Consider the following 60,948-nt stretch of genomic DNA (forward strand, 5'->3'; position numbering starts at 1 on the left):
ACAAAAAAGCCACTGGATTCAGTTTACCTTATCTAATTAGCAAACAAGGTTACCTACACAGGAAGTAAACTTGTTTCACTGACATTTTCTTTTAAATTTTGACTACAGATTAAGATTTTAAGAAAAATGGCTTAAAAGAAACTAGAGAAAATTAAGAATTTTTTTCCCTCTAGTGTATATTGAATAATACTGTAACTAAATTGTATACTTAACTATATGCTTTGTTTATCTCAGTAAATACTGTCATTTTAAAAACTGTCAGTTTTATTACCTAATTATGACAATAACGCATACTAATTGTAACCATTAAACTCTGCACTTGGTATTTTTTTCTATATTTTCTTTCAGGATGTGGTTGGTTGGTACAAATTCCGACGTCATTCAGACCAGATCATGACATTTAGAGAGCGATTGCTTCACAGAAACTTACAGCAGCATCTTTCAAGCCAAGAACTTGTTTTTCTGCTATTAACACCAAGTATAGTAACTGAAAGCTGCTCTACTCATCGTCTGGAACATGCCTTATATAAACCTCAAAAAGGGTAAATGTTGGCCAGTCACAGGCTATCTTAAGCTGGTATCTTTAGCTAATAGAAAATTATACCCAATATTTTCGTTGTACTTTTGCAGATTACTAAATATTTCCTTATATTATTGCATCAGAATGTCACAGTAATCCTCTGAAATCAGTCTTACCATCTGTTCTTTACAGATGTGAAAAATAAAGAAAATTAGATAATTAGAAGCCAGTTTCAGAATGCCTTTTGTTTCTAGTACTAAAGATTTGCAGTTATTTACCATAAAGTGGACCAAAAAAAATGGCTGCTAAAGGATATAATGTAGAATGGCTAGGTATCTGAGCAGCTTTTCTAAAACCTCTGCACTAAAACAAGGTAGTTCTTGATCCACCAAATGAGTTCATAGGGACCCTCCACAGGTGATAAACACATTTTCGTGGATCACAAGAATTAAGTTGAGAGTACCAAGGTTAATTTTATTATTTATGGAAGTAAGCTAGACCTCAACAATACTGCCTTATTTTTATATGTGCCAGTTGTTTGAAATAGCAATTAAAGAATCTTTTCACACTGCACATCTCACAGCTTTTAAAAGCTATTTGCCTCAAGTCAGTAAATTCTGTCTTGGGTAGCTGATGGGAATGGTTTGTTTGTTTGGTTTTCATTCTTGTAGGAGGAAGTAGTCTATACTAAAGGGTAGATATTAGTTTTTCACTTTATTCTAAATTTATATTTTAATTTTTATTTCTTCAGACTTTTTCATAGAATACCTTTAGTTGTAGCGAATCTGGGCATGTCTGAACAACTGGGCTATAAAACTGTGTCCGGCTCCTGTATGTCTGCTGGTTTTAATCGAGCAGTGAAAACACACAGGTGAGATTCTGCAAGTGCTTCCCTAGTAAACTTACTCCTACTCATTTTTTTTAAATTAACTTATATTGCATAATAGAAAAAAAATGAAAGGAAAACTAATAACCACATTATTCAAGTAAACCACACTCTTTTTAATTTTCTCCCTATTTCCTTCTAGCACTTGTCCATTTATGAAATACAAGAGAGGGACGTTGTTGAATATCCTGCATATTTTAACATATTTAGTCTAAACATAAACAGTCATCCTCAAAATAATAACTGCTGCTTTTTTCTAAGGCAGTAGTTCAGATTAAAGGTATGAAATAAGACTGGATATTAAATAAAGCCAGAAAATGATGATTTAGCCAAGACTCACTCATTGAATAGGTTGTTGAGGTATCAATTTTTTATGGTCATTAAAGGAAAATTAATGTCAGAAATAATACTAATACGATAAGGGGATATAGTGTAAACTATTGAAATAAGGGACAGATACTATTTTCTTTGTGTCCTACAGTGCTGAGCAGTGTATCACATTTCATTCTTTCTAAAGTAGACAAATTTACATTACCTCAAACTGGAATGTTTTATAGGCCATGCCTCAGAATGTGTTTTTCATGATATATAAAATAATATTGCATTTTTCAATCAATGATGACTTAAATTCAGTAACTTTTTTAAATTAACAATCCCCATTATCAAAAAAGGAATCTTCATTCCCCCTCCCTCCTTCAGTGTTTATTTTTACTCAATCTGTTTTTTAAGTTTTGGCAATAGTACTTAGGAGGTTAAGAAGTTATATTATTAATATAAGATATGTGAACTGGGGTTTCTGGTTGGTTATGCTGTGTGCAGTAGGTTGACAAAATTATGGTCCCTAAAAAAGCCAGTAAAAATCTTTCATTGCTCCTTAACTATAAATCTAAGCTTTTCATTGCATCGCTGTATTAAAATGAGTTATGTACATTTGCTTGAGGAAATGGTCATTTTTTTACAGCCCTGAATTTTTTAAAGAAGATGGATCTTTAAAGGAGGTACACAAGATAAATGAAATGTATGCTTCTTTACAAGAGGAATTAAAGGTAAGTCATCACATCAAACATTTAAAGACTACTTCTAGAAATTATATCAAAATTATCATGGAAATTTTTTAAGAATAAACTGATATTTGATTAGGTTTTTTTTTTTTAATTAGTTTGGCTTTAGGAAAAAACATCTGGATCTTCATGGCCTGCAAAAACCAAAGTCTAGCCTCAATTATATTTTAGCTGTAGCTTGGCTCCTATTCTAAATATATCTTTATCTTAGGTTACAGCATCTCTTATGTGGAACATGTTCCTCTTATGACAAAGGAAGAAGAGAAAAAGACAAAGAAAGTTGGTGGAGATTCAAAATAGCTCTTAAAACTGTGCAGAGCTGTAGTATCACATTCATTCACATTTCATTGACCAGAGTACATTAGATGGCAACAGGCAGGGATCTATAATGCTATTATAGGATAAAAAGGGAAGCAAATATTTGGGGACAAAATAATCATTCACAGCAAAATAAGTTCTACCTCATTGTGTCAGTTTAGATACTTTAAAAAGTAGACATCAGGATGGGAATAGATATGTAAGAGATTTAGCGAGCCTAAGAAGGATAAAGAAGAGGAAACAAGGGCAGGTAGGAAGACTTGCAATTGCAATACAAGTCTGACACCTGAAGGGAGACAAGGAAGGGAGCATTCAGTAAGAATAACTTTGGACTGCAGGGTCAGAAAAGCTTCAGCCAAACTGACAAGAGAATCTTTATCCTACAGGATGGAGTCGTACTAATATCCCCAAGGTGCTAAGTACCACATTTAGGGAAAGCCCTGCCTTAGCACAAATATAGAAAACCCAAAATACTGGCAGGTGGGGCTGCAGTCAACTTTGCCTCTCCCAAAATGAGATCTGAGTAGTATATTTCATGGCTGCTATACTCATCAATGTAGCAGCTGAGAAAAATGAGGTCAAAATATTTTATACTCTAATATTTCATAATTTTTAGTATGAATGATAGTATAGTAATTTTAGAAACTGAAGAAATATCCCACGATTATAGCATAACTACCTTCATTTTGCAATATTCTCCAGTTATTCCCTAACACACACACACACACACACACACGTCTGTGTATGTGTGTGTGTGTGTATATATATATATATATATGCCTTTATATATCATTTTAAGCATTTTTCATGTTGCTACATATTCTTAGTTTTTGATGGCAGTACACCGTGTAACTAAGTTATTAGAACTCTTATGTTAGAAGTACAATCTAGACTAAAATAGGGAATGTAGAATTATATTTCGGAACTTTAGTAACATGGGGAACAACCAGGGAAAAATAGGCTGTTGAGACATCCTAAAAAGTATCCACCAAAACTGGTTCTAACAACCTGTTACCCTATAATTAGAATTAAGTACTTTAGTCTTTTATTGAATTGTCATTTACTTAATGTTAAATGTAGTGACTTACATATTGCAAAACAGTGTAGTATGATTTAAATTTTTTTAAATCAAGGAAATAACTCATGAAAAGCCATATATAAATGTGAAGTTTAATATATCTGAAAGCATTTTATGATCTATAAAGCACAATACAAGTACTTGTTACTGAGTTCCTTCAGAAAATAAAATTATTGTAAGTCAAATAATATTTGATATACCACAAGGAATTTGGTATTATTTATGAACCTAGACTATAGTACACAACTTGGAATTTCATCTTTGCCCATAAACTATTTTGCAGAGTATTTGCAAAAAAGTAGAACACAGTGAGCAAGCAGTAGAAAAACTACTAAAGGATGTAAGTAGATTGAAACGAGAAATTAAAAAAAGAAAAAGAGCACAGACTCAAGCAGCACGTAAGTAAAAAAGTTCATACATCACTACTTTCTATGCTTAAAAAGTCTCACTGAACTTGAACTTTGTGAGCCAGCTGCACTAATGAATTTAGCCACCTTAGGATTAAAAGTAATTATTAATAGTCTTAAAATCCCACTGAACAAAGAACATGGTATAATTCTAACTATACTATTATTGTTGCTATTAAAAAGAATATAATTTAGTTTTTTTTCTTAAGACTATTGTAATACGTGTCATTTTTCTCACTTTAATTTGGTAAAATTGTTTAAAATCTATGATTTAATGAATTTGATAAAAACGTCCTAGAACGAACTTTAGGTTAAATTGTGTTTTGTTTTGTTTTGTTTTGTTTAGGAGATACGAATATGCAAAAAGAGCCTCAGGAGAACGTTTTTCTTTGTCAAGCTTTACGGACTTTTTTCCCTGACTCTGAATTTCTTCATTCATGTGTTATCTCCTTGAAAAACAGACATGTTTCTAAAAGTACCTGTCAAACCAACCACCATCTCAGTGTGGCAGACAACCTGACCTTAATGGTAGAATACACCGACATTCCAGAAGCTAGTCCAGCTAGTGGTGCACTGCAGGTGACTAAGCGTAAAGCTTTAGATACAGATGATGATTGGCAATTCAAGAGGTCACGGCTGTCAGAGACACAAAACAAACTATTAAAAACAGATACTGACAGTAGTAACCAAGAAAAAGCATCCACCGCAAGCAGCCCAGAAATAGATGAAGAGATTGAGAAAATGAAGGGTTCTAGTGACTATCCACAGTCTCCTACTTTTTGATTCTTTTAGGCCAAATGATTTTTGACTGGCTGAAGGACAAAACTAAATATTGCTATTGTTTTGATTCTGTTCAGTTATTTTAAGTCATACATAGATAAGTACATTTATTTCATAAATATTTTAAAAAATATCATGCTTTTATTTTAAAACCAAAACCTTTTTTTCCCATGTAAAAAAGCTTGAACACCTTTTCTTTTAAATTCATACAGCCGTCATTAGAATTGGAAAAGAGACTAGCCTTATTTTCACAATAGAAAATCTAAATCATGGAAATTTTTACCTGTCATTAAAATTCCTACTCCTTAGTGATGAATCTAGAGGTTCCAATTATGGCATAACGATAGTGCATCATAAACGGTAATCTATCCCTACTCTAGTGTCCGCTACACAAAAATGAGTGAATCCAAAATTTGAATACAGAATAAGCTTGGTAATGCAGTGTATTTGGGCACAGCATTTGGTCAATTAAGCTGAAAAATGCTAAAGTGGGGACTCAGAAAAATATATATTACTTACATATGAATGCCTATCAGATTTCCTTTTAATATAAAGCAAAGTATACATTTGTCAACTTTCTGTTGTAAGGCCAGGAACTTTATCGCAGTATAAGTTCAGTGATTATGTAAATCAGTCATAATTTAATCTTTGCAATTCCCAGTTTCTTTAAAGTGAAAAACTTAAATTTGTGAAGCAACCTCAGTACAAAATGCTACTGGGTTTTTTCATTTCTCAGCACTCTCCCACTCTTGGTCTTACTAAGTTGTTCTAGTCACATCTAATTTAACAAGTATTTTTTAAAAGCCAACTTTTATGTTTTTCCAAGTCATTTAATATTCACTGCAAAAACAACTTACTGCTCACATTTTATCAGTACGATAACAAATGAAACTGACACAGTTCTAAGAACAGAATACCTGACTCTTGACAATGCACGGCTTATGGGCTTTAATGTGATATTTAGGAAGGATGTAAAGCCCAGTGTAATCCCATGAGTTAGTGAAGTGGCAGCTAAGAGACCTTTTGTTATCTAGTGTTTGTCTTTTCCATACTTGTGAGAATTTCCCATGAAGCATGAATATCACATGAAGCCTTTGTATTTCATTCAGTGGATGAGACTGCAAACACACATTCTGACCATTGTACTTCCATCTGTTACTAAATAATAGATTCATAGCTACTATCAAAAGCTGTCATCTTTTATCTGTGTAAATATGCATTACCATGGAGTGCTTTTGAAACCCACATAGCATTATAGATGATTTGTACAAATAATGAGTTTCTGCTGGGATTGATTTACTGATTACTGTGATGTAGGGCAGGGCAGAAGGAGTGGAAATATGCTGTCAGTCTAAACCCTAATTTAATTACAAACACAATCAGAGCATACTAGAACTTATCACACAGAACACAATGATTGAATTCAATCAACAAATTAATAAAACGATATACAAAGTAGACTAGGAACTTAGAAGCAGCAAGCCAACACGCAAATGTCTTCTGAAGACAAGATTGAGATTTTTTTTCAAAGACTGCTTACTTACTGAAATAAAAGTCTACATGGGTCTTTGTACAAGCTCAGTTTGCTAAATTGCTATGGAGAAGCTACAAAAGTATTAAGCTCATTTTTGCACAATTACCAGTCTCCTTTGAAGACAGCACTGCTAATAAATTTAGTGAGAAGCTTGCTGAGGTCAGTACACAGCCATGTTTCCATAATTGAGTTAGATGACCCAACTTTCAAGCTATCCAATGAAAAGGTGGAAAAGGGTCCATTATAGGACATTTTTTTCCCCAGTTATTCATCTTTTGGAATTAATTTGCATTACTGGAGTAAGATAAAGTGATGTAATAGACTGCCTGTATAGTGTATTTAAAGGACACTACCAAATTTGGAATAGAATAGTCGTGGAGTAAATACCAGGTTCTGTGATATCACCACAATACATCCTCATGACCCATGTAACATCTCCACAAACCAAAGACCCACTGTCCTAGCCAGGCACATATGATAGTTAGAAAATCTTCCTGAGTAATTTCAAGTCCATATCCTGTTACATGTGATGGGTCTATTACACAAGCATTTTATTTTTCCTACACCCATGTCCCTAAAATCTCATAAGACAGAATCTGGGCCTAAAATAAAATTTCAATAGAGCATCACTTCCATGTTTTATATCCCCATACTAGAGATTTACTATTGTATGAATAGTATGAGCCTATTGTATGTATTGTATGTATGTATTGTATGAGCCTATTGTATGTATTGTATGAATAGTATGAGCCTATCTGGGGACTAGACAAAAATGACAATCCTATAGCACCATTTTTTTTTATTCATACATGTAAAAAGTAGTAACATTTTTAAAAAATTTTTTTAAAAGATTTATTTTTATACAAGAACTGGGGTACAGGCCAGAGGCGCGGGAGGGTGAGAGGATTCACCAGAGACAGAGCAGGGAGCAGAACAGGCAGACTGACCAAAATACACTGCTGAGGGGAGCAGTGGGCGAGACAGGAGAGGTCTGCCTCGCCATGTGGGTATCTCCCTGGCTGGCCAGGAATCGAACCTGCGCTGCACAGGCTGTGGACAGCTTCATAGCACTGTGTTCAACCCGCTGCACCACCAGGGAGGCCCCCAAAGTAATAACATTTTAAATTATGTTTTCTTAACATTCATTGGTATGAAGAGGAAGCTTCACTCCTGAAACATTTTTTCCTAAGTTTTCAAATTAAGTTAAAAACTTAGTTTGAGAAGATTTAGTATACTTTCTATGCAAAGTTTATTAAATCTTAAGACTCTAAATTATTATTAGCCTCACACAACCATTCATGTAAAATAAGTTTATTGATGATAACATAATTTACTCCCTATATTTGATATTACAAACTTTAGGGTCTTTGAGATATGCAGGATCCTTGTATGTAACTGGCATAAATCCTGTAAAGAGATAATGAAAGTTCTTCACAAAAGATGAGCAATATTTTGATTAGCCCAATTCAGTATTTCAGACACACTTACCCATTATTTGAGCTCTCTTTATTGCTTTTGTGATTTCTTTTTGTTTCTTCCCACAAAGACCTGTAAAAGGAAATACTTTCCTAGTCAATAATAATTATTTAAATACATCAAGGAAAGGCTGGAAAACTTGTAAAGAGCTAGATAGTAAATATCTTAGGCCTTGTAGGTCATACAGTTGTTTCCTAACCATTAACTCCGCTATTATAGCTCACAAAGCAGCCACAAAAACCGTGTAACTAGAGCAGTAGGCTCCTGATTTAAATACTTAGTCTAGCATAATTATAGTATACTCCAAAATAACAAGGCAATTTTTTAAGCCCAAAGTTTCTACATGTCAGCATGGTTAACTATGAGCATAAAGATACACAAAATAACGCTTTTGGCCTAAGAAGTGGCTTTCTCAAAGTACCTGTAATATCTGGTCTGATGGTGATTTACAGCACTATTTGAAAATCTTTTGAGTTCTATTAAATAACAAGTTATTTATAAATAAATAACAGATTTATATCATTATTAATCACATGTAAGCTGTTAACAACAGAAAGCAAAATACCTGTTATGTGCCTTCCATAAATGCATCCAGTAAATGGAGAAATAAACTGGGACAAAAGCTGTTTTGAGTTTATTTGGAAAAAGAAACAAAGTTGTGTTAATACATTTGTTATTCAACATTGACTATAAATTGAAGAAAATTTTATGTCAGCTTCATATTATGTAAAGGTTTATTAATAAACTTCAGATAAACTTCATAAAATGAATTAAAATATTGAACTATGTTCATCCCAATGGGTCATCTTTTTAAATCAATTACTAAAACTAACAGCTTTTATGTCCAGTGTGTCAAAAAGGTATGTGAGAGATTAATGAGCATATTCTTTAAGTGCTAAAGCTACTTTAACTTTTTCACAGGTATTTGTCTAAAGTAGCACTTGTAACAGGTAATAATTAACCTATCATGACCTTGTATCACATAATATCAGGCATAGTATCAATATGTTCATGTGGATTGAGCCATGTGTTTCATTTTATGTTTTATTAACAAATTATTCTTTAACACTTTTCCAGGTGCCAGGCCCTGTTCTTGGCACTATGAGTAATTTTCTTAGTACCTTGCATTTAAAATTTTCTTGGTTTTTCTCTAGGGCAATTGTCACTTTAACTAACGTAAGTGTACTTAAACTGCAGCACCATTTTCTACCCCAAATTTGCCACTTTGATAATGATGGCAAAGCACAGATCAACCTCACCACATGAGCTTTTTCCAACAACTGAAAATCACTGCTATAGTGAGCTATTGTTAAGATGCCTGGGGCATGGAAAAAGAGGAAGAAACTTTGAACTAAAGTAATAATTGAGACACAGCCAAAGAGTGCTTATTTGAACAAAAGTTGCCTAAACATAAACATGAAAGCTTTGAAATTATCAAGTTGCTAAAAGTTACTTCTACCCAAAATCTGTTACAAAACTGACTTGGTTTTCTTTAGAAAGGTCTGATAATGGAGCAAAATCAAGTTAAATCAAGTATCATGATGAAATAAAGTGAGATCTCACCTGTACATTCTTATAATCTACACGTTTTCCACACAAGATACATTTTTTAAGAGGCTCCTTATAAGGGTTTTCCATTGGAATGGGCTAGGTAAAGGGAGAAAAAAAAAATGATGGTTTAATGTGTTAATTTTGAATTAAAAAACAAACTCAAGGTTACTACATTTAGATGTCCCCAAAGGATTACGTATACTCTTCTTACTGATGAATATAATAACTTGGCTTGTAAAGGAAAAATCAAGTACTTCTGAAACAGAGTCACCATTTTAAATATTTTGTTGGGCTTGTACTTTATTTTGTCTTAGTTTGGCTAAGAAGGAATTAAGTTAGGAAGGATTCTGGGGTAAAATACAATCTTTGGAGAAAAAAGTTCAAATATGCATTTGAATTTTTACTTCACTGTAAAGTAACTCTCTTGAAATGTTCTGCCCACACTGTAGAAGACCATAAAATTCTTAACTTAGATTTAATTCAGGATAAAAATAGGTAACATATTCAGTTAAGTTCTTAGTATAGTCCCTAAATCTATCTTTGCATCTCTCTATCAGGTGTTTATCAATAGACAATGCTTCTTTTTGGTTTTTCTGTCTTCACTACACCATCTCATGCAACTGTCACAATGTCCTGCCTACAATCAATGAGTCTCTAGAGATTTACTAACTCTTGAAATGGCTTTGAAGTCCTTGAACCACTGTAGTTGTATGCAAACTTTCAAATGAATGAAACTCTGTGCCTTGTTCTGGGGGTTTAAAGTTTCCATTGGTCTCAGTGGGGTTTATGACCTAAAAAGAAACACTAATAATTTTCTTTACTCTCTTGAACTATGGTGTGATGAATCAGATCACCAAGATAGATGCTCAGAGGGACTAGTTTTTGTTTAATCAACTCTTTAAACTCTTCCAATTTAATTTATAAGCAGCTCACGTGCCATGAGTATATTCCTTTTCTATACTGTGCTAAATGCTTTATATGTTCTAATAGTGCAAAATGATGCCTATAGCAAGAACACCTACACTGCTCAAATTTAGTGCTAGTACTTGAAACCCATAAAAATATATCTACAGGTTGGAAGTAACATTAATTGGCCTGGTACAGAATTTGATCATTTATTAGAAGAGCTCTCTCCTCCCTCAAGTGGTGAATGGGAAAAAGAATCGAATTTGAAATGGGAAGAGAGGCAACCAGTAGGTAAACTTTGTACAGTACCTTTGTTGGATTACCTGTAATTGTTCCATATACGGAGATGACCTTTTTTAAATTCACAAAGCATATACTAAATACAAGCTCAAGGAAGAAAATATGTTATTACAAAAGTCAAGCTTCTTGTTAGGAATTCAGGAATTCTCTTACTTCAAAATCACTTGTGATTGGGGCCTCCCCGGTGGCGCAGCGGTTGAGCGCTGGGTTGCGAAGCTACCTGCGGCCTCTGCGGCACCGGTTCGATCCCCGGCTGCTCCCCGGCCACCGGAGGAGGGTCCCACATGGTGTGCAGACCTCTCCTGCCGCCCGCTGCTCCCCTCAGCAGTGTACTTCGGTCCTTCTGCCTGCTCTGCTCCCTGCTCTGGCTCTGGTGAATTCTCTCACCCTCCCGCACTTCTGACTGTACCCAGTGCATGTATAAACCAAACAAACAAACAAATAATAAATAAATAAATAAGACATGCCTCTAGAAAATTATAAAAAAAAAAAAAATCACTTGTGATTATTCATTGATGAGTAATGATTATTAACTGTTCTGGCAGCCAGCTGAACTCCATTTAACTAAATACAATAATTTGGTCATATTTACAAATACCTAATAAAAAGGAAGAAAAAACTTACCATGTCCTCATTGCTTGTTATCTGTTGATACTGTGAATAATTTTTCCAAAACACTGCAGTAAAACAGAAAGGCAACAAACCAGTTTATTTTTTGTTGTTATCTGAGCCAAGTAAAGATAGATTTTATTTTTTATTAAGACAAAATGAATCAATACAACGTAAAAGATTTTGCATTCATTACACTCACAATGACAAGATAACCTTTAGGTGTGAGGCAGAGTAATACTGAAGATGGGCCTGATTCCCAGACTTTGGGGAGAGGGCATTTATTCCCCACCCATACAACCTCCAGTTGCTCTCTTCTTGAAATTTATTTTCCCTTCACTGCAGGCACATTCAAATGCAAATACTTAGGGACAAGCAAGAGAAAGGTGGGTCCTACCACCGGAAGAATTAGTAACAGGCTACTACAAAGAGTAGTTATTGATAAGGAAACATGGAGATGATGGATTCAAGGGTCTATGTCACAATTTTGCTCTGATCTGGGATATCCATGGAATCTGCTGTTGGATGACTCTGGAAATGTCCATTCTTTACCAAGTTTACCTGGGGATCTTAGGCAAGTCCCTGACTTTTTGATAACACCCCATCACTCTTCTATGGTGGGGTGGGGAGTGTGGGGAGTGTGTGTGTGTAACGAAGGACATCCTACCTCCCCTTAAGATAAAAAATACTAGTCTTGGGTGATTACAGATTTCTACCTGTCTTAGAGAAACGCTTAATCCCCTAGAAGCCGGAGTCCCGAGTCTGCGGTAGAACAGGAATTTAGCACAAAAGCTGCCGCCCCCCTCTTTCCCCATCCAATAACTAAAAAACTAGTATGCAAATTCCAAAGCAAAGTGACCCAAACCCTATCAGTTTAGAAACTTACCTCACTCTGGACACCACTAGCTGTAAAACTTCTCCTAACTTAAATCAGTAACAAGATGTTAAGGCCCAGTAGTCTTGTTAAACAAAACTGGTCTGAACCCGCTCAGGATTCTATCAGTGAGCCCATCTCCTCAAATTTCTATCAGCAGCCTTAAGATCCCAAGGGCCATTCTTCCTTGAATTTGCCCGCACTCTCCTAAGTGCGTACTATCACTCAACAATAAAGCTTCATTTCTAACTCATCTGTTCTGACTCCCGCAAGAATTCTTTCCTACCCAGAAGAACATCCAGGGTCCCCCGGTACCCCTGGGCCCCATCAATTCTACCAATCTAATTGAGAGTAAGGCAAAGGCTACACAGCCACAATACAGTAGCGGATATAGACATTTTACCCGTGTGAGTCCCCGGATGTGTGAGACGAACAGTAGTCTTTAAAAAGTGCGTCAACTTTGTCCTCCCTAGACCACTACAAACAGCAAGCACAGACGCCATGTTTCTCGCCCCTCCTCTTCCTTTCCCTTTTCCTAACCGTCCTGACAAGTCCCTTCCGGTGCTCTTCCCCGCCTGGCCCGGGAACTCTATTCAAAGGTTCCGGGGGCAAACCCCCTGCACCAGAAAAAAAGGAGCCGGACATGTTTTCAGTGCGCCTGCGCTTCACCTTCCGTTCTCAGGCTGACGCGCGGCGCGATTCCGACGCGTATGATTGAAAGAGACGGCGGCCTCTTAGGCTGCTGCCGCTGCTTCTGGGGGACCCCTGACGTTGACGCTGCTGTCTTTCCCATAGGTAGACAGAGGCGAATCGAGTTTTCCACTGTTGCTGTCAGCATCCGGTCCTCCGCTCACGCCCCACGCTGGGGTTGGCGGCTGGATCGCGGCGGGTGACGGAGGGCAGGGCCCTTGGCCCCTGCCATGGATGAAGGTGGTTCTTGCATCCGCCGGCGAGTGTCTGTCCGCAAGAGGAACCGTGCTAGCTTAGGGAGCGTTTGTGCAGCCCCCACCGCAGCTGAGCTCAGGCCCGGTGATGAAGAGAAGGTGGAGGAGAAGGAGATGGTGTTTGAAAGCCGGCGGCGGAAAACTGTGGGCGCGCAACCTGCCGAGGTACACACAGCCCTAGCCCATGGGGGCGATAAAGCGAACCCAGATATTCTACGGTGCATTCCTGCGGATAATGGAATGGGAAACCGCACTTGGAACTTGGCAGCTGTAAAGTTTAGCTATTCCGGTTCAGGTGCAGACATTTGACCAGTTACTAATCTGCTAGCCTTCGTATGCATTGTTCTATCTGCTAACCCTCTTTAGCTGTTATTTCCATTTTTGTGTAGATGTAAAACGTACACCCCGAGACATGAAACACATGCAGCAAATATGTGTCATGACTAAGAATCAAACCTAGACTTCGAAGTGACTGCTGCTTCCGTAGTAATAATAAAATCTACCATTTTTTGCAGATCTCTTATACGTTGGATTACTCTGTTAAGCTGTTTATATTATCTGATTTTACAGCAGATCAGACCTTAAAAATTTTAAGAAATGCTCTTCTGACTCCAAGTCCTGCGTTCTTAATTCACTGTATCGTTACCTCCGAATTCGCATTTCTTTCTTTTTTCTTTTTTTTTTTTTTTTTTTTTTGGTAGACCAACCCAAGTCCATATGTAGACAGACCCTCTCAATTCTAATGTCCCAGGAAGAGAATATTCCTGGAGTTTCCACTGGTACAGCATGATTTTGTTACAAGACGATTTCTGTGAATTCTATTCTGGCAAGGGAAGAGTTTCTGCAGTTATCAGAAACTTGTAGTGATATAACATTCCAATAGATGTATCAGTCTTGCTATCATTTAAAGGATTTAGCACTGAAGTAAGAATTAGAGCCCAGCATTGCCACATACTAGGAGTGCAATTTAGACAAGTCACTTAATTTCTGTGGGCCTCCCTTCTTCATCTGTAAAATAGGGATAAGATCTGTTTCACAAGGTGATTATATTCAGGTCTGTGAATGGTGACCATATAATTATATATCTAGTATAATCATAAGCTGAAACTCTAATTCTTAATGAAGCTATAATTGGCCATATATCTTTTTTTTTTTTTCTTTCCAGCCTAATGACAGTGAAGAGGACATGTTTGGTGACTATGACAGCTTTGGTGAAAACTCGTTTTTAGTTCAAGCTGATGCTGTGGAACAAAAATATATGCAACTTCCTGAACATAGAAAACATACTACAGACCTTAGCACTGAAGATCTTTGTTTAGAAAACATCAAACACAACAAACTCAGCAATGCTAGTGTAGGCAACTTTACTGAATTAAAAGTGGATGAGCACACAAAAAACCCGAGTGAGCATGAAGATGTCTCTACTGAACCTGGAGTTGATATTTTGTATGATATACCTTCTTCACAAGTTTTATATTTTGAAAATTTGCAGAACTCTTCAAATAATTTGGGTGATCAGACTACTAAAGAGAGGGATTGGAAATCATTGTCTCACCAGACTGTGAATGAAGAATTGCCATGTGAGATCATAGAGCAACCCCAGCAAATTGATGAATCCTCTTCTGAAGTCAAAACTAATTCAGATGTGAATAGAAGGAAGAGTATTAAAGATCATCTAAAAAGTGCCATGACTGGAAATGCCAAGAAGGTCCAAACACCATTATTTTCTAGGACTAAACAACTCAAAGAGACTCTCCTATCTGAGGAAATTAATGTTGCTAAGAAAACAATTGAGTCATCATCAGATGACCTTGGTCCTTTTTATTCATTACCCAGCAAAGTGAAAGACCTTTATGTTCAGTTCAAGGGAATTGAAAATTTATATGGTAATGCTTTTTGCTGGCATGAAAAAAATATATTACCACCATTAACCATAATTTTAGTGCAAATCCATAGAAAGCAGATGCTTCCATACCCATATTACTCATCTTAAAAACAAAGTATCAGTCCTTTCTCAGCTTTCCAGCCCTATCTTGCTACTATTGACTCTCTTTCCTTCCCTTCATGATTATACTTCTCAAGCCAGTTGTCCTTGCTTCTCCCTTTCCTGTCTTCAAATCATTTCCAGTTCAACTGTGCGTTTTATACTCTTGTAAGATATATAATGAATAGGGTGTCTAAACCCAAATATATTTTTTAGCCACCATACCTGTCTTGTCAGTAGTTCACCTACACTTTCTTGACTTATGATACTGCACTCCTAGTTTTCTCTCTGCCTAACTCTTCCTCAGTTTTCTTAGTTGATGGTTCCTTAACTGTCCACTTGCTGAAAACTAGTTGTTAAAATGTCTCTGAGTATGTCTGGAGTGAAGGAAATCGTTATATAATACCACTAATTAGAACTAAACATCTTTAAAAACAGCTAAAGTTAATTTAAGTGCAAAGAGATAGTAGTATTAATAACAATGTATCTTCTAATGCTTTTCAAAAATACTGGGTCCTTGCATGTCTTGTAAATGCTTGTCATTTTTGACAAAGAAGAGACAGTTGCTGCCTTATTACAACATCAGCCTATCAGCTGGTCGTAGTGTTTCTGAAACTTTTAAGTTAGTATCTTAAGAAAACATGGATTCTCATCTCAGGGAGAAGATAATCAAATTGGAGAACTAGGACTACAGAAAACCATCTAATACAAGGCTCTCCAAGACTCTAATTTCAAATTGTGAGACCGGCTGTTTAAGAGCTAATGGTGTGTTTTGCCCTTGAAGTAGATATTAATTTTCTCCCTTTTGCTTTTCTTCTAGCACCTTGTTCTTTGCTTAATCTGCATCTCCTGGCAGAATGAGTACCCTGAGGACAGGGCTCTATTTAATTCACCTTTTTCTTATGTAACTAGCACTGTACCTGTTCTGCTCTGGTAGGTTCTCAACTGCTGGGGGTTGTCAACCTAGTATGAATTCTGGCCCTGTCACTTAAGTACAAGATTAACACTCTGCGCCTTAGTTCCTGATCTATTAAAAAGGGGTACTAATAGTAATGATACTAATAGTTGCTTTGCCAGTTATATTCTTTGTCAAGGACAGGCCACATTGGACTTTGGCTCTCAGTAATTGGTAACTTTTAAGTAAGAATGTCAGTAAATAACAACTTTTAAATCTCCTTTTACTTATAAATCTGGTTTAATAACATGACCAATGTAATGCATAAATATGTGTGTTACTTTTCATTGAGCTAAGCAGTGGTTCTCAAAGTACAGTTTCTGGAATGCAGGGTGTCACCTGGGAATTTGTTGAAATGCACATTCTCAGGCTCCACTGCAGACCTACTGGCTCAGAACCTCTGGGGGTAGGACCTGACAATGGTCCTAACAAGCTCCCCAGGAATTCTGATGTGCTAAAAGTTTGAGAACCACTGAGCTATAGAACCTCAATCTTACGCTGTTATATTTACCTTATAATCATAGAATCCCATATTTAATGTGCTTTATATAAATACTGAGAACTAAATTAATGTAATTTTTTAAGGTGTGAAGAGAAATTATAATCTAACTATTTGTTATTTTGGTCACTTTGTACTTTAAAAATCTGAATTGGGTAAATTGTGAATATGGCCAAGATGTATCTACACAAGATGTAAAAAAGTACGTAATTTGAAAATATTTGGGGATTACCAAAGCACAATAAATTTAAGTAACTTATACTTATCATTCAGATAAAACTTTTTAATACCACTGTTAATACAACCTGTTAGGCCTTTTTATTTTGAAATCATGGAATATATGCAACTTCTGTGCATATATCCTTTTCCAGTATCTAGCATAATTGGGTTCATTTCAGTTCCTGATGTATTAAAAAGGGGTTTTAATGGTAATGATAATAGTTGCTTTGCAAGTTATAGTCTGAGTCAAGGCCAGGTACTTGGCTGTCAGTAATTGGTAATTTCTATCCAAAACACATTTATTATCTGTTCTCTTCACTTAATTATGTATTTAACATACAGAAATCAATCTACCTTCCATTTTTATGTTGCAAATAATCATGATCATATAATAATTCATTCAACCTTCACCCCCATCCTCATTGCTTAGTAAACAAGGCTATGATGAACATCACACACATTATATATTTTCGCTTTTAGTCCTAAACTAATCCTGCCAATTTAAAGGCAATGTGCAGTTTTATTTTTATACTTCTATACTGCTTTCCAAAAAGATTGTAGGAGTTTATGTTCCCATAAACAATACACAAGAATGCCTGTTTGTCCCCACTCTAGATTTTGCATAATTGGGCTTTTTTTTGGGGGGGAAGGGTTCCTGTTTTTTATTTGTTAATTTACCAAAATAGTAGGTAGCAGTTGAACATCTTTTCATGTGTTTGCTAGCCATTTGCATTTCTCCCTGCTGTGAAATATCATATCTTTTGCCTTTTCTTCTAGTGATAAAATATGTGCATCTTGAAAGTTTTGGATAGTCCACATTGTCACATTACCCTACGGAGTAGTTAATACTCGTTTTTACACTGTATTTTGAATCTGGTCCCTTTTTGTAAATTTTACCTAAAAATAGATCATGAAAATCATATATATGCCAGTTGATAATCCTAGTCTTTGTGGTTTAAACAATTTCAGTTCAGCTCTTTTTCCTCTCCCCCTATTTCCCTCTAAGGTGGTGTTTGGGTGAATGAGGAAGGGAAGCTTACACAATGCCCTTGTAAGATATAAGAGGAAGGCCTTAAATTCACACAGACTTTGAAATGTCCTTGAGCTTCTTCCCAGATGCCCCTTGTCCAGTATGCCCTGTCTGCCCTGCTGGAATCTTAGACCTGAGCCTGCAACTGGCAGTGGGTAGGTCAGTTGCCTACACACACTAACCAGGCCTGAATTAGACTTTCACTGTGCACAGCATACAGAATTGGAGTTATTTTTTATATTTAACATTGATGTAATACATCAATACATTTATCATGAAAATATTGCTAAAAGGGGATTTGATTATTCCTTCTTAGAAAATCTTGAGATTGCAAAACAGGAAAATAATTCTTTTTCTTAAAATTCCACAGAATGGCAACATACTTGCTTAACATTGAATTCTGTGAAAGAAAGGAAAAATTTAATATATTCCTTGCCAACAAGTGGTGGAAAAACTCTCGTGGCTGAGATACTAATGCTACAAGAATTGCTTTGCCGGCGGAAAGATGTCCTGATGATCCTACCATATGTAGCAATTGTCCAAGAAAAGGTTGGATTTTTTTTTTAAACAGGTGGTATTTGCTAATATTATTTTGATATTAGGATATAAAAACTAGTATAGATGTAACAAGTATTTATTAAGAAAAATATCTCTATTGGGCTTCCAAGGTGGCAAAGGGGCTAAGTCTCAGCACTATGAAGCTATCAGCCGCCACTGCAGCATGAGTTTAATACCTGGACCTCTCCACTGCTCCCCTCAGCAGTGTATCTCAGTAGATCTGCCTGTCTGCTCCCCACTCTGTTTCTGGTGAATCCTCTCATCTCCCCCCACCTCCTGCACCTCTGGCCTACACCCCAACTCCTGTATGCATAAATAAATCTTTTTTTTAAAAAAAGATACCTCTATTAATGATGGAGAACTAATATTTTTAGGGTGCGCAATATCAGCTGGTGTACTTTCTGAAAATCTAACTCTATCTGTTGCAGTTTCTTTTTTTCTAAATTGGTGGATTAAATGCTTTTAAATGTTCTATTAATATTTAGCCTAGTTTTTCAAGCAGAAACTAGTTTTATCAAAATAAATGAATTATTCTGATGCCTTTTATGTTAGAGGAGACAGTTGAAATTTATTTTCACTTTCTGTAGTTTAAAAGTTGCATCTATTTTGCAAAGATCAACACACTATAACATTTCTTAAATATATATATGTTTTATCTTTGTGGCCTTGTTCCCAATTGATCTGTATTAAATTTTCACAGTTGTTTTTAAATCCCTGTGAACATTAAATAGAGTTCTTATTTATCTGGGGGGTTGTTGTTGTTGTTGTTGATTTTAATTAATATTCTAGATTTCAGGTTTGTCGAGTTTTGGTATAGAGTTGGGATTCTTTGTTGAAGAATATGCTGGAAGCAAAGGAAAATTTCCTCCAATTAAAAGAAGGGAAAAGAAATCATTATATATTGCCACTATTGAAAAAGGACATAGTCTGGTAAACTCCTTAATTGAAACTGGAAGGATTAACTGTCTAGGTCTAGTTGTTATTGATGAGGTAGGTTACTACTTTTGAATTTATCAGCATTTTTATTATATTAACATTATTATGTGACTCTTTTTAGTAGCTCTATGAGAATATATAAAGATAATGAAGATAGACATTTCATGCTTGGTAATCTTAAGTTCAGTTTTGTGTTAAGTGTTTCTTGAGTGTGAGTGTATTTGTGTGGTGTTATATTTTTTAAGAGTACTTATGAATTCAAGATGTGTCCTGATGTTGACTCCAAACCTCATAACTTCAATGTGAAATAATGCATATGTTCTCTAATTGAATATTTGAGTTATAAAACAAGGGTTAGTTCTTGTCATAAATATATATGCATGTTTTCTATGGGTATTAAATGCAGATTTACTTTTTTTTTTTTCAATCTCAAAGTTGCACATGATTGGGGAAGGAAGCCGTGGGGCTATACTAGAAATGACCCTGGCAAAAATCCTCTACACTAGCAGTAAGTATTTTTTTCAAATGTGGTTGCTTAATTGATTTTAAATCAGAGACCTAGAAAAGACTAACCTCTTTCTTACATAGATATAACCTAGATATATTTTGCCTTAGTTTTTCACTTCTAAAGTAAGCTTATAAATTTTTATTGGAAGAATGAATGAATGACTGTAATTGTGAATATCAATGATTTAACGTTTAAGAATGTCCTATCATTATCTTTCACTTACTGTATGTGTTTTAACATGTGATTCAATCATTTTTTGCTTCTTGATCACTAAGCTAGAGATAATAATGGCATTGATGTGATGGGATTGCTGTGAGGTTTACATGCATTAACACATGGAAAGGTTTGAGCAATGGCTAGCACATGGCACTCATGAGTATGCTGCTCTGGTAATATATTTGTATCAATATTTTTCTTACTCTGTCCCCATCCTCCTTTCCCAGATCATGCAGAAAGAATTCAGAACCTAAAAGGTTGCTAAAATTACTATTATGAGATACTAAAGAATATATTTCTTCTATACTATGGTTTTATTTTAGAAACAACTCAAGTTATTGGTATGAGTGCAACACTGAACAATGTTGAAGATCTCCAAGAGTTCCTACAAGCAGAATATTATACCAGTCAGTTTAGACCAGTATGTACCTAAGGTTTGCACTGTACTGATTTGTAATGTATCATCTTGTTTAGAAAGAAAAGTAGCAAACATATTACATCAAAAAATTCTATGGGATAGTGAAGGGGCCTAATTCTACTCACCAAGGCTATAAAGAAAATTAAACTAGGGCTTTCCCAGTGACGTAGGGGTTAAGTCTCAATGCTATCACTGCAGTGGCCTGAGTTTGATCCCCAGCCAAGGAGCTAACCTACATGGTGCTCACAGACCTCTCCTGTCTCCCCTTCTACCCGCCTCAGCAGTGCATTTCAGTAGATCTGCCTGTTCTGCTCCCTACTCTGTCTCTGGTGTATCCTCTCACCCTCCATACCTCTGGCCTACACCCTTGTTCATCTATGCAAAAATAAATAAATAAATCGTTTTAAAAAAAGGAAATTAAACTATTTGGGGTCACTTTGGCTATGGTGACTAATATATCTCTTGCACCTTTAATATTGTTTAGCCATTGACCTTCAATGAATATTTATTGAATGAAGTTTTCTGACCCATTTTATTTTTATACTTCTTATTCTTTAAACAATTGTTTTCATTTGATTCATGTTATTAGCACATAAATAAAATTATCTAAAAGTTAAAATGTTTTAGAATGTGTATGTTTCGGTAGTTACACTTTTTTAATAAATTAAGACTTAAATTTAATAGCATTATTGGGTTTGAAGAAAGTTCATAAATTTAATTCACATTTATTTGAAAGGGGCTCTGTGTGCAGTTCTAGTGTGCATGTTCTGTATTTAGTCAGGTTTTCAAAGTATAATTTTTATTTGAAATTTGATGTTTTTAAATTTTCACAAAATATGAGACTTTTCAAGAGATGTTTCTGACCTTAATTTTCAAATTAGATGCTGTTCTTTAAAAATGCAATGCAGGGCCTCCCCAGTGGCGCAGCGGTTGAGCGCTGGGTTGCGAACCTGCCCGCAGCCTCTGCAGCACCAGTTCGATCCCCGGCTGCTCCCCAGCCACCGGAGGAGGGTCCCACATGGCGCGCAGACCTCTCCTGCCGCCCGCTGCTCCCCTCAGCAGTGTACTTCGGTCCTTCTGCCTGTTCTGCTCTCTGCTCTGGCTCTGGTGAATTCTCTCACCCTCCCGCGCTTCTGACTGTACCCAGTGTTTGTATAAATAATAAATAAATAAATCTTTAAAAAAATAATAATAAATTAAAAAAATGCAATGCACTATGTTTATAAACTTTTTAAAAATTTATTTATGCATGCAAGAAATGGGGTACAAGCCAGAGGTGCAGGGGCGGGGTGGGGGGGGGCTGAGAGGATTCACCAGAGACAGAGTGGGGAACAGTACAGGCGAATCTACTGAAATACACTGCTGAGGGGAGCAGCAAGTGAGACAGAGAGGTCTGCTGCTCCATGTGCGTTAGCTCCCTGGCTGGGGATTGAACTCATGCAGCACTGACTGGTGATAGCTTGATAGTGCTGAGACTTTAATCCCTGTGCCACCAGGGAGCTCCTTATATTTATAAATTTTTTTTTTTTTATAGAGGCATGTTTTATTTTTATTTATTTGTTTGTTTGTTTTGTTTATACATGCACTGGGTACAGTCAGAAGCGCGGGAGGGTGAGAGAATTCACCAGAGCCAGAGCGGGGAGCAGAGCAGGCAGAACGACCGAAGTACACTGCTGAGGGGAGCAGCGGGCGGCAGGGGAGGTCTGCGCGCCATGTGGGACCCTCCTCTGGTAGCCGGGGAGCAGCCGGGGATCGAACCGGCGCCGCAGAGGCCGCGGGCAGCTTCGCAACCCAGTGCTCAACCGCTGCGCCACCTGGGAGGCCCTATTTATAAACTTTTTGTCTACAAATACTTAAATTAGAAATATTATGGTGATATTTAGAATTGAAACTGATGACTAGTAAGAAAATTTTAGATTTTGAAGGATAACACAAATATCTCCTAAATAAACATGTGAGTGTGAACACTTGACTCATTTATATTTTTTCTTATACTAAATATAAACATGTATTATTTCCTTTTAGATATGTGACTATTCAATTCAAAAGTACTTCTTCAAGGATGTTAATTACTATTTTGATTTAAAGGAAAAAGAGACAAATGACAAAGAAAAACTTTTAAGTTAAAGTACACATTACATACATTAGGAAAGCTCAGATTTTTATATAGCTATCATTTTTTACAACATAATTTACAAAAGCTAAAAGTGTAAGGAGGAATTATATATGGTATTAATTGCAAATGTCCTTTTAATTCAAGGTTGAATTAAAAGAATATCTAAAAATAAGTGATTCAATATACGAGGTTGACAGCAAAGCTGAGAATGGCATGACTTTTTCACGTCTCCTTAATTATAAGGTAATATTACTCACTCTTGAACATCAGGATTTCCAGATTTTATGCCAAGGGGAGCTGCACAAGATTCATGTGGGTACCATGGAGAGTTCAGGTTTTTGAGAGAAAGAACTGATGCCTGACATCTCTTGGACACCATACAAATTTCAATTCAATTTCAGTTTCAACTTGAGATCACACTACATTCCTCTTTGTGATATCCTATATTGTTGTGAAGTTGGGTTACTTTTGTTACAATAAGCAGATAACTTGTGAAAGATCAATGTAGCACAGAAAATGAGGGTGGCTACATCCAATTGATTCTAAGGTTTGAACTGTGCTCAGTTGTGCGCACATCCTGTTGGTGGGCGTAGGATTATTTAAAAATGAAATAAGTTTCTTTTCATTCATTCAACTGATGTGTATTATTTATTCAAATGGCACCTAAGATTTTTTTTTTAAACAGAATTTTTTTTAAAGATTTATTTATTTATACAAGAATCGGGGTACAGGCCAGATACGCGGGAGGGTGAGAGGATTCACCAGAGACAGAGTGGGAACAGAACAGGCAGACTGACTGAAATACATTGCTGAGGGGAGCAGCGGGCAAGACAGGAGAGATCTGCCACGCCATGTGGGTTTCTCCCCAGCTGGCCGGGATCAAACCCGCACTGCAGAGGCTGCAGACAGGGGAGGCCCAAATGACACCTAAGTTGTGAGGAAATACACACTTAATAAGTTGTTGGCACCTAACTACCTAATAAAATGTTCAGGTATTTCTTTTGACCTTGGGGCTCCATGAACCAAGAAAACTTGGGAACCTCTCCCTTAAATTTTTATTCATTCAGTGACAATAAAATGAAGTATCTTGGGTTCTGTAGTTCAGATATGTATGAAATGTTAGTGTTCACTAAGTTAGTGTGCTATGACTTAGGTGAAAGATATTAAAAGGGGAAAAGGGATTTTACCAGTTTTATTCTTTTATAAAGGTATATTTCAAATCTATATTTTAATTAATTTAATTTTTAATGTAGAAGGAATGAGATTTTAAGTAATTTTACATTGTTCTTCATGTTTTTGTTTTCCTGTGTCTGCTTGATAAATATTTCTGAAAATATATGCTGTAGTATACGATAGTATACTGAATCAATGTTTTTGAAAACTATTAGTAATAATAAGAATATTTTACTTATGCAGTTCTTTGATTATTAGGGACAATCTGAGTTTCTCTGGTTATCTTTGTTTTGCTTTGATGGACATGGGCATGTGTGTCGTTATTAATAACATTAACTATTTTCACTTCTTTAAAACTAAATATACTTAACAAAGCCCTAATTAAGAGAAAAGTAGAACTTAACATTTTGTTATTTAATATAGGTTTCATGTTTTCTTTTAAGTAATTAGATTTATTAAATGAGAATTTCAGAATTAGAGATGGCTTACCTACCATTCAAAACTGATAAAATAACAGAATTTCACAATTGCTAACTTGTTCCTACATCTTATTATGCAGTATTCTGATATTCTGAAAAGGATGGATCCTGATCACTTGGTAGCATTGGTGACAGAAGTGATTCCTAATTATTCCTGCTTAGTTTTTTGTCCCACTAAGAAGAACTGTGAAAATGTTGCTGAAATGATATGCAAATTTTTAAGCAAGTATGTTGATCTTACAAGCTGTTCAGTTTTTGTCATGATGTATGTATGCTGTGTTTCCTGTTTATTCAACAAGCACTAATTGCTTCTTGCAAAACTTTATAGTAAGATGTTATGCTAGATTCTAAAGACCGTGACCTTGAAAGTTTAACTGTCAGCTGTCATTTTGATTCTTGCTGCTAATGCCTCTTGAGAAGAAAATGTCTGGCATAAAATCATCTTCAGTAAAGGTGTATGTTCTAATGAAAATAATATTGGTAACATCTAGAGCAGGGGCCTAGTCGTAGGCCCTGTAATTCATGGATTCTTTAGAAATATAAGGATGAAGTTCATGAATCCTCTGAAATTATATACAAAGTGTTGTATTTATGTGAATATTTTTTTACATAGCTTTCTTATATTTTCATTGGAATCTATGATCCACAAAAAACATTGAGGGAGACTTCCTGACAGTTAATGAAATCAGAATCAAAATTCTAAGAATATTTTATACACTTACATCAGCAGAAATAACACATTTTTAAAAATAGAATGTTTACATGCATCACCTGAAATTAAAATGATAGACATTTTGTCACTATAAGATCAAGCGTTCAAATCTCTAAGAGATGGTTTTTCTAGGAACTATCTGAAACACAAGGAGAAAGAAAAACAGGAGGTGATGAAGAACTTGAGGAATATCAGCAGTGGCAACCTGTGTCCTGTTTTAAAACACACTATCCCATTTGGAGTTGCTTATCACCACAGTGGTTTAACAAGTGATGAGAGGAAGGTGCTGGAGGAGGCCTACTCCACAGGAGTTCTCTGCCTTTTTACCTGCACGTCCACCCTAGCAGCAGGCGTTAACCTACCAGCGCGAAGGTGAGATATAAGAAATTCTGGGCCAGACTCAACACTTTTCAGTCCCTATCTTGTCAAGGTTTTGTTGACACTTTACTCCTTTTCAGTAGTCAGTGAGAATTTATCCAGTGTTTTTTCACCATTCTCTGAATTGGTTGTTTGGGTTTTTCCCTTTAATTTTTTACTTGTTTTTGTGCTTACCACTGCCTCTTGTATCCATCCTCCTCCTCCTGTGATTCATTTTTTATTGAATTATATTTCCCAGTATTGTATTAGATTCCTTCTCTCTTTGTGCCTTCTCTCTTTGGTTTTGATGTTAGGGTTTATCATGCTAGTTGTCTAGAAGTAGTTGGCGAACTATCCACCATTTGTAAATGCCTTGGTGTTTCCTTGAAACAGCAGCGAACTTGTACTAGTATCTTTTATTTTTTTAAGAATAACATGATTTATGTTAAAATCAGGGACTTAGGAACCAACTAAAAAAGTTCCCAAGAGCCAACAATGAAACAAAATCCAAACAAAATATCTATGAATTCATACTTCTATAAATATCTATGTATGTACACAGGTACATACATATATTTGAATGGACAACTCTCCCAAGACTACACAAAATTTCCAAAAAATTATTTTTTTAGAAATTTTAAGCATTTCTTTTACTGAATTTTGACAAATATATCCAATATCACACTCAAGATATAAACTATTTTAATCACCCAGAAACTTCTTTCATGCCAATTCTATTGTTCTAATGTCTGTTTTCAGAGTAGAGTCTTTTTTTTTTTTTTTAAAGATTTATTTATTTATTTATACAAGCACTGGGTACAGTTAGAAGCGCGGGAGGGTGAGAGAATTCACCAGAGCCAGAGCGGGGAGCAGAGCAGGCAGAAGAGCCGAAGTACACTGCTGAGGGGAGCAGTGGGCGGCAGGGGAGGTCTGCGCGCCATGTGGGACCCTCCTCTGGTGGCTGGGGAGCAGCCGGGGATCGAACCGGCGCCACAGAGGCCGCGGGCAGCTTCGCAACCCAGCGCTCAACCGTTGCACCACCTGGGAGGCCCCAGAGTAGAGTCTTGATTTCTTTTTTAGTTATTACCAAAGTTGCTGGCCCATGTAATAGATTTCTGTTCTTTATAATTTGTGAGATTTTTTGAAATATTGCATAAATATTAACATGTATTTTCTGCTAGGTGTGCAGTTTGTATACATTAGTGAGATCAGTTATTAATTGTATTAAAAGCACTTATATTTTCTTCTTTGTGATTCCTTGATCTATTTCAGAGAAGTATATTAGTCTCCCTTATAATTAAGTATATTAGTCTCCTTGACAACTCCCTTGGAGTTGTCAGTTTCACCTTTTTGCATTTATAGAAGTTTTTGCTTTGTATGCTTTAAAACTATTTAGATAAACAACATTTTACTCCAAATATCTTATTGCTGAATTATACCTTTCCTCAATGTAATAGGTCCTTGTTTTCCTCATTTAGTGATTTTACTTTGAGTATTAGAACTATATTTTTTGCCAAGTATATTATTTTCCCATCCTTTAGTTTTTATTTTTTTAAACCTTGGGATATGCTTTTATTTATTTTTTTTTTTTAAGATTTATTTTATTTATTCAAGAACTGGGGTACAGGCCAGATGCACGGGCGGGTGAGAGGAGTCATCAGAGACAGAACGGGGAACAGAACAGGGAAACTGACAAAATACACTGCTGAGGGGAGCAGTGGGCAAGACAGGAGAGGTCTGCTTGCCATGTGGGTTGCTCCGAGGCCGGCAGGGATTGAACCGGCACTGAAGAGGCTGTGGACAGCTTCACAGCGCTGCATTCAACCGCCTGCGCCACCAGGGAGGCCCCCATCCTTTAGTTTTTAAACTGTCACTGATTAAGTTTTCCATTTCCTAGCAAATAGAGAAAAAAAATGGAAATTACATTTAGCCAATTGCTCTTATTTCAATTGTTATTCTTAAAATTTTAACAGTTATAATTAAATGTTTTTCTATCACTTCAGAATTATAACTATAACCTCTTTGACTATAACCTCTCCTGCAGATAACCAGAGTTAACATTTGTATATTCTCTGACTCTACCTTATGTATGTTGCAGTTACCTAGTATTTTAGAGAATTTTAATTTTCTTTCATTTTACACTTGATAATAATTTAAACTTACCTTTGAATTTTACTTATTTTTGTGCTTACCACTGCCTCTTGTTTCCTTCATCTTCTTTCTATGACTTATTTTTTATTTTGCTATTCTTGAGGAATATTTTTAATGCAGTGAATATAAAATATTTTGAGTATTTGCATAGTTGAAGACGTCTTAATTTGGCCTCAGACTTTAACACCTTGCTATGAAAAAAATTCTAGCTTCATTTTTTTCCTTTGGGGACTTTGTACTATTGTTGCTCCATATTTTCTAGAAGCATGTGTTGCTCTTTTTTTTTTATTTTTTTGCATGGGTTTGCTGTTTGTTCCTCTCCAGAAGCGTCTAGACATTTCTCTTTAACCTTCAAATTTAATTATAGTATGTAATAATAACTCAGCTTTATACCATCCCGACCCATGTCATAACAACTTCACATGTACTCACTTAATAGATCCTTACAGCATCTCTGCGAGGAAAGGAATATGGGACACTGAACAGTTAAGTAACTTACCCGACTCATGCCCAGCAAATGGGTTTCAAAGCCAACCTTTGCACTTGGAAAGTCTAATTCTACAACCCCAACTATCCTAACTGACCTACTTTTTTTCATAAGGCTTAGCACTTGGGCAATTCTCTGGATTTGATGTTTTATGCTTTTCTTCATCTTAATTTGTTTCAATTCTTTATTTCCCTCCATTATCTCTGTTCTCTGCTCCTGTAACTTGTTAGACAGTGTTGACACCTCTTAGATTCAGCCTTCAATTTTTAACTTTTCTTATACATTTTTCAATCTTTTCTTGCATATTTTTCTGTTCTTATTCAACATTATCTTCTATATAGGAAAAGCAGGTTATAACTATATCTCTTTACTATGTTCACTCGTAATTTTGTTCTTTTGAATTTTTCAAATGACTTTAAATATTTTTCTTAATTTGCAAGAACTCTTATTACTCTTTCTTCATATAGTCAGCTCTCATATTCTGAATTCAATACCTTCTAGAATTTACTATGAATACTAATTATAATTTTTTAAAATTCTCTTCTGTTTCCTGTTTTTTTTGCTTTTGTCAAACATTTGTTCTGCATGTTCCTGTTGTTTTTCTTTTGTGTTACTAATTTTCTTCAAGTGTTTATTACTTTTGACTATTGAGATTTATAAATAAAGCAGTTGGTTATTTTAGATAAATGACATAGATTTTCTCTCTTTGAACAGAAAAACTGACTGTAGACTAATATATAGGTGAATAGGATTGAAATCATCATTGTTGTAGACCAAAAATAGTTGAAATCTGCATTTGCATATAGTTGACAATAATATATGTTCATAAAATATGCATATGTTGGTAATGCATGGTCAAATTTTTCATTTATGCACTAAAAACCCAAAAGCTTTGGACATTATTGTGATAATGGATTGATCATAAGTTTTTCAGCTAGACATACTTGAATTCAAGTCATGATTTTGGTAATTACTAATTTTGTGGTTAAAGATAAACCATTTGTCTTCAGTTAACCCATTTGTTTAAAAAATATATTATTGCCAAGAGTTTTGTGAGAATTACAGATAATATACATTAAGACCCTACGTCATTATAGATTCTTGGAAATAGTAGTTACTATCTGAAGTTCATATGTCATTGAATTTCATATCACAGAGATATAGTGAAATTAAGAGTTTGAAAAATAGATGCTATTGTAGTAGAAGGAGTGTCAATTTTCATTAATTGTATTAATTCCACAGAGTCATTTTAAGAGCTCCCTATGTTGCTAGGGAATTTTTAAAGAGAAATCAATATCAACAGATGATTGGCAGAGCTGGCCGTGCTGGAATGGATACTACTGGGGAGAGTATCCTTATATTGCAAGAAAAAGACAAACAACAGGTAATAGTCAGGTTGCTTGGTTGGCTGGCTGGTTGGTTTGACTTTCTTTGTCGGTTTTTGGTTTAAGCCTTTAATGAGATCATTTTTCAGTTACTATTCTCTTCAAAATACTTGAAGAAATTGTTATTTTTAAATTAATTAATAGAATATATTTTCCCTATTTATCTTTCTTCCATTCTCACAATACCTTCTAAATTCTTATTCTTCTGTCTTTATGTTTTTTCTCTCTCTATCACCATAAAATTTATGCAGAATATAAAATCTTTATATATAAAACACCATTTTTTTATAACACAGTGGATGATATTTTAACTTTTGTAGGTATTGGAGTTAATAAATAGACCACTGGAAAACTGCTATAGCTGTCTTGTTCAAGAAGTCACCAGAGGAATCCAAACTTTGTTTCTCTCTTTGATTGGTTTAAAGGTATTTTTTAATATTTTTAAATCTTATTACTGTCACCTGAAATAATAGAGGTTAAAAAGTTACAAAAACTGTAAAATATGAGAAAATGTCAACCTTTAGTCTAATATGGACAAATAGCCTGTGACATGATAACTCTGAACCTAGGTTTATATGTGCATTTTTAATCCATTGAATTATAACAAATATGAAAAATTAACAATCACAGCTGGCATCCATAACAAGTAAGAGATTTTGGTGGCTACTAGGGGGGAAGCAAAGAACTGCAGATGTGGGTCCTGATGTGAAATAATCTAGTCTTTGTCCTTGTTCAGAGTAAGTTTTACCTGTAGTACTCTGACCATTCTGGGATATAATAAACATTTGTGTAGCCTTTACCAGCAGAAAGTTTAAAGAGAAAAAAAAAAAAAGGACATAGCAGAAAAGCACTTTCTTCTCTAAGATTAGAAATTAGCTCTTTTCTTAAGGATTACTCTTAAATAAATTTTAGCCTTGTGCCAAAGGTCACTTATCCACAAAGTTTGAATGCCAAGGTTTGAATTCAGCTTTCTCTAACAGTAAAACCAGTGCTCTTAGCCAGTTATACAATCTTCTTTCATTGACCTGACCAGCTTAGGTGAAAATATAAAAAGTGATTGGTTAATAAAGGATATCATGAGAAAAGGTAGGTGAGTGATGCAATATGTAATATCCCCTGGCAATTTAGAAGAGTAGCAATTGCAAGGAAGAAAAGGAACTAGTGCTGTATATTAAAAGAGAGAGAGGTTTTAGATAAGCAGAAGAAAGGGATAAGCTATTCAAGGCACTTAAAAAAACTGATTGAAAGATGAGAAAGTGTGAGATGATGTAAGGTATCAGCCAATAGACCAGATTCTACTCTATAGCTCTTGAGGAGGGGTAAAATTCCTAAAGAATAAAAGGAAGGTGGAAAAAGTTGGGGCCAGATTGCTGTAGACTGGAAGAGATGGGAGAGCATAAATATCAAACTAAAGAATTATGAAACTGTCAGTTTTCAGTAGAGAATTAGTAAAAGTGTTGGGTGTGGTTATTTAGAACTGGGGTTTGATAGCAAACATGCCCTGATCTCTACGTCAATTATGTTTCTTATTACCTTATCTCTCTTAAGCCTTAATTAGTTGTCCTATCTGTAAAACAGGGGTGATAATAATATTATGCAGAAATATTGCATGATTAGTTTGAAAGTACTTGTAGTAATCCATGTGAAATGTGATAAAAACCTGCAGTAAGAAGGTTTCCAAGGAAAAAAAGGAAGAAAGATCATGAAGATCATCAAGTGCTACTGCATATATATATATATATATATATATATATATATATATATATATATGATAAGGTGACCAACCCAGTGAATCAGTCATTAGTTCAAGGTTATTCAGTGAATTACAGTATAGCAGTGCAGTGCGCTATCCATTGTACTACATAGCCACCTTCAGTGAGTTACAGTTTAGATGGGCTATAATTTAGGTTTCTGCCTTCTAGCTAGCCTCTACTCTTTCTGGATGTCACTGTGTATGTGAAAATTTGTTAAGTGCCCATAAAGCACTCAGCAAGATAGATGGTATTCTGGACCATAAAACAAGTCTCAGTACATTTAAAAGAATTGAAAGCATGTATCTAAATACAACAGAATTATAATGTTCATCAGAAGTAGAAAGATATCAGGAAGACAGTCAAATATTTGGAAATAAAACAGCATCAAAACAGCATACTTTGAACTATGGTCAGTGTAAAAATTACAAGAGCACTTATAAAGTGTCTTAAATAGAGTAAAAATGAAACATGTATCAAAATTAGTGGACTCTGGCTAAAGAAATGTTTAAGGGGAAATTTATAGCTTTAAATGCTTATTAGAATACAAGAAAGCTCCAACATCAGTAATCTAAGTTTCATCTTAAGAAAGAGCAACAATAACAAAATAAGTAAAGAACATAATACAGTTAAAAGCAGAAATCAATGAAAAAAATAGACAAACAAGAGGGGAAAAATTATGAAGCCACATGCTGATTCTTTGAAAAGCTCAGTAAGATTATTGATTGAATTAATTAGGGGAAAAAGAGAATACCTAAATTACTAAAGATCCTAAATATAAAAGGGATTATCTTTGGGGACCTACTTGGTGGCACAAGGGGTTAAGACACAAACTATGGAGCTCTCCGCAGCCACTGCAGCACGAGTTCGATTCCCACTGCTGGCCAGGGAACAACCTACATGGCATAGCAGACCTCTCCTGACTTGCTCGCTGCTCCCCTCAGCAGTGTATTTTCAACCAATCTGCCTGTTCTGTTCCCCACTGTCTCTGATGAATCCTCCATACATCTGGACTGTACCCCAGTTCTTGTATGCATAAGTAAATAAATCTTTAAAAAATAAAAATAAAAATAAATAAAAATGAAAGGGATTATCTTTGAACCTAAAATATGAGTTCAACAGCTTAAACAAAACGGAGGACATTGGAGAACAACACAATTTCCAAAATTAATTGAAAATGTATTAGAAAAATGTAAGTAACTCTATACCTATTAAGTAAATTGAATTTAGATGCCTTCCCACAAAGAAAACGCCAGTCCCAACTGACTTCACTAATGCATTCTGTTAAACACTTAAGGAAAAAATAATGCTAATCATACATTCTTCCAGAAAGTGGTGGGAGAAAGAACACTGCTCCTTTCATGAGACTAATTTTATTCTGATACAAAACCAGAGAAAGATATGCAGAAAGATAAAACTACAGGACAACATTTCTGGTAAACAGAGATATAAAAATATCAAAATATTAGTACTTCAGCAATACATTGTCAGAGTAATATACCATGATCAGTTAGAATTTATTCCAGTAATGCTGTTGGTTTAGCATTTAAAATTCGGTGTAATTCTCTATTTGACATAATTCATCACATCACTAGATAAAAACTCAACAAATAAGTAGTAAGAGAACTTCTTCAACCTGATGAAGGGTGTTTATTTTAAACAATGAAGGTAACATACTTCATGGTGAAGACTAAATGTTTATCTCCTTAAAATTAGGAAAAGCAAAGATATCTGATTTCTCCATGCCACCAGGCTGTAGCTATACAATAAGATAGGAAGGAAAATAAAGGCATAGAGATTGGGAAAGGAGAAAGTAAAGCTATCTTATTTTCTTTTTTTTTTAATTTGGATTTTTAAAAATTAATTTATTTATTTATACAAGCACTGGGTACAGTCAGAAGCACAGAAGGGTGAGATGATTCACCAGAGCCAGAGCAGGGAGCAGAACAGGCAGACTGACTAAGTACACTGCTGAGGGGAGCAGCAGGCGGCAGGAGAGGTCTGCGCGCCATGTGGGACCCTCACCTGGTGGCCGGGGATTGAATCGGTACTGCAGATGCTGCGGGCACCTTCGCAACCCAGCAATCAACCACTGCGCCACTGGGGAGGCCCCAAAGCTATCTTATTTTCTAATGACACTGAGTTCAAGAGAAATTCAAAGGAATGAACAGAAAACTAGAATTTAATTAGCTGTTTAACAGGATTTAGGGCCAAAGTATAAAACTCAATTGTATTTTTATATAAAATTGTATTTTTATATTTTAAATAATGGAAAAAACAATCCCATTTTTAATAACTTCAAAAACATGAAACGGATAAATTTAACAAATATGTGTCATACCTTTATATATTAAAAACTAAAATACTGCTGAGAGAAATTAAAGAAGGCCTGATAAATGGAGAAGGACATCATGTTCATGAATTAGAACACTCAATGTTATTCAAATATTATTTCTTAAATTGATATATAAATTAAATGTAATCCTAATCAAAATCCCAGCAGACTTTTTTTCTTTTGTTGAAATTGCAGGCTGCTGGAATGTATTTGGAAAGGCAAAAGAACAGAATGAGGGCCACCCCGGTGGCGCAGCGGTTGAGCGCTGGGTTGCAAAGCTGCCCGCGGCCTCTGCGGTGCCGGTTCAATCCCCGGCTGCTCCCCGGCCACCGGAGGAGGGTCCCACATGGGGCGCAGACCTCTCCTGCCGCCCGATGCTCCCCTCAGCAGTGTACTTCGGTCCTTCTGCCTGCTCTGCTCCCTGCTCTGGCTCTGGTGAATTCTCTCACCCTCCCGCGCTTCTGACTGTACCCAGTGCATGTATAAACAAAACAAACAAACAAATAAATAAATAAAACATGCCTCTATTAAAAAAAAAAAAAATAAGACCAGAATGGCCAAAAACAGTTTTGTAAAAGAATAAAGTTAGAGAGTTTACACTATTTCACATACTACTTGACTTCCAGACTTACTACTGGAAAGCTTCAGTAACCAGCCAAAATAATATGGTACTGGTGAGGGGATAACATACTGACCAATAGATCCATGAGTTCAGAAAGAATTTAATTGCTTGAATTGAGTAAGAAGGAAAGGGATCACTCCCAAAGTACAGACTCAGCTTCCTAAAGGGAGATAGGATTTTTATAAGAATACTGGGTATTTGTACAGGGTGGAGGGCAGGATGAAATATTCAGAATCTTGGTTGCACAGTTGCAGTGTAGTTTCATAACCAGATCAGGCTTCTTCATGGGTCACATATTTAGAAAGTGGTGACAAAGTACCCCCTTTGGTGGAAATTTTATTATGTAAATAAACCTCAGGTGATTAGGTCACAAAGGGTCTTCTCTGCGCATGTTGGTTTAACTAGTTTCAGCTTGAGTGAGCACCTAACCCCAAACTAAAGAGCCTTAAAATCGTTCTAAGGGTTTGTCCTAATAACTAGCAATTCGCTTTGTAAACCTTCTGCCTTCTTAGTCACACACATTACAGTGTTAACAGTAACCAACCAAGTAGAAAACAGTACAGAAAATAAGTTTGTTGATAATCTACAAACTATCAGTTCTTGACTATTTTTCTTAAAGATTCATTTATTTATGATACATGCATAAATAAATTGGGGTACATGCCAGAGATGTGGGGGTGTGTGTGAGAGGATTCACCAGAAATAGTGGGAAACAGAACAGGCAGGTTGAATGAAATACACTGCTGAGGGGACCAGTGGGGAGACCAGAGAGGTCTGCAGCACCATGTGGGAAGCTCCTTGCCAGGTATGGAACTCTGTGGATAGCTTCATAGTGCTGAATCTTAACCCCTTGCACCACCAGAGAGGCCCCAGTTCTTGACTATTTTAAAAGTGCAGTTTTAGCCCATTTGGATACTTTATTAAGCATGATTTTTATTAAAAGAATAATATAAAATGTCTATACTGTATAAGTATTTTTTATCCCTTATAATGGTTTGATATGAAATAATTAAAGTTCTCCAGTTGAAAGAATTTTAAAAGAAATGTACTTATTGGGGCCTCCCCGGTGGCGCAGCGGTTGAGCGTTGGGTTGCGAAGCTGTCCGCGGCCTCTGCGGCGCTGGTTCGATCCCCGGCTGCTCCCCGGCCATGGGAGGAGGGTCCCACATGGCGCGCAGACCTCTCCTGCCGCCCGCTGCTCCCCTCAGCAGTGTACTTCGGTCCTTCTGCCTGCTCTGCTCCCCGCTCTGGCTCTGGTGAATTCTCTCACCCTCCCGCGCTTCTGACTGTACCCAGTGCATGTATAAACAAAAAAAACCAAACAAACAAATAAATAAATAAATAAATAAATAAATAAATGTACTTATTGATTGACTATATTTAAATGTAACATGCTGATTTCATTGAAATTGGCTCATATAAAATTATTCTAATTTGGAATCAACTGTACATATGAACACCAAATTGAATTTTAAATAATACTACTTTTGATTGCCATTATAAATTTTACATAGCAATAAGATGGGGAAAGAAGAAGGTAACAACACCAAACACACACACACACACACACAGGAAAAAGAGTTGGGAGTGAGAGAACATCAAGAAGAGGGAGGAAGGGCCTCCCTGGTGGCACAAAGGGTTGGTACGCAACCTATGAAGCTATCTGCAGCCACTGCAGCACGAGTTCGATCCCTGGCCAGGAGCTACCTGCATGGCACAGCAGACCTCTCCTGACTCGCCCACTGCGCTCCTCAGCAGTGTATTTCAGTCAATCTGCCTATTCTGTTCCCCACTCTGTCTCTGGTGAATCCTCTCATCCCCCATACCTCTGGCCTATACCCCAATTCTTGTATACATAATAAATAAACCTTTCAAAAAAAAAAAAAGAAGAAGAAGAGGTAGGAAACTATTATTTATTTTTAGGTTGCATGTCAAGGAAAGTGTTGCCTGGTCCTGTGTTAGTGGAGTCATTTAGTTGTGTTTTCTACATGGTTGTTTTTCTTTTTTTAATGCAAATATTAGAGGTAAAGGATGCTGGAGAGGTGAGAAGCGAGAGTTTCTAAAGGGGACTGAACAGGAATTAGTAAAATCAATTGGGAAATAAACAAAGAGTACAGCTTTGAAGACCTTGTGAAAAAATATTCAAAAACTTAAGAAGGGAGTAGCACTTAAAAGTTCTCATCACAAGAAAAAGAATTTGTAACTCTTTGTGGTGCTGGATGTTTACTAGACTTACTTTGATGATCATTTCACAGTATATACATATAGTAATGTTATATACCTGGAACTAGTATCACAAGTTAATTATATCTCATGGGGCCTCCCTAGTGGTGCAGGGGGTTAAGACTCAGCCCTATGAAGCGATCAGCAGCCACTGCAGCATGAGTTTGATCCATGGCCAGGGAGGTAACCCACATGGCGCAGCAGACCTCTCCTGTCTTGCCTGCTGCTCCCCTCAGCAGTGTATTTCAGTTAATCTACCTGTTCTGCTCCCCACTCTGTCTCTGGTGAATTCTCTCATCCCCCCACCTTTCAGCTCTGGCCTATACCCCAGCTCTTATATGCATAAATAAATAAAATAAATCTTTAAAAAATAATAATAAAATTATAACTCAGTCTTTCTAATGGGGAAATATGAAAAGTTTTTGAGCAAAAATTATGAATATTATAACTGTCTTTTCCCTTTGTTTTTTTCTCATTAATTTTAAAATACCATAATAAAATTACGATAGTCCTTCCTTAACTGCAAGGTATATGTACCAAGACTCTCAATGGGTACCTGAAACTGAGGATAGTACTGAATTTGATATATGTTGTTTTTACCTAAGAATACCAGTCTATAATAAAGTTTCATTTATAAATTAGGCACAGTAGCAACTATAACAATCTACTGTTAAAAAAGTTTCATTAATCTTGTTCAGGGCCTCCCCTGTGGAGCAGCGGGTTGAGTGCACGCTGTGAAGGTGTCCACCGTCTCTGCACTGCTGCTTTGATTCCCAGCCAGTCAGGGAGATTGACACATGGCGCGGCAGACCTCTCCTGCCTCGCCCACTGCTCCCCTCAGCAGTGTATTTCAGTCCTTCTGCCTGTTCTGCTCCCTGCTCTGTCTCTGGTAAATTCTCTCACCCTCCCGTGCCTCTGGCTTGTACCCCAGTGCTTGTATAAATAAATAAATCTTTAAAAAAAAATCTTGTTTAGAGTATCTTATCTATTACTCTTTTAGGTAATATTTTTGGACAACTACCTGGAGTGGCTCAAACTGAAAAGCAAAACCACCATTAAGGAGAGGACTATTGCACCTTTATATATGCAACTGTATAGATTTTGTACTAATTTTTTTATTTCAGTAGCTTTGAACTAGAGATAAGTCATCATTTGATTAATAGGTATTCAAAATGATGTATTGAATTAAAGAAAGTACTCTGTTGGTGTTCTGAATTGTTTCAGATTGCAACAAATCTTGGTGACATACATCGCTTTATGAGTGGTACATTTCTTGGTGTTCAGCAAAAGATTTTGTTGAAAGAAAAAAGTCTCTGGGAAATAACCATAGAATCGCTTAGATACCTGACAGAAAAAGGACTCCTAAAAAAAGACCCTATTTTGACGGAAAAGGGATTTCTACAAAAGGATGCTATTCATCAATCTGAAGAAGAGTTTCAACATAATTTTCATATTACAAAGTTGGGCCAAGCTTCCTTTAAGGGTAAGAGCTTAGCTAAATCTTGTTATTAATCTGTGAAATCCATTGGAAAAAATAGAAAATAATCTGTTACTTTGATTTGGATTTGTAATTTCATATTAGTAACAATCTTTTTTTTCCTTTTATTTTATATATTTTTTACATCATTTTTCATTTTTGCACAATGTGTACATTATCGTCTTGGTTATAGTCCCCATACAATTCCCACCCCACTTGTTTTGATCCTGCTCCCTTCCCCACCCCCTCACCCCCAGAGTGTATCTCTGGTTTATAGTTGCTTGTTGATTTTGATTTTTACTTTATAATAATTAGTCTTTTTCCTGGTCCCTTATTTAGGTTTTCTAAATTTCTGCTATGAGTGAGACCATCCGGTGTTTTTCTTTTTCTTTCTGGCTTATTTCACTGAGCATGATCCCTTCCAGCTCCATTCATGTTGCTGCAAATTGCATGAGTTTATCTTTTTTGATTGCTGAGTAATATTCCATCGTGTATATGGAATATATACATATATATACATATATATACATATATATTCATATATATGTATATATTCATATATATGTATATATTCATATATATGTATATATATTCATATATATTCATATATACATATATATACATATATATATGTATATATACATATATATACATATATATTCCATCTTGATACAGTCATCTATTTTTGGGGATTGGGTTGTTTCCATAGCTTACTTATTGTAAATAGTGTTGCTATAAACATAGGGGTGCAGGTGCCCTTTTGAATTAATGTCTCCATGTCCTTTGGGTAAATACCTAGGAATGGAATTGCTGGATCATATGGGAGCTCCATCTTTAGCAGACTGAGGAATCTCCACACAGCTCTCCAGAATGGTTAGACCAGTTTGCACCAGCAGTGCAGGAGAGTTCCTTTTTCTCCACATCCTCATCAGCATTTGTTGTTGATGATTTTTTTAATATGTGCCATTCTCACTGGTGTAAGATGGTATCTCATTGTAGTTTTGATATGCATTTCCCTGATTACACGTAATGTTGAACATTTTTTTCATATGCCTATTGCCCATTTGCATTTCCTCTTTGGAGAAGTTTCTTTTTAGCTCTTCTGCTCATTTTTTGACTGGGTTGTTTACTTTGTTTTTGTTGAGTCTCATCAGCTCTTTGTAGATTTTTGTGATCAGCACTTTATCATTAGTGTTGTGTGCAAAAATTTTCTCCCACTCGGTGGGGTGTCTCTTTGTTTTGGTTTCTGTCTCTTTTGCTGTATGGAAGCACTTTAATTTTTTTTCTTTTGTAAAGATTCATTTATTTATACAAGAACTGGGGTACATGTCAGAGGCATGGGAGGGTGAGAGAATTCACCAGAGACTGAGTGGGAAGCAGAACAGGCAGACAGACTGAAGACACTGCTGAGGGGTGCAGAAGAGCGAGACAAAAGAGGTCTGCCACATCATGTGGGTTTCTACCTGGCCAGCCAGGAATCGAACCCACACTGCAGAGTCTGTGGACAGCTTCACAGCATGGCGCTCAACCCGCTGCGCCACCGGGGAGGCCAAAGCTCTTTAATTTTATGTAGTCCCAGCTGTTTATCTTTGCTTTCACTGCTTTTGGTGATGTGTCTTTAAAGATGTTACTGAGGTGTATGTCATGTAGTGTTTCACCTATATTTCCTTCTATATATTTTATGGTGTCAGGTCTTAAGTTCTTTAATTCATTTTGAGTTGGTTTTTGTGCATGTTGTGAGGTAGTAGTCAAGCTTCATTCTTTTGCATGTAGTGACCCAGTTTTCCCAGCACCATTTATTGAACAAACTTTCTTTGCTCCATTGCATATTCTTTGCTCCTTTACTTGACCATAAATCTGTGGGTTTATTTCTGGATTTTCTATTCGATTCCCTTGGCCCATGTGTTTGTTTTTGTTCCAATACTATGCAGTTTTGATTATTGTGGCTTTGTAGTGTAGTTTGAAGTCTGGGAGTATGATACCTCCATTCCCTTCTTTTTTTTTTTTTTTCAGGAGAGTTTTGGCTATTCAGGGTTTTTGGTGGCTCCATATGAATTTCATGAATATTAGTTCTATTTCTCTGAAGAATGTCATTGAAATTGTTATTGGACTAGCATTGAGTCTGTAAATTGATTTTGGTAGGATGGGCATTTTGATAATGAGTAACAAGAATCTTAAAAGTTATTGGAGTACTAAGGGCCTCCCAGGTGGCGCAGCGGTTGAGCGCTGGGTTGCGAAGCTGCCCGCAGCCTCTGCAGCGCCGGTTCTATCCCCGGCTGCTCCCCGGCCACCAGAGGAGGGTCCCACATGGCGCGCAGACCTCTCCTGCCGCCCGCTGCTCCCCTCAGCAGTGTACTTTGGTCCTTCTGCCTGCTCTGCTCCCCACTCTGGCTCTGGTGAATTCTCTCCCCCTCCCAAGCTTCTGACTCTACCCAGTGCTTGTATAAATAAATAAAAATAAATCTAAAAAAAAAAAATTAAAAAAAATTAAAATAAAATAGTAATAAAAATAAAAAAGCAACATTTAAAAAAAAAGTTATTGGAGTACTTCAACTTTTAAAGGCTGAAAAATGTTTTGAATTTTAAGTAATTTAGAATACTACTGACATATACAGGGGAAAAAAATGTTATCCTTCTTTCACACTCCTCTTCCTCATCAATCACACAAATCTGAGTATCTCTCTAAGAATACCAGTTTGATGTATATCTTTCCTGATATTTTTTTATAATGCATATTACATACATATATACAGTTTTAAAATTTTTAAAGTTTTTGTTTTTAAACAATCATTTATATTGTTTTGGAATTTGCATTTTCTGCTTAATACGGTACCTGAATGATTGTTCCATAACAGTGAATAGTTCCTTTTTTGATAGCTGCATCATTATTTATTTAATGTAAAATAATTCATGTCTTAAAAACAAATCCTAAGAAGGGCCTCATTGGTGGCATAGAGGTTAAAGACAGCGCTATCAAGCTACTGCCAGCCACTACAGCATGAGTTCAGTCCCAGGCCGGCCAGGGAGCTAACCCACATGGCACAGCAGACCTCTCCTGTATCACCTGCTATTTCCCTCAGCAATGTATTTCAGTACATCTGCCTGTTCTGCTCCGCACTCTTATCTAGTGAATACTCTCACCACCACCACCCTGCACCTCTGGCTTACACTCTAGTTCTTGTATGCATAAATAAATAAATCTTTTTTTTTTAAATGAATATTAAGGTTCTTTTTTTTTTTTTTCATTTATTTATTTATACAAGTACTGGGTACAGTCAGAAGCGCAGGAGGGTGAGAGAATTCACCAGAGCCAGAGCTGGGAGCAGAGCAGGCAGAAGGACCGAAGTACACTGCTGAGGGGAGCAGCGGGCGGCAGGAGAGGTCTGTGCGCCATGTGGGACCCTCCTCCGGTGGTGGTCGGGGAGCAGCCAGGGATCGAACCAGCGCTGCAGAGGCTGTGGGCAGCTTCGCAACCCAGCGCTCAACCGCTGCGCCACCAGGGAGGCCCAATAAATAAATCTTTTTAAAAAATTCTAAGAACTCAGAATTATGGAAAGGGTAATCCCATACTCTTTTCCTAGTTCCACTCTCTATTAGTGTATGAGCATATGTATATATACGCATATATATATAAACAAATATGTATCTGCATATGCACGTAGTTTACCTTTTGAAGGAATAAGAGTACAAGTACAAAACACAACATAGCAAAAACAGACAATTATAAACCAGAGACAGTGGGAAAGAGGAGGTGGGAAAGGGGTGAGAGGGAGGGAGGGAGAAGCACTGGGGACTGTGGTGATGGTGCATGGGTACCTTGGGGAAGGAAATTCTATAGGGACTCAATCTGAAGGGGTGGGGGAAAGCAAATAATGTCTAAAAAAATGTAAAAAATGTTAAATGTTAAAATAAAAAAATAATTAAAAAAAGAGTACAGGTTTTGGCAAATTGCTGTTTTTATTTATAAAATATTATGAGCATCTTCACATGTCAGTCCACTTAAATACCTCTTTTTTCTAATACTATAGTAATCCATAGTATTTATTTAATCATCCCCCTACTAATGGACACTTGAACGAAATGGTTTTTTTTTTTTTCAATTTTAAACAAAGCTGCATGGTCAATTCTATTCATGTATTTTTGGGTATATATGAAAATATTTTCCTGGATTATAATCCCAAAAATAGAGTACATGGATCAGAAGGTATATACTTATTAAATGTAGATGGATATTGTCAAAATGACCTCCAAAATAGTTATGCTAACCCACAAAATAATAGATTTTTGAAGACTTTTTGCTGTATTTAGATAACTACTACCAAGACATTCTTTCCCTCTCTGATAATTTGAAAGATGAAATATTTATGTGTGTCTTTTAGGAACTATAGATTTGGCTTATTGTGACATTCTCTACAGAGACTTGAAGAAAGGTCTTGAAGGGCTTGTGCTTGAAAACCTTCTCCATCTAATCTACCTATCAACTCCCTATGATATGGCTTCTCAATGTGACCCCGACTGGATGATATACTTCAGGCAGGTAAGAATTTAAGATTCTGCAATGTAAGCTATTTTAGTTTATTAATAATGATATGAATTCTATCAAGAAGTTATTCAGTTTGTTTTTCTCTATTAAAAACATTTGAAAAAATTGAAATTGAGCCTTTGTCTTTCAATTTTTGAAAATAATCACATGGCAACTGCATTTTTGTTTTATTTAACATAAATATTATCTTTCTATTAAATATGAACTTATTATTGAAAAATAAAGAAAGGTGCAGGATAAAAAGAATCATTCCTTGTTCTGTTTTTCCACTGACAGTTTCTGTTATGATTTGGCGACCACTACATTTTATAATGCCTAGAATGTAAAGAAAACAGTGAGAGCCATTTCTGATGATTGAGATTCTAATTACATGACAGCTCTATCAGATCCACACAAAGCTGTGATGTTTGTACCCGAGCAGGACTATCTATTGTATCAGCAGTGGCAAGGTGCAATTGACCCTGTTTGTTACAAAACCAAATGGTAAAGTGCAGTATGAAGTTTGGATCTCAACGTGCTAACTTCCACCTGGGTGAAGAGATTTAACTTACAATTCCAGTCAGTCACATATAATTACACTATAATTCACTGGAGGAAACTCACATTATAATATATAAGCATACAATTTAATTTTCAGTAAAAGGGGGAGGAAATAAGAACCACTAAGATGAGTTTCTGTAGAAGGACAACTCTCAGGAGGGAACGGCTGCTTCTGTAGACCAAGCCTCAAGCCACAGTTGCCAAAACTTAGGAGAACCCATGGGCATGAAATCCAAAGCATTTCACATGGTTTAATTCAGTTACTACACTTATACTGCTTTCAAAGATATAGTATCTGGGCCACCTATTAATTTTATTTTGACCTTGACTTCTCCATCAGCTAGTCTGTCTATCCTTTCTTCTCATCTGTTTGTCAGTGTCTTCATAAACAAGTGGCTGCTTTAATTGATAGCATAAGTCACTTCATTTATACCTATTTCCTGCTCAGTCAGGATTACTGTAAAAACAGTACATATAACATGAAGTTCAGTCTTTCATGACATAACTGTGAACAGACTAGATGTATGAACATACATTAGACAGAGTGGTATACAGCTTTAACTGCAGGAAATACTTTCTTTTTAATGTCATATCATTAAGTTGTTACCATGAGTGTTTTTAATTGAAACTATATACTGCGGTTACTTTCAAAATCTTTCCCTCTTCTCCCTAAACATCTCCAATATTAAACATAAACACAAAGTCCATGGAAATCAGTATTTGTGACCATGTGTGTCTAAGTCTAACAGATGTTATATTTTAATAATATATTTCTTAAGCTTACAGTATTTGTAAAAAGCATTTACGTTGTTTTCATCTCCTCTTGATGAAAATGTGATATCAAAGGAAGTACAGGGTTTGATTCAAATGACAGAATTTTTTATGGTTACAATTTAATTTTCTCATGTATTTACCCTTTTTACGTAGTTCAACAAACTCAATCCAGCAGAACAAAAGGTAGCTGCTCTTGTTGGCATCTCTGAAAGCTTTCTTGTGAAAAAAGCATCAGGTCAAGTTGTCAAGAAGGTACCAGTTTTTTTTTTCCTTACTAAACAATTAACTAAATCTATTTAACAAAATTAATACTGTTAACTTATTATTTCCTTTGTTGAATTGATCATTTTCATTTTTTTCTTTAATATAATGCCCGTGCTGCTATATAAAACATATCTGAGAACCAAAAGCTTATACATTTACCAAAAATACTTCTGGTTGGTGTGATGACCTTTTTTTCAGATCTTTGTATTCTGAAATGTCAGCCATGCACAAGTAAGACTTTCATCATGGGAAAAGTTAAACCTCTGTAAGCTTTCTTAGACTACAATAAAAAAATTGTAAAATATTTATAAAATGTTTTCATTGTATATATAATCCTGTAGTAATTTCAATTCAAGGGAGAAAAATACATCTTCCAGAAATGTATATTAGACATTCTACTTGGTATCAGGGAACCTAAGATGGGACAAGTTTTGTGTTTTTGTTGCTGTTTGTTGTCCTCAAAGAACTCCCCATCTAGTACATGAAATGCTTCAGCATTTTAGAAAGTTGAAATGGATAAGCTCATATTCCTTTGTGTGAGATCTTAAATATTTTGGTTTTAAAAGTTCACTCAATGAACATGAAGCAAGTATCTAGTGTAAACATTGACTTTAATAGAAATCAAAATAATTCTTTGGTAATACTTCAAATTCCTTAATATCACGTTCCTCTTCCACACTTTTATTTTTAATTTTCTCTGCTAATTCAGTCTTCATTAAAAGCTGGTTACTCTTTCGCCTGTTTCTTTTAAATTTACATAGATATTACTTACTCATTTTGAAAAATAGGAGATAATGTTTACTTGCATTCTAATTTAATGTTCCATGTATTCTAAAATTATAAACATCTGTACAGTACGTTAGCTTGCATGTTATCACAATATTTATACTGGGACATTTCAGAAATGACTATTGCTTAGAACTTCAAAATGTAGAATAAAAATAGTTTTTAAAACAAATCTTATAACAAACTCGAAAAATTTAAAATAAAAACAAAATCATTAATTTTGAACTTATTAACAAAAACACAGTTACAAAATCTTATTAGGATTATGAGTCTTGGAACCTCCCTGGTGGTGTAAGGAATTAAGTCTCAGCACAATAAAGTTATCGGCAGCCATTGCAGCATGAGTTCAATCCCCTGCCACGGAGCTAATCCACATGGCTCAGCAGACCTTTCCTGTCTCTGCCACTGCTCCCCTCAGCAGTGTATTTCAGTCAGTCTGCCTGTTCTGTTCCCCATTCTGTCTCTGGTGAATCTTCTCACTCACTGCACCTCTGGCCTATACCCCAGCTCTTGTATGCATAAATAAAATAAATCTTTGGGGGGAAAAAAAGGACTATTAATCTTTAAAACTTGAATCAGAGAATTTTTTGTTATTTCTTAGGAAACATAGTAAAGATTTACACAACTGATAATTAAACATTTTAAATAGTATGTGTATGAATTATCTTAATTACAACTGGATTAATTACTAGATTAATGTTTTAAAAGTATCTTTTTAAATTCCAGATTAACATGATACTACTTAAAATCTGATGGTTCATTCACATTGAAAGAGACACCCCCTTTTTTGCCATGTAATTATCTTGCCATGTGATTACAGCATTTTTCTTGGCTTAGAGAATACATTATAAGTAAAATCTAAATTCACTCAATTTGTAATTAATACAAAGATACACTAAATTGGGAGAGCTAAAAGTCATCTTTTCCTACTTGTTTTTTCAGTTTACTAATTTTAAAAAGAGTGAGTCAGAGATTAACACACAGAATGTAATGCATGCTTTTTTTTTTTTTAAGGTTTATTTTATTTATACAAGAGCCAGGGTACAGGCCAGATATGCAGCAGGGTGAGAGGATTCGCCAGAGTGGGGAACAGAACAGGCAGAGTGATGAAATACACTGCTGAGAGGAGCAGCGGGCAAGACAGGAGAGGTCTGCTCGCCATGTGGGTTGCTCCAAGGCTGGTGGGGATGGAACCGGCACTGCAGAGGCTGTGGACAGCGTCACAGCGCTGCGTTTAACTGCCTGAACCCCCAGGAGGCCCTAATGCATGCATCCTTTGATGCCACCCTTGTGTCTCATCTCAAACATTCTTTTACTGTAGTAGAGGATATCATTTTTTATTTTGTACCTATTTTATCTCTTTCAAGTCTATCCATTTTCCTCTGATTTTAAGTATGAGTTAACTATTTTCTAAGTTAACTTGATATTACCTATGAAGACTTTATGCAAAAAATAATCACTAGAGGGCTTCCTGGTGGCGCAGCGGTTGAGCGCTGGGTTGCGAAGCTGCCCGCAGCCTCTGCAGTGCTGGTTCGATCCCCCGCCACCAGCGAGGATCCCACAAGGCGCGCAGACCGCCGCCGGCTGCTCCCCTCAGCAGTGTACTTCGGTCCTTCTGCCTGCTCTGCTCCCTGCTCTGGCTCTGGTGAATTCTCTCACCCTCCCGCGCTTCTGACTGTACCCAGTGCTAGTATAAATAAATAATTCAATAACTAAAAAAAAAAGAAAATGGTTCTTTAAAAAAAAAAAAAATTCACTAGACCCCCATAGGCAAAAATAGATACACAGAAGAAATTACCGACTATAGGAAACATTTGTCCTTCACTCTTTTTAACTTTGGAAACATTATTTATTATGACCATGTGAAATCATGGAATTTCATATTTATATTTACTTTACATTGTAGACAAGCTTAATAACATTTATCCAAATAAATGCACTTGTTTAATTTATAATTTCACGTGTATACAACATATAAATACTACAGTAATGTAAAGGTCTCCTCTCCTTCCCTTTCTATTTTTCCCTAGTACAGCCATCACAAATTAGCACAAACTGGGTGTCTTAAAACAACAGAAATGTATTCTCTCACAGAGGAGGGGGCGAGCAGTCTGAAATCAAGATGCTGGCAAGAATGGTTCCTTCTGGAGGCTCTGACGAAGGGGGAGTCTTGCGTCTCTCCTACTTTCTAGTAGCTGCTAGCAGTTACTAGTGTTCCTTGACTTATAGATGCATCCCTCCAATCTCTGCCTCCATCTTCACATTGCTTTGTTCTCTCTATTGCTTCATTTCTCTCTTCCTTTTATAAACATGAAGACATCAGTCGTTGAACAAAGAGCCCTAAAGGACCCACCATATACCTAGAAATCTAGAATGATGTAATCTCAGGATCCTTAACTAATTACATCTGCAAAGGTCCTATTTCTAAATAAAATCACATTCACAGGTACCAGGGGTTAAGACTTGAACATATCTTTTCTCAGAGGGAGAGGAGGAACACAAATGAACCCACTAATCTCTCTGTAGAGAGAAGTTTAAAACAAAAACAGTTTGACTCATCTCTTTTTTTTATACTTAGAAAAATGGTAATTTGAATGAATCTAAAATACATGTGTTAGAAATTAGCTTTATTTCTTTTTTTTTTTTAAGATTTATTTATTTATTTTTGCAAGCACTGGGTACAGTCAGAAGCACGGGAGGGTGAGAGAATTCACCAGAGCCATAGCGGGGAGCAGAGCAGGCAGAAGGACCGAAGTACACTGCTGAGGGGAGCAGAGGGTGGCAGGAGAGGTCTGCGCCCCATGTGGGACCCTTCTCCGGTGGCCAGGGAGCAGCCGGGAATCGAACCAGCACTGCAGAGGCTGTGGGCAGCTTCGCAACCCAGCGCTCAACCGCTGCGCGACCAGGGAGGCCCAAAATTAGCTTTATTTCTATGGAATCATTTTGTCCTTGCTTTTCGGTAATACAACTTCACTTTTATCGTTTGTCCAGTTTGAAAATATTGTACATTTTTTTAATATTTTACATTTTTAACAGGTCTGGTACATAAATACATTTGATTATGTCGTTCTAGAAGGTGGACAAGGACAATGTCAACAGACTATACCTATCTTTTGTTCTTTATACTTTGCTCAAAGAGACCAATATTTGGAGTGTGTCTGAAAAATTTAATATGCCTCGAGGATATATACAAAATCTCCACACTGGAGCTGCTGCATTCTCATCATGTCTGTTACATTTCTGTGAGGTAATTCCATTGAGTAATTGATGTATACTTTGTGCATATTTTTATTTAACTGTTGCACTAAGCTCAAAACCAGTTAGTCATTATTTTCCCATTGCTGACTTAATTCTGTTATTACAAAGCATTCAGAATTTATTTTATCTGTGTTTTTATCCACTTACAGGAATACATAAATGTATGATAAAGATACAAAAATGACAGAATTAACTAAAATATATAATGAAAAAGTAGAAAGCACCTAGTTTAACCATTCTCTTTCAACCACCATTAGTTGTTTCAGATATTTGGAATCATCTCTTAAGGACACTTCATTGTAGATTCTGTGTGTGTCTTTCTCTTGCATGATAATCACATTAAGTGTTTGATCAGTATATCACTAATATCCAGCAGGTACCCCGAGACTACTAAATATCATGTACTTTTTTTTTTTTTAAATGATATATATATTTTTTTTTTAAGATTTATTTATTTATTTATACAAGCACTGGGTACAGTCAGAAGTGCGGGAGGGTGAGAGAATTCACCAGAGCCAGAGCGGGGAGCAGAGCAGGCAGCAGAGCAGGCAGAAGGACCGAAGTACACTGCTGAGGGGAGCAGCGGGCGGCAGGAGAGGTCTGCGCGCCATGTGGGACCCTCCTCCGGTGGCCAGGGAGCAGCGGGGGATGGAACCGGCGCTGCAGAGGCTGCAGCCAACGTCGCAACCCTGCACTCAACCGCTACGCCACCGGGGAGGCCCAATATCATGTACTTTTGGTTTTTTTTTTTTTTTTTTTTTTTTAAGATTTATTTATTTATACAAGCACTGGGTACAGTCAGAAGCGCGGGAGGGTGAGAGAATTCACCAGAGCCAGAGCGGGGAGCAGAGCAGGCAGAAGGACCGAGGCACACTGCTGAGGGGAGCAGCGGGCGGCAGGAGAGGTCTGCGCGCCATGTGGGACCCTCCTCCGGTGGCCGGGGAGCAGCCGGGGATCGAGCCTGCGCTGCAGAGGCTGTGGGCAGCTTCGCAACCCCGCGCTCAACAGCTGCGCCACCGGGGAGGCCCGATATCATGTACTTTTGATTGCCATAGTAATTTACCATTTTTGTTTCCAATGTCAGACATTTACTTTAAATTCCTACATCAAATTTTACTTTATAAAATATTCATGAAGAAAATGTTATTTTGCCCAAATGCATTTGGGATTTTTTTTTAAGACTTTGCTAAAAGAAACTTTCAGAATTTCCTTAAGTATTTCAATCAAAATTACCAGACTGTTCTGCTCAGATAATTTTTTTAATTAATGTATAAACAATTTTTATGTTTAAATTTCTTCTTATTGGGGGCATCATAAATTCTTTACATGTTTGTTTCTATACTCAATTTTTGAAAACATTTTACTCCATTATTTTTTTTTACTTAAAATCTACTTCATTTTCCTATCTTAGTCACATATTCTGTGTATGTACATGGCAATTAATTTTATTATAATGTTTGAATTGAATAACTATTTTAGCAAACTTGCTGCTTATGCTAACTTTTTAATATTAGGTTATTTTTTCCTAATCACATGCTACTTAAACAGTAGGTAAAAATTATAGATAATAGGGGAGAAATTAGCTTTTAAAATGATTTTCTTAAATATTTTTTGTTTGTTGGTCTTTGTAATTAAAGACGCTTTTCCTAATATTCATTACCTTTATTTTACTTGGACTATAAGGATTTGAGAATTGTTCAAGTAAAAGAATCTATATGTTGAACTTTAAAAACAACTATAACTTTGATTGTCAGTTCTAGTAACAGTCTACCTGACAACTTCTGTGCTCATAAATGTCTTTTCAATATTTTAAAGTATTTTTTTCTAAAAAGTTATGAAGGTGGTATAGAATGTACATCATTGTATTAGTATTAGTTAAGATATTTTTTTTTTTTTTTAAATAGAGGCATGTTTCATTTATTTATTTATTTATTTGTTTGTTTGTTTGTTTATACATGCACTGGGTACAGTCAGAAGCGCGGGAGGGTGAGAGAATTCACCAGAGGCAGAGCGGGGAGCAGAGCAGGCAGAAGGACCGAAGTACACTGCTGAGGGGAGCAGCGGGCGGCAGGAGAGGTCTGCGCGCCATGTGGGACCCTCCTCTGGTGGCCGGGGAGCAGCCGGGGATCGAACCTGGGTCGCAGAGGCCGCGGGCAGCTTCGCAACCCAGCGCTCAACCGCTGCGCCACCGGGGAGGCCCAGTTAAGATATTTTTAACAAATGATAGAAGTACCCACAAAAGTGTGAACAACAAGGGAAAATTATAGTCTTATATAGCAGTAAAGATAAAGTGGTAAGGCAGTTTCAGGGTTGATTGATGTAGTAGTTCTATTCAAGGTGTTATTTTTACAACCACCTTTAGTGTATTGACTTTCCTACTGAGTACAAACATGCCAGCTAATGCTGTTGTATGCTCCTCCTAATCTCACAATGATGCCTAAAAGGGCATTTTAAAAAATACTGTTATAGATATTCTCCATCACAAAAGAAGACAAAATAATATAATGAATACCCATTTAACCACCAGCATTAATAATTATCAACTCATGGCTTCCAGTATTTTTGTTTTAAGTATTGGTTTCACAGAACATCGTCTTACATTTGAATCCCTCCATATTTAATAAGTTGTCTTCAGGATAAATTCCCAGAGGTAGAAATTATTTTTGGTCATTTGAAAAAAAAATGCTATGCATGCTTTTCCTGATGTTTTGATATATATAAATATATATATAGAATAGAATATATAAAAGAATATATAATAGATAAAAGAATAGAACTTTTCATATTGACTTATTTTTCAGTTTCCAATCTTATCCCTAAACTACTTGGTCCTCTCAGATTCTCCGTGTTGTTTCCTCATAATAATTTTGCTTGAGTCATTTTTCACTCTGGCTTAATTCAAGTTCAGAACTTACATAATAGAACATCCTCTCTGAGTCTTTTATCACACGAATGGAACTTTGAAAAAACAGCTTTTAATTCTGTATATTGCTTTGTGTCCTACAGGAACTTGAGGAGTTTTGGGTTTATAGAGCCCTTTTGGTAGAACTTACCAAGAGGTTGACTTACTGTGTAAAGGCAGAGCTAATTCCTCTCATGGAAGTGACTGGAGTTTTAGAGGTTAGTAACTTTGCAGTTTGCCAGCTGAGATAATTTCAAGTAACAGAAAAATCAGGTTTTACTGTTTTGTTTATGATAAGACTTTACAGCTCTGTTGCTCATTTGTCATGGCAGCCCCTTTAGGAAAAAAAATTATTGCCATGGCCTCTCAGAATCCCCCATTAACCTGGAAACATTCTTGACGAAAAATAACATGTACAGGCAAAAAAATGACAATGGGGATGAAAATGACTCTCACAGTTATGCCTGTGCTACAGTTCATCCTTAGCATCTCTTCCTGCCTCCCTCACTTCTGTCAGTTTAGAAGTATTTATTTAATGTAGTAGTGATTTGGTGGTAACTAGGGTTATTTACATTCCTAAGAGAGTTAGAAAAAAGTATCATCAGCTGGTTTTTAAGCTTTTTTCACCAACCTTCAATTTCATTTTATTCTCTGTTATTTTGTGTGAGAAGTTGTTCTGCTGGGAAAGCACATGCACACACTCATTAGTGGTCCCCTAAGTAGCTGGTAAGTATTGGCCTTGAACATTTGACTGGAGAGCTAAAATAATGGCTCTATCCTAAGTGCCTTAATGGGTTTCCATTCCTAATTACAGCACACCTCAGTTTACTTAAGCTGCACAGAAAGCTCTCTTGCAAGTCACACTGGAACCACCCAAGTGCATCTTTAAAATTCCTCAAAATTCAATATAACACCATCTATAGAAGTTTTCTAGATTAAATCCTTATAAAGAAAATACAAAATAAAAGAGAAAAAAAGTTCCTCAAAATTTGTTTACTTTATTAATTTATTCCTTTCTTTACATGCAAAATTTTCATTTGAATAAGACACTTTAATGTTTTTTTCCTAATCCCAAAGTCTGATCCTACCGATTTTCATGATACTTTTCAGGGTCGAGCAAAACAATTACACAATGCAGGTTATAAAAGTCTAATGCACTTAGCTAATGCAGATCCTGAAGTGTTAATAAGGACAATTGATCATTTATCAAGACGCCAGGCCAAGCAAATTGTTTCATCAGCAAAGGTAAGCAAACCATATTTTAACCTTCATGATATTTTATACTTTAGACATAAAAATATATTTATCTATAGACATAAAAGTGTGGACTTAACAATGTGTGGATAAAAATAGTTCATATGTTATGATCCAAGTCTTGCTAAAAAAAAGAAAAAGAGGACCTCCTAAAAAATAAAAGCAGTTTCCAGAATTCATTGAAGTACAGGGAACTCTGGCACACGATGCTTTCTGTCACCCCGATCCTATTCATAGAAGTCCTTCTGTCAGCATCCCAACATCTGGTCTTCCCACTTGTGAAACACCTTCATTGACAAAGAGCTTACCATCTCAAAAATCAGGTAGTTCTATTTTTTGACACTGTTAGGGTTGCATTGTACTACTTCCTTCTGGAACTATTTTATTTTTTTGTTCATATGTTAATTTGTCAAACATTTGAAAACTGCTCTTATTGTGCCCAAAATTAGCTCTTTTCTGTTTCTCTCATCAATATTAAATAATCTAGTTTTAGGCTATTCACTCTCCTGGTTACCCTTTGCCAGATGCATTTGTCATTACCCTTCTGTTCTATGTGGATAAAGCCACTCACAGCTGTTTGGGATCATTTCCTTCTTGATCTCAAATATAGTTCTATTCTTGTAGTCTGAAGTTGTTTAACTTTTTTTAACTGTATTGTTACACTGTTGTAATATACATAGATCTGAATTTGTTAAAAAGTAAATTTCATCTTCCTCTTTTGAATAAAAAGTAGGTGCTCACACTGATTTTTTTTTTTTTTAAAGAGGCATGTATTTTTATTTATTTATTTGTTTGTTTGTTTATACATGCACTGGGTACAGTCAGAAGCGCGGGAGGGTGAGAGAATTCACCAGAGCCAGAGCAGGGAGCAGAGCAGGCAGAAGGACCGAAGTACACTGCTGGGGGGAGCAGCGGGCGGCAGGAGAGGTCTGCGCGCCATGTGGGACCCTCCTCCGGTGGCCGGGGAGCAGCCATGTGGGACCCTCCTCCGGTGGCTGGGGAGCAGCCGGGGATTGAACCGGCGCCGCAGAGGCCGCGGGCAGCTTCGCAACCCAGCGCTCAACCGCTGCGCCACCGGGGAGGCCCCTCTCACACTGATCTTTATAGTAATCTTAGGAGTTGGACAGTCAGTGTCAGCATTAGTTGACAGATGAAGACACTAAAACTGATCTTGATCCATCAGAAATTCTTGGAGTTGGCAGGTAGCTGATAAGAAGACACAGTGGTAAATCCAAGGACCGTGTAGGCTAAGGAAAAAGTATCAGGCTTTTCTGCCCTCCCGCCATTAGGATAGATGAGGGAACCCTGTGGTCCTGAATGCATGCCTGATGGCGGAGTGGGTACACCTGGGCTGAGAGACAGTTTATAAGGGCGGCATCACAGGGACGCCAGCAGAAGCCAAGAACGAACAGAAGAGCAAGAGAAGCAGAGAGAACACCAGAGAGCCCAGATAGAGTGAGGATTTGCTGGGGGCTGGGATGACTGCCAGCCTCCCAGCCCCCCAGCACCCCTGCCTGCCATGTGCCTGGTAAATCTAAATAAAAAGCCTGCAAAACCCACCGAGGACTCTTTAGGACTCCTTCTTTACCCAGCTTGCTGGATCAGAAAACCTGCACTGTGCCCTTCCTGCCCTTACAGACCCATACTTGATTTGTCTCATTGCTCGGCCATTCTCAATGCATGGCTTCCATCTCGCAACCTAAGACACGGGCTCTGGTTCCCACCATCCTTGTGCTTTCCAGAGAGCTTGAAAGAGTAAAATGAATTTTTCCTTGGAAGATTTTGAGTAGAGGAGTTGATTTGAGGTTGTAAATTGTAGAGTAAGAATGGAAATAAGGAAATCATTTAGGATTGTATTGAAGTTACATAGCTTTTTGTAGGAAGGCCACTACAGTGATGTATGTCTATCAGAAGCCACAGGATATGAGATTGTCCCATACCTGATATAACATTGGATCACATGGCTAAGAAACTGTCATTTGACAAGTTTCTCTACTGTAAAGTTATTTTCCCTTTGTAATTCATATTTTATAAGTGGAAACTTTGAGACTATGTAGATATCCTATTCTTCATTATTTTCACATGCTTTTTTCAGTATCCACTGATTTTTGCCAAATGATAATATTCTGACTACATTGTTCCTTCTGCATTTTTTGACATTTTGCTATGAAAAAAGCACTTCCTTCTTCATTTATTTATTTATATCATTTTGAGCCATAGGTTCATGCTTCCTCAATGGGATTTAATCCATTACTACCATTACATATTTTCATGTTCAAATGGCCTTAGGTTTGGCTACCAGGAGCCCCTGCATACTGGTTCTTGTGTCTTTTTGACTTGTTCCCATCATTGTTAGGGCTCTTTTTTGCTTTCTGACTATATCTGTCAAGGTCTATTTGTTAGGAAATGGAAACCACCAGTAATTTGAATGGAAATGTCTAATTAATTAATAATTAGTAACTGGTTACTAGTTGATTTCTACAGAATAAAGAGACATTTATTTAATTATTTATTTATTTGAGGTAGCATTAGTTTCCATCACTGTATATGATTCGAAGGAATAGATAAACAGAAATTTAAAGAATATAGGAAGGAATAATGAGAGAAGATCCACCCCATGCTATATCACCCCTGTGGATGGGAATTCAGATGTCTCTAGACAAGGTGTGATTGTGGCCCACTAGACAATGGAGAAGTGTACTGAGGTGTTGTAGCCAAGGCTGGTAAGCAAACACTGCACATTTGGATGCTGACAAAACTGCCAGGAAGTTCTCTGAAAGGTGCTGTTGAACTTGGAAGCTCTAATAGCTATGGTGCCCTTGGAGCGTGTCAGAAAGTTGTCTGTAGGGGGTGCTATTGAAATTCAAGTGCCGCCAGATGTCCAGCATGTCAGACAAGCATTTCAGGAGTCTTAAGAAGAGACTCCCCTTCCTTCTAGAGTCTCTCCAGTATCTTTGTTGACAAAGCATAACGTTGTACCAGCTGGGAAATTAGAACAATATCTAGCTCTAGTATTTCCAGCAGGACAATGAAGGATAGATTTGGAGCTGTGAAGCAATAAAATTAATAACCAGCATTCTGGCACAACAAGATGTTTCTGTTCAGCTTGTAATTTACTTTGCCTCTGTCATGAAATCAGCCACTCTTCCAGAGTCCTCTTTCTTTTTAGTGAAGAGTGGTATTTAGAAACTAAAGTTTTAGGGCCTCCTCGGTGGCGCAGCGGTTGAGCGCTGGGTTGCGAAGCTGCCCGCGGCTTCTGGGGCGCCGGTTCGATCCCCGGCTGCTCCCCGGCCACCGGAGGAGGGTCCCACATGGCGCGCAGACCTCTCCTGCCGCCCGCTGCTCCCCTCAGCAGTGTACTTCGGTCCTTCTGCCTGCTCTGCTCCCCGCTCTGGCTCTGGTGAATTCTCTCACCCTCCCGCGCTTCTGACTGTACCCAGTGCATGTATAAACAAAAAAAAACAAACAAACAAACAAACAAATAAATAAAAACATGCCTCTATTAAAAAAAAAAAAAAAGAAAAAAAATTAAAAAAAAAAAATAAAATTAGAAACTAAAGTTTTAGGGACTAAGTGTGCTCATCACCAGCGGGATATATCTTTGCTTCTGGGTTCTCTCAGCAGACAGAGCCTACATATGTCTATATAGTTTAATCTATACTTATGTATAAACCATTAAAGCCTGTGAGCTCATACTGATAATTGCAATTCTGATGTTTCCAGGTACATATTACTGTATAACAAAGTTTCATCTCAAAACTTAGTGACTTAGAATAGCTATTTATTTTTGCTGGTGTTTTTTGTAGATTAGGAATTCTAGAAGGGCTCAGTTAGGTGATTCATATTTGGAGTCTCATGCATCACAATGAGATTTTGACTGGGGCTGTAGTCATTTGAAGGTTGGACCGGAGATCCAAGATGGCTCACTCACACAGATGGCAGTTGAAAACCGGGTGTTATTTAGAATTTTCAACTGGAACAACTACATATGGTCTTTCCATGGGCTTGTGTCTACCCTGAGATGGAAAATAGGTTTTAAAGAGACATATCCAGAGAGTGAACATTTCAAGAGATCAGGCAGAAAATGCAAGAAATCTGAACTAACCTCAGAAGTTATACAGTGTCACTCCTGTTGCATATTGTTGGTCACTAGAAAGAAGGCCACTAAGGTCTACCCTGATGACAATGAAGGGGAATTAGACCCCCACCTCTAGATGAAGGGAATGTCAAGTAATTTTCAGTCATCTTTGTCTGCATTTTAATCACAAATCATTTACATTTTCCCCACATGCAAATTCTGTTCACTCCCAAAAGATTTATTTGTTTATGGCATCAGACTCAGGCTCAACATCCAGAATTTCTTCTAAATCAAGTCCAGGTATGAGTAATCTTCCTTGCTTGCAATTTCACAAGTATTGTCCTTTTCAATCTCAAAACCTGAACTAAGATACCACATGCACAGTACACAGTACATTCAAAAGGTGGGGAAGGGCCTCCCCGGTGGCGCAGCGGTGGAGCGCTGGGTTGCGAAGCTGCCCGCGGCCTCTGCGGTGCCGGTTCAATCCCCGGCTGCTCCCCGGCCACCGGAGGAGGGTCCCACATGGCGCGCAGACCTCTCCTGCCGCCCGCTGCTCCCCTCAGCAGTGTACTTCGGTCCTTCTGCCTGCTCTGCCCCTCGCTCTGGCTCTGGTGAATTCTCTCACCCTCCCGCGCTTCTGACTGTACCCAGTGCATGTATAAACAAAACAAACAAGCAAACAAATAAATAAAGAAAAACATGCCTCTATTAAAAAAAAAAAAAAAAAAAAAAAGGTGGGGAAGATGGATGATACGTATTAACAGTTCTGAAATCCAGCCAGGCATAGGTGGTAAATTCCTTGATTAGACCCCAGTTCTATTCCCTGAGAATGATTCTTACTGGCTTTATTTTCTCTCATGTGAGTCATTCCTCTTTTCTCCATAAGCAATGACCTATATTTGTAGCTAGGTAGCTTTCTCAGTCTACTTCCTGGCTGTAGGTTCAAGCTTCTTTTTATTTTGTACCCTCTCTCTGTCCCTTTTTATTCAAGCTAGCATCATTTCTTTTAAAACATTGTGGGTTTCTTACTCATTTGTAATTTCCATGTAGCTTGGTTTCTGATACACATGGTTGCTGGGATCCAAGAGGAAAGAGAAATCTGAATGGTCTCATTCCAAGAAACAAGGCAGAGACGGCAAAGTTTCTTTTGACTAGACCTTGGAAATCATGCGACATCATTTCTATTGCATTCTCTGAGTCACAAGTGAATCACCAAGACCAGCACTGATTTGAGAGGAGAATCAATCTCTCAATAGAGTTGTCAAAAAAATGCCTATTTGTCTTTACTCTGACCCACCAATTCCATGTTACACAAGTCTGTGTAGTTTTCCTCCTTCTCTTAATTTTAGTTTCCCCAACAGTGACAAACCTCATTCCTATTTTCATCAGTATATTTATCTTTTTTGCTTAATCCTAGAAAAATAATTTTAGAATTTGTTAAAGCATGCCACCGCAAAGAAAGCAAACTTACTAATTAGAGTTTAGTATTTATTTATAACTTTATCTTTCATATGAGAATATGAAATTGAAATAATGTGTTCAAATGTTACTTGGTGGTGGTTTTCTTTTTTATCTGCTTTAGTATGGTTAGTTTCTGACATATTTGTTTTAGTCCCCTCGCTCCACGACCTCATAGATTTTTTTGAAGTATCAAATCCTATTAATTTTATGGATCCTATTAATTCATTAACATATTCTCCTAATTTTGAATTTTAAGTCATTTTACCAGGCTATGCCTTCCTTTTATCTCATTTTCATTCTGGTAATTGTTTTCCTAATATTTTCTCAGTGACCCTAATTAGTTTTTTATTCAAATCTGCTCTTCCTTGGGCATCCTCTTAGCTTTAATTTCGTATATGATTTTGCCCTTCTGTTTCTTTCCTGAAATTATCCAACTGTTTGGTCCAATTCTGTTGTCAGTTTTTGAACTTTGTATTCAGAGTATGTTTCCCTTCCCGCCTCACCCAACATCTCTAAATCCTTTCTTTGAGAATATTTAATTTTGTTTGGAATGCTGTCTTACATTTTTTTTACTTCATGGTTTGTTTTCAGGGAAGGAAATTTTTATGAGCGGAAGTGTTTTGAGTCTCATTTTCTGTTTTGTTTTGTTTTGTTTTCTGTAGTACTTTTGTATAGATGAGAACTGTGTATGCCTCTGCTTTTCTTAGACTGCCTAGCAATTTAGATTGATTTATAAGGATACTAGTTCAAGAGCCTGTTTTCTGTCAGTGTAGCAAAATATAGATTCTTTAATAGAAAGCTTGGGGTAGGAGAGGAGTACAAGGAGAAACTGTGTGCTTTGATTTTTAGTTTTTCTTTGTCCTCTAGTATCCTGAATTTTGTTCTCTTATTTTTTCCCTTCTCTCTTTTTTTAAAAAAGATTTATTTATTTATACATACAAGAACTGGGGTACAGGCCAGAGAAGAGGTGCAGGGAGTAAGAGGATTCACCAGAGACAGAGTGGGGAGCAGAACAGGCAGATTGACGGAAATACACTGCTGAGCAGCGGGCAAGACAGGAGAGGTCTGCTGTGTCATGCGGGTCACCTTCCTGGCTGGGGATAGAATCATGCCACAGCGGCTGGCTGCAGATAGCTTTGTAGGTCTGAGACTTAACCCCTGGAGCCACCAGGGAGGCTCCCTCCCTTCTCAACTTCCAAAGGGTACCTCTCTCTTTTTTGCCTATTTTCTTCCCTAGAAATATTGCCTTTCCAAGACTATCTTCTAGAGTTCCACTTTAATTCTCTTCCTCTAAACATGTTTTAACATACCAAGATTATTTTTGTACTTTGGGTAATTGTAAAGTTTTTCTCTTTGGAGGTGATTTTATTTACTCATAGACCTTTTCTTCTCTTCTTTCTCATGTAGTTTTTTTCTGCAAAGCACTTGGGATAGAAGTTTTAGAAATGGCCCTGCTGGGAATTGGTGGATATTTTTAACTACAAGTAATTTCAGGTTGATGGCATTCTCTGTATTCAAATAATGATGATACATGAGTTTTTCGTGGTTTACTTGTTGTTTATCTGTACAGTTTTTAGAGGGTGTGCTTGGAGATTCATTTTACATGCTCACCATTACTGAAAAACTTACCTAATTATATTTTAATATATTTAATCATAAATTTTAATTCATATATAATACCATGTAATATGCTTTATATCAAATTGATAAGCATGTGGTTTTTTTCACTTTTTCTTATGACATTTCCTAGTAATTTTGCTAAACTTTTATTATGAAAATTTTGTAACGGAAGTAGACATATATTTCACCCAATATATATAAAACCCAGCTGCTAAAAAATACTATCAATATATTTCTGCTCTTTAGAATGGAAAAAAGTCATTGCTCAGAAAATATTCTTTTACATCTTCTGTGTGCCATTTGAAATTAATGATATTAATTTTAGGAACTTGAATAAAACTTTTCTTTGAAGCACTGATAGGTTCCTAAAAGATCAGACTTAAATTTCGAGAAATCATAAAATATAAAGGATAACATTTTCAAGAGGTAATTAAATTTTTGCAAAATTGTCTTAGATTTTATAGATTAAAAGTTAATTTTTAAGTAGCTGAGTCATCAATAAAACAAATATTTGAGAGTATTAAAGCTCCTTCATTTTTGGTACACTAAATGCAGTGGTCAGCTAAAATGACTTTAACTAAATGCCTTAGCTTCATTTACTATAATCACTTGTACTTAAGTGACCATTTTTCAATCTCATTATTAGTTTTAATGTCTAGATTGCTAATGTATAAGGATTCAGGTGTCTAATGGATGGTAGTAAAAATGTTGGCAATTCTCTAGCAATGCATGTTTTGACCTCATGTCATGATTTTTTATTATAGATGCTGTTGCATGAAAAAGCAGAAGCTTTGCAAGAAGAAATAGAAGAGTTATTGAGATTACCTAGTGATTTCCCCGGTGTTGAGGTCTCTTCTACTGAATAGGCATGAAGTAATCTGATGAACATTCTCAAATATGAATTTATTGGACATACGTTTTATTAAAGATTCCCTGTAATTTAAAGTGAAAAAGTACATTTTAATGATATATAAGAACTATGGATGATGTTTAGATATTCAACTCACCTGTAATTGCTGTAACATTTCCACTAATAATTCATCTTCTTCAATACTTACATATTTTTTCTCTCCTCAAAAATCTATAATGCCCACTACAAAATGAAATCCAACTCCTTAACGTAGCTCCATCTTACCTTTGTACCCAGGTATTTCATTATTTTCTTATCCATTTCTTTCACAAACCTCTAGACTATTTGAAAATCCCAGAACTTAACTGTGGGACTTTCTAACCTCCTTCTTAACTCTCTCCAATGCGTGGGAAAATATCTAAAATGTGCTATTTATTTCAAATATGTGGTAAATGCTCAAGTAACAGTCTCCTCTATGAAATTGTCCAAGTTCATCCTCATCCACCCCCTCCCATATAAGGGTTTCTGTCCTATAGGTTTTGTAAGCTTCTCATTTATGCCCATGGCATAAATATAAAAGAAAATGTAGACATATATGTATATTTATAAAAATACGTACTGTTAAAATATTTTATAGCTTCACTAAATTTATTTTAAAAATCATAAGGCATTTTTTACAAAAGAATATCACTTTCTGCACACCACTCTGAATAAATGCCAAGCATATATGGACTATTGTTACTTTTCTTCTCTGTTCCATTTCCTCCCGTCTGTCCCCAAACAC

General features: G+C 36.4%; 3 protein-coding genes across 7 annotated transcripts in view; 2 read left to right on the plus strand and 1 right to left on the minus strand.

Annotated features, from left to right (window-relative positions):
* The window catches only part of ABRAXAS1 (abraxas 1, BRCA1 A complex subunit), a gene marked incomplete at both ends in the record, with an annotated part of 19,766 nt that extends 14,713 nt beyond the window's left edge, over positions 1 to 5,053 (plus strand). The window contains 5 exons of the mRNA XM_084233108.1: positions 349 to 542; positions 1,272 to 1,391; positions 2,368 to 2,452; positions 4,147 to 4,261; positions 4,617 to 5,053. Of these exons, the coding sequence (XP_084089234.1) occupies positions 349 to 542; positions 1,272 to 1,391; positions 2,368 to 2,452; positions 4,147 to 4,261; positions 4,617 to 5,053 (951 nt within the window). The remainder of the gene's footprint in view (positions 1 to 348; positions 543 to 1,271; positions 1,392 to 2,367; positions 2,453 to 4,146; positions 4,262 to 4,616) is intronic.
* Positions 5,054 to 7,914: 2,861 nt separating this feature from the next.
* Positions 7,915 to 12,875, minus strand: MRPS18C (mitochondrial ribosomal protein S18C; the record flags this gene model as incomplete). The annotated part of the gene is made up of 6 exons (XM_084233282.1): positions 12,704 to 12,875; positions 11,442 to 11,494; positions 9,624 to 9,707; positions 8,626 to 8,683; positions 8,073 to 8,132; positions 7,915 to 7,991 (listed from the first exon to the last, which is right to left on the minus strand). Exons 1-6 carry the CDS (start codon positions 12,801 to 12,803, stop codon positions 7,915 to 7,917), a joined length of 432 nt encoding a protein of 143 aa, XP_084089408.1. The 5' UTR covers positions 12,804 to 12,875.
* Positions 12,876 to 13,220: 345 nt separating this feature from the next.
* On the plus strand, positions 13,221 to 60,180 carry HELQ (helicase, POLQ like; the record flags this gene model as incomplete). Of its 5 annotated transcripts, none has more annotated exons than XM_084233583.1 (18): positions 13,221 to 13,496; positions 14,410 to 15,130; positions 18,302 to 18,480; positions 19,279 to 19,479; positions 19,861 to 19,933; positions 20,473 to 20,570; positions 22,828 to 22,926; positions 24,416 to 24,561; positions 25,180 to 25,419; positions 29,285 to 29,426; positions 29,748 to 29,852; positions 37,582 to 37,840; positions 42,214 to 42,371; positions 43,845 to 43,943; positions 47,815 to 47,988; positions 51,006 to 51,119; positions 52,012 to 52,146; positions 60,079 to 60,180. In XM_084233583.1, the coding sequence occupies 18 exons, from the start codon at positions 13,221 to 13,223 to the stop codon at positions 60,178 to 60,180; spliced, it is 3,321 nt and encodes a 1,106-aa protein (XP_084089709.1). The 5 variants fall into 5 exon arrangements, with proteins under 5 accessions (XP_084089709.1, XP_084089710.1, XP_084089711.1 ...); XM_084233584.1 differs by having other exon boundaries at positions 13,221 to 13,409; XM_084233585.1 differs by having other exon boundaries at positions 13,221 to 13,409; positions 14,413 to 15,130.
* Positions 60,181 to 60,948: the final 768 nt, after the last annotated feature.

The sequence above is a fragment of the Talpa europaea genome (assembly GCF_964194135.1).
Source record: "Talpa europaea genome assembly, chromosome: 5".
Lineage (NCBI taxonomy): Eukaryota > Metazoa > Chordata > Mammalia > Eulipotyphla > Talpidae > Talpa > Talpa europaea.